The sequence below is a fragment of the Dipodomys ordii genome, unplaced genomic scaffold (genome assembly GCF_000151885.1).
Source record: "Dipodomys ordii isolate 6190 unplaced genomic scaffold, Dord_2.0 Scaffold177, whole genome shotgun sequence".
NCBI classification, from domain to species: Eukaryota; Metazoa; Chordata; class Mammalia; order Rodentia; family Heteromyidae; genus Dipodomys; species Dipodomys ordii.
In genome coordinates, this window is record NW_012267393.1 from 1,097,756 (window position 1) to 1,168,110 (window position 70,355).

Consider the following 70,355-nt stretch of genomic DNA (forward strand, 5'->3'; position numbering starts at 1 on the left):
CTAATAGTTAAAGGTAAGCTAGCCACTGGTGGTTCACACTTGTAATCCTAACCACTGAGGAGGCTGAGATCTGAGGATGGTAGTTCAAAGCCAGCCTAGGCAGGAAAGTCTGCAAGACTCTTATCTCCAATGAACCACCAGAAAACTGGAAGTGGAGTTGTGGCTCAAAGCAGTAGAGTGCTAACCTTGAGCAAAAGAACTCAGTGCCCAAGCCCTGAGTTCAAGCCCTACAACTGACAAAAAAGGAAAAGAAATAGCTAAAGTGTAGGTTTGATTTCTAAGACAACAACTTTAAAAATTGGTAAGGGTTGAACATATTGTGAATGAAATAGAGCAGCTGAATCCAGCATTTTCAATGATATGAACTGTTTCTCAATAAAGCTGTTTAAAAGTTAAAAAAACAAACAAACAAGGCTGAGCACCCATGGCCCTTGCCTGTAATCCTAGCTAGTCAAGAGGCTGAGATTTGAGAGTTGTGGTTTGAAGCCAGTGAAAAAGCTAGGGAGGGGACAGTACCTGTGACATTAACAGAGAGCCCCAAGGCCTAACAGAAAAATGATTAGAGTGACAGGCAGAAAGAGTTGGAAGAACAGCCATCCAGTGCAGCTAAAGTAGACAGAGTAAGAAGAACAGGGCACAGATGAAGTGGGTGGATTCGGAGGGCATTCCCTGAAGCGTTAAGGAATCTGAACTTTAACCTGAGAGCAATTAGAAGTTGCCTGGTGCTGAACAACATCTTTCCAAACATTCATCTCCGGGAACAAACGAACCAAATGTACTAAAAAAGACTGCTGATCAAAAGACTGTGGGGCCAGGAATATGGCTCAGTGGTAGAATGCTTGCCTGGCATGCATGAAGCCCCGGGTTCGATTCCTCAGTATCACATATACAGAAAAAGCCAAAAGTGGTGCTGTGGCTCAAGTGGTAGAGGGTTAGCCTTGAACAAAAGAAGCTCAGGGATAGTGCCCAAGCTCTGAGTTTAAGCTTCAGGACTGGCAGAAAAAAAAAAGAAAAAGAGGGTGTGCATACCAGTACTGGTGGCTCAGATCTGTAATCCTAGCTACTCAGGAGGCTGAGATCTGAGGATCACAGTTCTCTGCATGGGCAGAGAAATCCAACAGACTCATATCTCCAGTTAACCAACAGAAAGCCAGAAGTGGAGGAGTAGCTCAAGTATTAGAGCACCTACTTTGAGTCAAATAGCTAAGTAGGGAATAAGACTCTAAGTTCAATCCCCAGAATCAGGCCAGATGGTAATGCTTTTTTTGTGTTTTGTTTTGTTTTGTTTTTTTGGGTCTGGTTGTGGGGCCTGAACTCTGGGCCTGGGCACTGTCCCTCAGCTTTTCAGCTCAAGGCTAGTGCTCTACCACTTGAACCACAGCGCCACTTCCGGCTTTTTTCATTTTGCTTATGTGGTGCTGAGGAATCGAACCCAGGGCCTCAGGCATGCAAGGCAGCATGCACTCTACCACTGAGCCATCTTTCCAGTCCCTTGTTTTGTTTTTTGCCAGTCCGGGTACTTGAACTCGGGGGCTTGGGCACCATCCATGAGCTTCTTCTGATCAAGGCTAGCACTGTACCACTTGAGCCACAGCGCCACTTTGGGCTTTTTCTGTGTATGTGGTACCGAGGAATTGAACCCAGGGCTTCATGCGTGCTAGGCAAGCTACTCTACCACTAAGCTACATTGCCAGCCCTGAGATTGTAATGTTTTCATTCTCATCTTCATACTTGTTGGCATGTGGTCCCCCAAGAGTGGACTACACATGAGACCCTCCTCAAGGCCTGGCACGCTCTCCCAAGTCCCAACCCCACTGCCAATGGTGTCAGGATGCCTGAATTTCCCGCAGCATAGCTTTCCTTAGACCCTGGGAACTGAAAACCACAGAGCCTGCTTTGGAGAGATTGTTAAAGCCCTTGGTGTAACAGATGAGTTGAGATCCAGAGAGGGAAAGTGACTTGTCTGCACAGCAACCCAGGGGCAGCGCCTCAGGCCTCTCTCTGTCCCTTCTGTCTCCTCTAGAGAAAATCCCTCAAGACAAATGAGGTGGTACTCCCCCTAAGAAGCCAGCCCACCTAAGACGCCTCACCTGCATCACCCCAGAGATCTCTAATGCATAACCCCCCCTTTTTTATGTGCCAGTACTGGGGCTTGTACTGAGTACCTCTGGTATTTGTGTGGCTTCTTTTAGTTATTTATTTTTCTCGCTTAAGACTGGTACTCTAACACTTTCAGCCTTTTGGTGGGTATTGGCCATAAGAGTCTCATGGACTTATTTTTGCCTGAGCTGGCTTAGAACTGAGATCCTCAGTTCTCATGAGGCCTTTGGAATAGTAAGGATTACAGGCGTGAGCCACCAGCACCCTGCCTGCATGCCCCTTTGAGGACAAGGACTACAATTTCTAGAAAACTCTTTGACTTCCCTCAGGGTGCTTGACATGTTACTAGGCATAAACTTCAAGGGTAACCAGAGGCCTACAGATGCTAATCTGACAAACACCATATACAGATGTTTGTGCCTTTGGGTAAGTATGAACCTCAAAAGACAACAGAATGTAGAGAAAACTCCAGACTGGCGTCTAGAGACCTGGATTCTGGTCCTTTTTTTTAACCACCAATTTGTTGTGAAAACTTGAGTAAATTGTTCTCTATCTCCAAGTTGCCCTAAATTATGGTGTTAGAGTAAATAACATTTATGGAACACATATTTTGGGTCAGCCAGTCTCTGCCTTGTGCATTTAAAGACTTACTAGTCTTCAAGGTTTCCTCCACATCAACATGCTGTGGTTTGAGGAAAGGGAAACTTTGTGAAGAATGGGGACAGATCTTCCACCATACCACGAGGACACTGATTTCCTGAATTACAGTGAAGACATAGTGTCTCAAGTGAGAAGAGATTTCTCGAGAGTACCTAGGTCTAGGACTCACATCAACAAGCCTAAAGCCAGGCAGGCTCAGAACCTGCTTTAGAGGATGTCTGAAGGCCAATTCTCTGCCTCTTCTCCCCATCCCCTCAATGACTGTGGGGTAGGGGTGGGGGTGAGGGGCTCTTGCCAGCTGCCCAGTCACAAGCTCCACTTCCCTGTCTGTCAACAGAAGTGTGCTTGGAGAGTCCAGACCTATAACTGCCTGGCCTGACTGGTAAGTATTTCCGAGCAAAAACCAATGTAATGATTGATTATAGCAAACATTTAAACACCTGCTGTGTACTAAGCCCTGGGCCAAGTATTCCTCATGAGCCTCCAAAGAGTCCTGGGCTAAGTCCATCACTTAAAAGCATACCATCCAATTCGAGCCAGAAGGGCCTTAGAGATCGTTAAACAATCCCATCATCACACAATTGGGGAAACTGAGGCACAAAGAGGGGAAAGTAATGTGCTCAAGATTGTACAGGTAAACTACTGGTAAACATTCAGGGTGTTTTTCCACGGGGTGGTGGTACTGGTGTTTGAACTCAGATCCTCACACTTGGTAGACAGGTACTTTACTAGTTGAATTATTATTAGTTATTATTTATTACTTTTATTATATTGGATAGGGATTTTTTTTTTTTTTCCTGTCGTGGGGCCTGAACTCTGGGCCTGGGCGCTGTCCCTCAGCTCTTCAGCTCAAGGCTAGTGCTCTACCACTGAAACAAAACACCACTTCTGGCTTTTTCTGCTTATGTGGTGCTGAGGAATTGAACCCAGGGCCTCATGCATGCAAGGCAAGCACTCTACCACTGAGCCACCTTCCCAGCCAGTCTTATATTTTTGTCTCAGGCCATCTTCAGATTGCAATTCTCCTACCTTTGTCTTCCATGTATCTGGAATTACAGATGAATGGTTTATTGAAATGGAATCATCCTAACTTTTCCTTTTTTCTTTGTCAATCCTGGGGCTTGAACTCAGGCCCTGGGCACTGCTCAAAGCTAGCACTCTACCACTTGATCCACAGCACCACGTCTGGCCTTTTCTGAGTATGTGGTGCTGAGGAATCAAACCCAGGGCTTCATGCATGCTAGGCAAGCACTCTACCACTAAGCCACATCCTTCCTAACTCTTGTTTTTTTCTGGCCTGTGGCTTATCTCCAACCGCAATCTTCCTGATCTCTGTGTCCCATAAACATATAATTTTTATATGTCAATTAAAAGAGGACAGACAGAAAGACATATTACATGGGAATAAGTGTATCTAGCTCGTGTCTCTGTGCCTCTTACCTAGGGAGGAAGGGCTCATTCCAAACCCCAGCGCCCCACACTTCCCTTCCTAAGCTTCCTGTAGGTCTAAGTTCAAATCTTGCTGGAAATGTAAATACTCAAATCCTGGGCAGGACCAGAGATGGATGCATTTAAAGTCCAGGGTTAAGAATTGCCTTCCAGAGCCTAACCTTCCATCAGTTTCTGGTGTGTGGGGGGCTCTTGACCCCCACTGGCCCTTGACTGGGCTTGGGCAAGGCTGTGCCCACAGAGGAGGGACCGGACTCTCCTGTCTCTGCCCAGACTTGCTGATGTCACTGTTGCCCGGGGCTGGGGAAGGGGAGGACGAGGGGGCGGGGCCGTCTAAGCCCCTGAAATCCTAACCGCCCTGCGATTGGCTACTCGGGCCCCGGCCCGGCCGTGGATTGGTCATCGCTGAGGGCTTGAAAGGTGGCTGGGAGCTTGAGACACCTCAGACGGACGGTGGCTGGGGATCGGACCGCGTCCACGGCCAGCGAGCCCGGGACGCGCTCAGCTCGCCATGGCCCGGTTCTTCCGAGCCTCCTGCCTCCTCTCCCTGCTCCTGGCCGGCTTCGTCCCGCCGGGCTGGGGACAAGAGAAATCGAGGGTGAGTTTGCTCTCCTCCAAGGGTGGGACATGGGGAATCGAACCCAGATCCCAGCTGTCCATGAGAGCGGCGGCCAGGCACCTGTGTTCCCAGGCTCCCCTCCAGAAGGGACGCCCTAAACTCTGCCTACTCCCCAGCCCATGCGCCAGGGGGCACCCCCACTGGACACCCCCACTGGGGGGGCGGTGATCATCATCGCTTCTCAGTTCCATCGATGGCAGAAGGGAGGGAGGGAGGGGGTGTCTGTCACATTGTCACCCCCAATGCCCTCTCGGGGTGCCCTGCTACATGCATATGGCATGGGTGCCAACCATCCCGCTTCAGGAGAGCCTGGAGAGGGTGGGGTATCACGGGGGGGGGACCCAGAGATTTGCCCTGGAGCTGGGCTCTACAGGCCCCCAGGAGAGGGAGGGGAGAAGCTGTTACCTGGCTGGTCCAGTCTTGGGGGGGCTGCTGTTGCACGGCTCTTCTAGCCCAAGAACATCTGCAGGTGCAAATGTCCACGTGGACCCCCAAGGGGCCTGGGGAGAAGAGTAGAGATCTGGGTCAGAAAGAGCTTTGGGACTGACAGTGGGAGAACATTCTGGATTCTGAGTCTCCACCTCTAGGGTGGGACAGGGTTAGAGAGAAGTTAAGGGCTTCAGAGAGGCTGCTGGGAGAAGCTGCTGTTGCGGGTGGCTTCAGCACCTGAGCAAATCTGGTAGACAGAACAAAGTGGGTTTCTCCAAAGGAGAGACAGAACTCCCCCCAGCCTGTCTGTCCCTAAGCTGGAGGGGGGACAGGGAGGGATGACCCAGTATGTGTGTCTCCTTGGTCAGGAGGGGCTGGGTAGGTCCTAAAAATCTCTCCTCTTCCCCAGGGTGTGGGGGCAGAAAGCAGGAGTAGGGAGAGACCCAGAGAGACACTATGTTACCCCCAACCTCCCAACATATACACATGCACACGAGTGTGCATGCGCACGCACACACATACACACATGCACCATGCATAGGAATTCTCTGGGCCTTTGTTCTAAGATCTTCTATGTCCATGATGCTGTTTCCAAAATTCTATCTACCTCTCATCCTAAAAGCAGGGTACTGCTGCCTGTTAAAAGCCCCATCTTTTCTTCTTCTTTTCCTTCCTTCCTTCTCTCTCTTTCTTTCTCTCTTTCATGCTAATACCAGGGTTTGATCTCAGTCTAGGCACTGTCCTTTAGTTTGATCACTCAAGGCTGGTGTCCTGTGACTTAAACCACAGCTCCACTCCTGGCTTTTTTGCTGGCTAATTGGAGGTAAGAATCTCACAGACTTTCCTGCCCAGGCTGGCTTTGAACTTTGATCTTCAGATCTCAGTGTGAGCTATCAGCACCCAGCCCAAACCTCTACTCTCAGCCTAAAATCCAGTTGTCTTCCTCTCCTTGGTGTCAAGTATAAAGACTGTATGACTTCAAAATCCTTCTTCCTCCCAGCCTTGTTCCTAACCAATGGCTCAGAAAGCATTTTTTTTTTTTCTGAGCTGGGCACTGGTGGCTTACTCCTCTAATCCTAGCTACTCAGGAGGCAGAGATGTGAGGATCGTGGTTCAAAGCCAGCTCAGGCAGGAAAGTTTGTGAGATGCTTACCTCCAATTAACCACCAGAAAACAGGAAGTGGCCCTGTGGCTCAAAATGGTAGAGTGCTAGCCTTGAGCAAAAGAGCTCAGGCCCTGAGTTCAAGCCTCACAATTCCCCCCCCCCCACACACACACAGAATACACAGTAGTGTGAGGTGGTGGGTAGACAGGCCAGCACCATGGGGTCAGTCCTATCTTGTCAGCTCAAGGAAAGCCAGGGAGGGGAAGATTCTGTTCTGCCCTTGGAAGGCTGAAGGTAAGACTCTGTGAGTGACTGATCAGAGTCACGTGTTTGCTAAAGAATTCTGGGAAGGACTGGATGGATCTGGAGAGAACAGGGTCAAGTTTTGGGGTCAGTGTGATCCTATCATACACAGCCAGCCAGGACTTGCTGGCTAATGGCGGCCTGGCCATGCCCATGTTCCCTCCCAAGTTCTTGGAGTTACCATGCCCTAGTACTTGCCCCCAAGACAAAGGCATGGGGAGGGACCACATGGAGAATGGGGTGGGCCAAAGGTGACTCAGCTCCCAGATGTTTTCCACCTCCTAACTCCAAGGGAGGGGCTAGCACAGAGGGAATCCTCCTTTTCTTGCTGTGTTCCCTCAGTCCAGCTTCTGGCTGCCCAGGCTCCTTGTCCTTGCTCTAGACAAAAAGACTGTTGCAGAAGCTGCAGAGACTAAACAGCTGCTGACGTGCCTGGGATCCTAGTAACCGCTGGTTTCTAGGTGACTAGGCAGAGAGAATCATGGAACCACAGGCTGACGTCAAGGCTTGAAGGGCTCTTAAGACAGCCCTGAATCGGACTCCATCTTCCAGTGGAGGATCTGGAGGCCGGAAGGGAAAAAGGATGCTCACCCAGAGTGAGAGATGATGTGTCGAGGCCTAGACGGCTCCAGCCTTCCAGGCTAGTTTTCCTTTCCCAGCAATCCCACCAATAGATGTGGTAGGATGGGAAAGAAGGAAGTCAAGGATCAACTGTCCTAGATAGCCAGGGCCTGGCTGAGTGTCATCCTCCACACCCTCCCCATCAGAAACTCCTCTTTTTTTCTGGTGTGTGTGGGGGTGGGGGGTGGGGGGGAGAGGCCCCTCCCCCTGCTGCCTGTCTCCTCTTCCTACTGGGCTGTGACTCCGCCCCCCAAGGACCCTCTGATCTCTGCTAACCTAACCCTACAGCCTTGAGTCTCAACCGCCACAGTAGAAAGGCTTTAGAGTGTCATTGGGACCTCCCCACAGAAATAAGTCATCCAGTGCTTTCCCCTTCCCTACCCAGAACTTAATGAGGGGACCCTCTCACCCCATCCCGTCCTGAAAACTGTGCCCCAAAGATAATCCTCCCCTTGTTAAGAAGCCCTGGTTATTTAATCTCATAGCCATTTAGGCCACCCCATGGCTTTTCTCCTCACCATTTCTCAGAGATCAAGTTCAGATCAGACTGGAGGAGAAGGAGAGGCTTGCTGTGGTGTGCTGAAATTCTACGATCTCATTGCCAGGTCTCTGTGGCCAGCTAGGGTGCTGTTTGTACTCTGGTCTGTTTGTATTGTGTGTGTGTGTGTGTGTGTGCCAGTCATGGGCACTGTCCCTGAGCTGTTTTACTCAAAGCTAGTGCTCTCCTTCTTGAGCCACAGTACCATTTCTGGTTTTTCTGGTGTGGTTCATTACAGATAAGAATCTCACAGACTTATCCTACCCAGGCTGGCTTTGAACCAGAATCCTCAGATCTCAGCTAGGATTACAGGCCTGAGTCACAGGCACTTGACTTCTGTTTGCATTTTAAGGCAAAAGCCAGACCGATCTGGGGCAGGAGGAATGCTGAGCTGAGGTCTAGGCCCTGCCCCCAGCACCCACATGAAGTCATGGGGTGTGGAATATTAGACTCATGGAAAGTAGGGAATTTGCACCAGAGCCAAGAAGAGAGCTGGCAATGGCTGAGGAATGACCTGGCAGAGGCAGGCCAGCTTGCCCTGGCTCGGGGATGTGGTAACCCTGACCCAGGAGGCTTTCCTGAGCCCCAAATGGGGGACACACCCTGCCTTCCAGGTGACGCCCTTCATCAATTAGACTGAGGTGTGTGTGTGTGGGGGGGGGAAACCTTATCTCAGGATCAAGCTTTCCAGAACTCTGATCTCTCTTATCTCTCATACCAAGTTTACACCGCAATTATTCCTGATCTCTCTTCCTGGGCCCTAAAGATCATGGGCAATGGCTTCAAGCTTTTTCCTCACTATTAGGTCCCATCCAATGACACTTTGTCACTGGGGTGAGGGATGAGGTTTGGGGGTGTCACAGGCAGTATTCTGCTGGCTAGCATTAGTGCCTTTCTTCCTCTCTGACACTGGTGACCCTCTGTGATGAGAACGGTTGAGTTATTTCAAGGTAAGGCCTAGGGAAGACAAAGGGCTAGTTTAAGATCCCCCAGAGCTGATGGAGCTGCAGGTGAAGCTCAGGTCTTGCAGCTCACTCCACAGTGCTAGGCTCCATCCTTCCTCATCTTGGAGGCTGACTAGGAGGGGAAGGTGGGCAGACCGGAAGGTGTATTGATTGTCCATGCGAACAGCTATTAAACGCTAGGCATGGGACTTTTGTCTTTCTGTCGTATATAGAGCCTTTCCCCATTCCAGACCTCATCTTGACCATTGAATTCCCCTCTCCATAAACACTTCCTCCTTTCTGACCAGCTTTTTTTTTTTTTTGGCCAGTACTGGGATTTGAACTCAGGGCCTGGGCACTCTTCCTGCGCTGCTTTTGCTGAAGGCAAGCACTCTTACCACTAAGCCACATTCCAAGCCCTGACCAGCTTTTCCTTCACAGTAGCCTAAGCCTGGGCTATTACAGTAGCCACCCAATCATCTCCTTGGCTCAACCCCAGAACCCAACTTACGAGCTCCATCTGGGCCACTACCTTCCAAGCTTGGTAAATGCTCTTCAATTGACATGGATGTGGAGATCATTATTCCGAAGTCATCTCCAGGGTTCTGTAGTTCTCAGTGCTTCCCATCAACACTTGTGCCCTCAGAATCAATATCAAAGCTGGGCACTGGTGGCACATGCCTGTAATTTAAACTATTCAAGAAGCTAAGATCATGGGCTGGCAATGTGGCTTAGTGGTAGAGTGCTTGCCTAGCATGCATGAAGCCCCGAGTTCGATTCCTCAGTACCACTTAAACAGAAAAAGTTGGAAGTGACTCTGTGGCTCAAGTAGTAGAGTGCTAGCCTTGAGCTCAGGGACAGTGCCTAGGCCCAGTTCAAGTCCTAGGACTGGCAAAAACAAAAAAAGCAGCAGCAGCTAAGTTCTGAGGATCACAGTTCCAAGCCTTCCCAGGAAGGAAAATCCATGAGACTCTTATGATCTCCAACGAACCACCAAAAAGCTGGAAATGGAGCTATGGCTCCAATGGTAGAGCTTTAGCCTTGAGTACAAAAGCTTAGGGAGGTGCTGGGAATGTGGCTTAATAGTAGAGTGCTTGCCTAGCCTGACTCCTCAGTACCACATAAACAGAAAAAGCCCTAAGTGGCACTATGGCTCAAGTGGTAGAGTGCTAGCCTTGAGTGAAAGAAGCTCAGGGACAGTGCCCAGGACCTGAGTTCAAGCCCCAGGACTGGTAAAAACCCCCAAAAAGCTTCAGGACAGCACCCTGACATTCAAATCTCAGAACTGTCTGTCTCTGTTTCTCTTTCTCTCTCTCTCTCTCTCACACACACACACACACACACGAATCATTATCAAATATTCCATGACCAGTTCTATTTCCAGTGTGGACCTGGGCCAGCCACTCTCTCTGGGGAATCTCCCGTTCACTTGAAGCTGGACAACTAGACAACTGAACAACTATCCCAGCCAGCATCCTTCCAGCCTAACTGCTCTGTTTCTGGTTTTTCTCTCTCAGACTGACTGCCATGATGGCGTGAGCGGCACCATCTACGAGTACGGGGCCCTCACCATTGATGGAGAGGAGTACATCCCCTTTAAGCAGTACGCTGGCAAATACGTCCTCTTTGTCAATGTAGCCAGCTACTGAGGTTTGACAGACCAATACATTGGTAAGAGCCCATCCTCCCCTGATTTCGCCACTCAGGCACACTTCAATCACAGGAGCTCCTGGGTCAGGAAAAAAGGAGGTGGTTCCAAACACATATCCCCAAACTCTACTATATTCCCCTTGTTTCTGAAGTCCATCAGGTAAGCCTGATGTCTGATTGCTTTTGAATACATTCTAGAAGATTCTAGATGCTTCTGATCCCTGAGCACTTCAGCTACATTAAAAGCAAAGGGATGGGACTTTGGCTCAGAGGTTCATCTTCCCCCAGCCTCATCTACCTTGGCCCAGTCTGGAGAGCTGGCCACTCTCCAGAGTACATGGGGCCCCAGAGTACATGGGGACAGAGAAAGGGGGATGGAGGGCAGGCCACATAGTACACTCTACAATAAGCTTTCAAGGAAATGTTGCTCAGCCAATCAACAGATGAGGATACCAAGGCTCAATAGAGGAAAAACAAAACACCAACAAATTTAACCAGGGCCACAAAGCTAGCAGGGACAGAACCTGTCATTCGACCTGGGTCAAATGCTTCAAGACTCCTTATTGCCGGCTGTTGGTGGGTCACGCCTGTAATCCTAGCTACTCAGGAGGCTGAGATATGAGGATCACAGTTCAAAGCCAGCCCAGGCACCTAAGTCCCTGAGACTCTTATCTCCAATAAACCTCTAGAAAACCAGAAGTGGTGCTGTGGCTCAAGTTGTAGAGCGCTCGCCTTGAGCTGAAGAGCACAGGGATAGCGCCCAAGCCCAGAGTTCAAGCCCCATGACCGACAAATACAAAAACAAAAAAACTTCCTTATCAGGGGCTGGGAAGGTGGCTCAGTGGCAGAGTGCTTGCCTTGCATGCCTGAGGCCCTGGGTTCGATTCCTCAGCACCACATAAGCAAAAAGAAAAAAGCCCGAAGTGGCGCTGTGGCTCAAGTGGTATAGCGCTAGCCTTGAGCTGAAGAGCTGAGGGACAGTGCCCAGGCCCAGAGTTCAGGCCCCACGACTGGACCCAAAAAAAAAAACAAAAAAAACTTCCTTATCATATCCCTCCCCCCCACCCCCAACCCTGCTGGGGTAGAGGAAGGAGCCAAGGGTATAGGCTGGTCAAAGGCCTCTGACGGCACCCAGGAAAAGATCCACAGAATGCTGGCAGGGATTGGGAGTGGGGTGAGGGTTGGTCCTGAGTCTGTCTGGTCCTCACAGGCGAATTCCTGAGGGAAGACAGCAGGGTGCAAGGCCCAGTGGTAGTAAGTGCTTTGCTTCAGATATTTGTCTAGATGCTAGAAAAAGCTAGACTGCATTTGAACAAGAGACAGGCTAGACATTGCATATAAGGCCAGGAGAGGCTAAGGAAACTCAAGGAGCTGACCAAGATCCTTGTTTTGGTTCCTGAATTCCCAGAAGACTTGTGAGCCCCGCCCCCCCAGTATCCCCAAGGAGGGCCTCTGCTTTCTGTCCAAGGATGGATAGCTCTTGCTCCTGAATGTTCTGAAGAATTGTTGTCCTTGGCTAACCAGCCCAGTTACTGGGCCCTGTGCAGTGGGCTAGAGACTGTTTCTTTTCTGTGTCAGCCCTGGGACTTGAACTCAGGGCCTGGGCACTGTCCCTGAGCATTCTTCGAAGCTAACTACTTGAACCATACATAGCTCCACTTCCAGCTTTTTGGTGGTTAACTGGAGATAAGAATCTCATGGACTTTGCTGCCTGGGCTGACTCTGAACTGCAAACCCTCGGATCTCAGCCTCCTGAGTAGCTGACAGGCATGAGCCGGTTATTTCTCTCTTCTCCCAAATCTCTGATCCACCCACTGCAGGACCTAAATCCCAGCACTGCCTCAAATTCACTGGGTGATCCTGGGCAAGTCCCTTCCTCCTCAGGCATCTGGTTTCAGCTGTCCAATGGGCGGGCAGGGGCAGCAGGGCCACGAGGCGGCTTCCTCACCAGGCTGTCCCATCTCTGCTCTCTGGCTTAGAACTGAATGCACTACAAGAAGAACTTGCACCATTTGGTCTGGTCATTCTGGGCTTCCCTTGCAACCAATTCGGAAAACAGGAGCCAGGAGAGAATTCAGAGATCCTACCCAGCCTCAAGTGAGTGTGTGCCCTGTGACCCCGAGAAACCATGAGCTCCGGACGGGCCCCTAGGCCACTCAGGGCCACTCCCTGTTTAGTCGGGGGAGGGGCAGGAAGAGAGCAAAGGATGGCTGAATACACAGGGCATGGCAGGAATTGAGGGTGGTTCTGAGGGGTACAGGGTGTGCTGGGTACTGAGAAGGAACCAAGCTGGAAAAGATGACCCCAAACCCGTGTTCTGCCTATGCACCTTCAACCGTCAGTGGCTTCCCAATACTTCATCCTGCGTTGTCCCTTCCCTCATTTCTGATCTGTATTTGTCTCCTCATCCCTCACAGGTACGTCCGGCCTGGTGGGGGCTTCGTCCCTAATTTCCAACTCTTTGAGAAAGGCGACGTGAATGGGGAGAAGGAGCAGAAGTTCTACACTTTCCTAAAGGTGAGTGCGCAGCCTAGTGGGAAGTGTGGCCTGCTGACTGACCCTGGCCGCTGGCTCCAGCCCCCAGATGAGGCCTGGGAGGGACAGGCTAAGGACCTCAGAATCTTCTAGTCACCCTTCAGACTGGCAGTGTCTTGGGTCTATTCCCTCCCGGAGGCCTGGGGAGAATGGTGGGGTGGAGGCCTCCGGGCGGGACCTCAAGCTCTTCCTCCATCCCTGTCCCAGAACTCCTGCCCTCCCACCGCGGAGCTCCTGGGTTCGCCCGGCCGCCTCTTCTGGGAGCCCATGAAGGTCCATGACATCCGCTGGAACTTTGAGAAGTTCCTGGTGGGGCCCGATGGCAAACCCGTCATGCGCTGGTACCACCGCACCACCGTCAGCAACGTCAAGATGGACATCCTGGCTCACATGAGGCAGCAGGCAGCCCTGAGGGCCCAGGGGAAGTAACAGCCCCGACCCCGCCCCGCCCACCACGCAGGGATGCTCTTCAGGAGGGAACCCCCATTTCCAGCCACATCCTACCACCATAGACCACCCCGCCCTTTCTTCTTTTTTTACTACCCAAGTCCCCACCCTGGCACAATGCATGCACACAATTGCGTATACCACTGTGCTTGTGGGCATCTGCACACGAGCCTCCAATGTGTGACCATGTGTGTGCATGCACACGAGGAAACAGCCAAGCCTTACCTGTTGGAGCGCCCGAGGTGGTGTACCATGCACCTGGGCTGTGTGCAGGCTGACCCATGGTCCTTGCTCTCCATTTCTCTGTTCCAATAAAACCATTTACTTTCACCAGACCCCCAAGAAAAAAAAACTAGCAGCACTACGTTCAACTGGACTTCAACCTTGGGGTCAACTGCCTCAATGGTACCACTCAAGTCCTCCCTGACACTGCCCAGCCTCTTTCCTTCCTGAAGAGCCCCCCCCTTGCCCCCCTCCACCCCCTAGCCCTATCCCATAGTGCTCCCTGAGATCAGCCAAGGCAGATGTGAGAGTGAGGACCACGTACCCTGGGTCAGGCGTGGCATCTCCATGAGGGAGGGGCCCGAAGCCCTGGTGGGCGGGCCTCCCCTGAGCCTGTCTGTGGGGCCAGCCCTTAGTGCATTCAGGCTGACACCCTTGGGCAGGGATGCCACCCCGGCCTTCTGAGGATGTGCCCTCTCCTCTCACCCTGTCCACTGGCACTTCTCACACCTGTCTGCCCAGTAAAGGCCTTTCTATAGCAGCTGAGTCTTCTGTGTGCTTCCTCCTGCTTAGGGGATGGGGGAGATCTGATTGTGGCTTCTACTTAGGACCATCACTGCTTCTCTGACTCAGCCTTTGGTGTTCACACACCCGTTCACATGGGCTCTCATCCTTGCTCATAGTTCTCCGAGGCAGTTAGGGCTGAGTAGAGGTGTTGAGGCCCAGATCTCCTGGTGAGTGAAGTGAAAACTAGAATTTAAGCCAGGCACCAGTGGCTCACGCCTGTAATCCTAGCTACTTAGGAGGCTGAGATCTGAAGATCGTGGTTCAAAGCCAGCTCAGGCAGGAAAGTCCTTGAGAATCTTCTCTCCAATGAACCACTAGAAGTGGTGCCGTGGCTCAAAGTGGTAGAGTACTACCAGCCAACCAACCAAAAAAACCCAAAACACCAAAAAAACAGAAACCAGAATTTAAAGCCAGGTCCCCTGACTCTTTCCACTGCTCCATCTGATTGCCCCCCAAAGGCTAGCGATGCTCTCGGGAGGATGGGGAGAGGTGGGTAGTGGGAAGGGCCCAGTACACTGACCAATGGAGAGGAGAACTGTAGCTAGGACATGAAAGAAAGAATACCAGCCACAGAAGAGAAATCTTCCACTTGGATTTATGTCCAAAATCCATACAAACAGGTGCCTGGAGGCAGCCACCCCAGTGCAGGCCGCTGGCACCACAAACCTCTAGCCGTGAGGGCCGAGGGCCGAGGGCCCGGCGACTTCAGGCCCCTCAGCAGACATGGTTGGTGGTGCGGCCTCGATCCCAGGCTCTGATGGCTCTTGCAAGGCTACTGTGGGGGGTGGCAGTGGAGTGCCCAGCATCAGAATATCCCACGGTTCTCTTGTGCGCTACAGACAAACCCACTCTTCTGCAGCTCCTTCCTGAGGTGAGGGCATAGACGATAGAACTTGGAGCAAAAATGATACACACACATACACACATTAATCGGATGTGCGCCCAGATGGGCCCCAAACCACTTCTGTGTAGGTTTGAAAAGGAAGGGGGTCTGAGTTGCATCTCATTCATAAAGGCTGATGTCCAGATGCTTTCTCAAAGGATGGCAGATCAAAGTCTCTCTCCACATGGTGGTACGAGGCAGTAGTGAGTTCTTCCTGGCTCAACCAGAAGAGAAGCCCCAGTGGAGGGCCACTGGGTGAAGTCTCCAGAGTCTCGTACCCAGTCTAGGGCTGGAGATGTGAGCTGACGGCTCCTGTCAGCCTCCCTTCTTGCCAAGGCTCTGGCCATACAGAGCCTGTAGCCTCTAGTTTTTGGGTAATCTGAGGTCAGCTGGCTCTGCAAGATGAAGGTGGAGCCAAATGACACAAGCTGGTCTCACTGAGGCCCCTCACTGTCATTTTTTTGCAGACTCTAAATAAACAAAAGCGTTGAGGACTTAACACATGGTGAGGTATGGTCAGTTCTGAAGTCTTAAGCTGCAAGCAGGGAGTACTTAGCTAGCCCTGAGTACTACTGAGTGCTGGGACTCTCCTTATGCAGTCCTCTCCAGCCCTGTGAAGCAGGCCAATTATGACCTTTCTAGGGAGGAGGGAGATGGGACAAAGAGGGGTCTTAAAAAGACATGTCCAAAGTCCCAGATGTGGGCTGGGAATGTGGCTTAGTGGTAGAGTGCGTGCCTAGCATGCAGGAAGTCCTGGGTTCGATTCCTCAGTACCACATAAACAGAAAAAGGTGGAAGTGGCACTGTGGCTCAAGTGGTAAGAGCTCCAGCCTTGAGCAAAAGCTCAGGGACAGTGCCCAGGCCCTGAGTTCAAGCCCCAGGACTGGCAAGAAATAAACAACAACAACCCCCCCCCCCAAAACCCTAGACGTGGGAGGTAGTGAGCCCAGTCAGTCTGGTCCCGGCTTCCTGAAGTGAGCAGCTCCTGCGGAGGGCTGGCCCTCTCCTCTAGCCACCTTCTTCCACTTAACAACCAGACTCCGCAGATCCTCTGTGGAAAAGTGTGGGGGTCCAATCCCTTGTAAGCACCAAGCCTCCCCACTTCTTTCAGCATCTGTCCTGTGGCCTCTGCTGGCTCTACACCTCCTGACACAGCTGGATCCATGTCTGTACACCTGTGACTCTTTTTCTAGAAAGTTCCGTGTCATACTGAGATGGCCTTGGCCTCCACGCTGCTCTCACCCACTAGATAAGATTCAGCTCCCAGGGCCTCACAGGTGGGGCAGTGGCTCCTGCCTCATAGAGACATGCAGGGCGTGAAGACAGTCACTAGGCTCAGAGTCTCCTCTTGACTAGCAAATGTGGGAGGGCAAACTTCTTATGGTAGATACTGTGCCTGGAGGGAACTTATGTAAGACTCCAGGCCAGGTGCTGGTGGCTCACACCTGTGATACCATGTACTCAGGAGGCTGAGATTGGAGGATGATGGTTCAAAGCCAGCCTTGGCAGGAAAGTCGACTAGACTCCATCTTCCAAAATAACCAGCAAGAAAAGCAAGACCAGAGTCATGGCTCAAATGGTTGTGTACAAGCAGAGCAACACAGTGGTGCTGTGGCTCAAAGTGGTAAAGCACTAATCTTGAGCAAGAGTTCAGGAATAGTGCCCAGGCCCTGAGTTCAAGCCCCACAACCAACTAAAAAAAAGTACTTGAATATTTGATGCTGGGAAGGTGGCTCAGTGGTAGAGCGCTTGCCTTGCATGCATGAGGCCCTGGGTTCCATTCCTCAGCACCACATAAGAAAAAAGAAAAAAGCCGGAAGTGGCGCTGTAGCTCAAGTGGTAGAGCGCTAGCCTTGAGCTGAAGAGCTGAGGGACAGTGCCCAAGCCCAGAGCCAGGGCCCCATGACCGGACCCAAAAACAAACAAACAAGCAGAGCAACACAAGGTCTTGAGTTCAAACCCTAGTACTGCCCTCCACAAAATATTCAATGCTATGTTTAGGATTCAGACTAGCCCAGCCCACCACACTCTGCACCATATGGACCTGTCCACGTCTCACACCTTGTCTTGTTCCTCTATTACTCTTTTCTTTGGTTCTTGGCTGCAGCCATGCTATCTATTCAGCTCCTTAAATTGAATACCATACTTCACTCTTATCGCAGTGTTACGGTTTGGATCTTAAATGTCCCCCAGAGGCCCATGTGCTAAAGGCTTAGTGGCCTGTCAAGATGTTTTGCTATAGCAATGGAGCTGTTAGGAGTTGGTGCCTAGTGGAAGGAAGTGTGGTCACTGGAAGTACGCCTCAAAGCAGCTCCTTCCTGTTTTTCTTTCTGGCTTCCTGGCTGCTAGACCTGCGCTGCCTCATACTCTTACCATAATGTGCTGGACCACTCCAGGCCCAAAGAGATAGGACCAAACCATCATGGGCTGAAAGCTCTCACTATGAGCCAAAACTTATCCTTCTCCTTACCAAGTGACTATCTCAGGTATTTTGTCCCAAAGACACAAAGCTAACAGGGTATTGCCATAAGAAGCAGGGTCAGGGGCTGGGAAGGTGGCTCAGTGGTAAAGCGCTTGCCCTGTATGCATGAGGCCCTGGGTTCGATTCCTCAGCACCACATAAGCAGAAAAAGCTGAAAGTGGCGCTGTGGCTCAAGTGGTAGAGCACTAGCCTTGGGCTGAAAAGCTGAGGGACAGTGCCCAGGCCCAGAGTTCAGTCCCTGTGACCACGAACAACAAAGAACAAAAAAGTGGGGGCTGGAAAGGTGGCTCAGTGGTAGAGCGCTTGCCTTGCATGCATGAGGCCCTGGGTTCGATTCCTCAGCACCACATAAGCAGAAAAAGCTAGAAGTGGCGCTGTGGCTCAAGTGGTAAGGCGCTAGCCTTGAGCTGAAGAGCTGAGGGACAGTGCCCAGACCCAGAGTTCAGGCCCCATGACCGACAAAAAAAAAAAAAAGGAAGAAGTAGGGTCATTATTGTGTTTGGAATTTGTGGTTTAGAAACCTTTGGAATAGGCTTGGTACTCTAGAAATAGCTTAGAATGATACATTCAGAATGTAATGGGTGAATCTGATAAGAACTCAGAAGAACAGCATGGTAGTAGGAACGCAAATAGTAAGGCCCAGGCTCCTGAGCCTTCAGATGGGAATGAGGGCTCTTGGAAACTGGACAAGATGCCCCTTATGTTTCAGCCTGGCAAAGAACCTGTCTATGTTTTGTCCGTGTGCTGAGACTTGTGTGAGGCTGAGTTTAAAGGTGATGGACTAGATAATCTGGTAGAGGAATTTATAAGGCAGCACAGCATGTGAGTAGGGGCATGGCTACTGCTGACTGCTTCTTGGCCAATTTACTCTAAAAAATCAGGAACCATAAAAAAAAAAAAATCCCTGACTCCTCTTGCAGTTGACTCTGCAGTTAACATCATGTCCTTTTCAACACTAGTCCAGAAGCTGGACCTTGCCTTCACCAAGCTCAGAAAGTAACATTCCTAACCTAGGGCTTCCTGGTAGGGATGAAGTTGTCTCCCCCAGGAGGAGGCAAGCTTAGGGCCAGAGGACTAGACCTACCTGGTTCTGCAGGCCTGGCGGTGGGCAGCTCCACTTGGGAACTCTGATTTCGCATCCCTGCACAGGGTGGACGCCAGGTATATTCTGGCTGCAATGAAATGGAGGCTTACTCAATGACCACAATTGAAAACAACACTCGAAGCTACAATGACACAATAGTACTAAACACTCATTAACCAAGTATAAGTTAAACCTAACAACTATCCAGGTTAGGGCTGGGTATGTGGCTTAGTGGTAGAGCGCTTGCCAAGCATACATGAAGCCCTGGGTTTAATTCCTGAGGACCACATACACAGAAAAAGCCGGAAGTGGCGCTGTGGCTCAAGTGGTAGAGTGCTAGCCTTGAGCAAAAGAAGCTCAGGAACATTGCCCAGGCCTTGAGTTCAAGCCCCAGAACTGGCAAAAAAGAAAAAATAAAAGAAAGAAAGAAAAAAGCCAAACAACTATCCAGGTTTTCATTCTCAAATGAAGTACCTGAATCTCAGAAAGACTAGGAAACATCACCCAGCTAGGATGATGTTCAAAGCTTAGCTTTGAAGGAATGTCTCTGCAACTTCAGTTAATCTTTTTTTTTTTTTTGGGTCAGTCATGGCGCTTGAACTCTGGGGCTTGAACTGTCCCTGAGCTCTTTAGCTCCAGGCAAGCATTTTACCACTTGAGCCACAGCACCACTTCTGGTTTTCTGGTGGTATACTGGAAGTAAGAGCCTCACGGACTTTCCTGTCTGGGCTGGTTTTGAACTACAATCCTCAGATCTCAGCCTCTTGAGTAGTTAAGATTACAGGCGTGAGCCACCTGGCTTTTTTTTTTTTTTTTTTTTGTGCCAGTCCTGGGCTTGAACTCAGGGCCTAGATGCTGTCCTTGAGCTTCTTTTACTCAAAGTCCCAGCCTCATTTCTAGCTTTTTGGTGGCTAATTGGAGATAAGAGTCTCATGGTCTTTCCTGCCAGGGCTGGCTTTACTCAGATCTCAGTCTGAGTAGCTAGAATTACAGGCCTGAGCCACTGGTGCCTGGCTTAACTTCAACCAATTTCTTAACCACCACACTCTAGTGTCTAAAGATGTGTATAAATGTTAGAAAATGGGTGAACTGAATATTGTCATGGTAAATGAAATAAGCCAGTCCCATAAAGACCAGTATCAAATGTTTACTCTCAGTTGTGGGAGATAGGGGGAAATGCAACAACCAAGGTGATGTAGGTAAAAGAGGGTTCCTAGGAAGTGGGAGGGAGAAGGGAAAAGCAGGGGAAGTGAAGAGGATTAGAACAGTAATGGGAAAAACAGTTGAAATACCATCATAAAAATGTATGGATGGGGCTGGGAAGGTGGCTCAGTGGTAGAGCGCTTGCCTTGCATGCATGAGGCCCTGGGTTCGATTCCTCAGCACCACATAAGAAAAAAGCCGGAAGTGGTGCTGTGGCTCAAGTGGTAGAGCACTCGCCTTAAGCTGAAGAGCGCAGGGTCAGCGCCCAAGCCCAGAGTTCAAGCCCCACGACCAACCAAAAAAAAAAAAAATTGAATCTGTATTTGATTTGGGAAGAGGACAAGAAAGAGGAATGGGAGAGATAAATATGATGAAAATACATCAGAAGCATGAAGAAAATGTCACAATATCCTGAACAATAAAAAACTTAGAACTTAAATCTAAAACAGGAAACCAATGGTCATATGCAAGAAGTCTGAAGAAGACAGGAGTATTGCCTGAGCTACAGTGTGGCAGGGACTGGAGGAGAGGGGCAGGTGACAGAGCTCTTCAGAGAAAGAATTGATAGGAAAGCAAGCCAAAGAAAGAGAAGAGGAAGGGCCGGACATTGGTGGCTCAGGCCTGTCACCCTAGCTACTCAGGAGGCTGAGATCTGAGGATCCCAGTTCAAAGCCAGACCGGGCAGGAAAGTCTGTGAGACTTATCTCCAATTAACCACCAGAAAATGAAGTGGAGCTGTGGCTCAAGTGGGAGAGTGCTTGCCTCTTGCTGAAGAGCTCAGGGACAGCACCCAGGCCCAGAATTCAAGCCCCACAACCGGGGGGGGGGGAGGGAAGAGAGAGAGAGAGAGAGAGAGAGAATGGGGCAAAGAGAACATGAGAGGGAGACCAGGGTGAAGCTTCAAACTAGATCCATATGAGGACAACACAAGCCAGGCTCCTGCTGGAGCCTCCCGCGGCCTTCTCCACGCTACACCATGACCCACTGCTGGCAGGGCCGCTGTGGCTGTGGAATCCTGGCACGTGGGAGAAGCAGGGCTCCTGCAAGCCATCAGCCTGCTGTCCAGACCAGGGCTCCTCACCCCTCCCTTGACCTCCCGCTCACCCTTGGGGTGTCCTGCAGGGAAGGAGGGGCACACGGACTCACCAAATGGAAGAGGCGCAAATTGGGGTGTGGAGGTGGGTGCTCCATAGCCATAGGGGGCGGGGGATAGCGGATCTGGGACCAGTCCTCAAAGCCGTGGGGTGGCCCCATGGCTGGCATAGGAGGGTAGGCGTAGGGATAGGCCCCGCACAGGTGCTCTGGGTGGGGCTCCACGTGGTAGCGCTCTCCTGAGGCCTGCAAGAAAAGGCTCATCTGGCCCTGGCCTGTGGCACATCGGATGGGCCACCCCCAGATCGCCCTACACCCAGAAGCCTTGTTCCCTCAAGGCAGGAGAGGCTGAGACGTGGGCAGGGGGCACAGACTGTGGGCCACAGTGACCCACGATCTCCACACCTGGCACATCCTCAGCACTGTGTGCCAGTAATGCCGCCATCTACACCTTGTCACCTTGGCTGGCAGCAGGCGCCCTCTCTTTCCTCCAACCTCTCACCTTCGCTTTCCTCTTCTGCTGTTTCAGCGCTTCTTTGGCCTTCTCTTCATCTTTGAGAGCTTTCAGCTGGAGGAGGGGAGGGAAAAGCCTGTGTACACAGCTGGCTCTGGCCAGGCCGGGGTCTAGGGCACCTCTCTAGGGCCGGTGTGTTGGGCATCCCCAGGGGGCAGGGCAGAGTCCAGGCTGTTGGCTGTGTGGTGCCCGGGAGTGGACTGGACTCAGGTCAGGAGGGTTTGTGCATCTCTCTGTGAGCAAGTGCATGGATTTGTTCCTCTACAGCATTGACACCGACTACAGAAGTGCAGGGCTGGAGATGCTATTGAGTTAGACCTCCACATTACACAAAGGCCAGAGAGGGCACTGAACTTGTGAAGGTCCTAAAAGGAGTGTGGCAAAGAGCTGGAGACAGACCAGGTTGTGTGCGGACCCATCAAGTTTCCAGGTGCCCTCATACCCTTCTCCCTCCTGTCTCCCATGAGGACAGGCTGATGCCCTCCCTGGCCCAGGGGCTCCTACCTGGGCATTGGACGAGGTGACCTGAGCCTGCAATTTCTCCACCTGCTTCCTCAGCTCCTCCTTCTCCTCATTCATGCGCTCCCGGTCGCTGCGCTCTCTCTGGAAGTCCTCCTCAAAGATCTTCACCTGGAGGAACCCCGGCAGGTGTCGGGGAGAGGGGGTCAGCTCTAAGCAGAGGCTTCCTGCGCTTAAGATCAGACCCCGCCTCTTCTGCATGGTCTTGGGGATGTCCTGGGGACTGGGATGGGCATACCCCCAGCTCTACCCCCAAACACACCCAGAATAATCCTGGATCTCACTATCTTAGGTTCTGGGCTTTAAGGCAGGCCTTTATTTAAACCGAGGTCCCATGGCTTATAATAAATAGGTTGAACGCCATCAGCCAATGCTTTCAGCCGCTAAGGCCCACAGAGTGGAGGTCACAGAACTGGCATGGCAGAAGAATGAGGTTCGGGTTTGGCTAGCTGTGAGGGCAGAGGGCCTGAACACTCTCCCCAGATTTGGACAAAGGTCAAGATGATTCAGGAAAGCTGGACGGGCAGCATGCAATAGCATGGAACCACTTGGGAGCTCTATAACTTTTCCGTTTCCTTCCTGCTCCGTGACCCTCTAAGAGGGCATGTGTTTTAGACTAGTGGGTCGGTAATGCTTCTCCAGTGCTTGCCCATCGCTGAGAAAGAGGACCCAAGTTCAGAGTCTTCATCTGTCAAAAATGCTGAGACATGGGGCTGGGAAGGTGGCTTAGTGGTAGAGTGCTTGCCTAACATGAATAAACTCTTGGGTTCGATTCCTCAGTACCACATACACAGAAAAAGCCAGAAGTGGCACTGTGGCTCAAGTGGTAGAGTGCTTGCCTTGAGCACAGAGAGGCTCAAGGACAGTGCCCATGCCCTGAGTTCAAGGCCTAGGACCAGCAAAAAAAAAAAAAAAGTTGAGATGTGGGTGTTTACTATACTAAGCTCTTACAGTTCTTTAATATTTGTGGGGAACCGGTTTTTCTATTGAAAACTGCATTCATTTTTCTTCCTTCCTTTTTAGGATTAAATTTAGAGTGCTCTAGCACTTGGCCCTTTTGCTTTTACTTTGTTTTGAGACAGGGTCATTAGCTAACTTTGCCCCGGCTGGTGGTGATTCTCCTCTCCTTTCCCTGCCTCCAGAGTAGCTGGGATTACAGGAGTGTTCCACCATGCCCTATCTAAAACTTACTTTTAATTTTAGATGAAATTCTCAAATGAAACAAAATATACATTGTTGAACACATGACTACAATACAAAGTGATTTTTGTTAAAGCCTTTTCCTAACTAGGTAAACAGGAGCGGGGAAGGAGGTGGGGGAGGGGCCCAGGGCTGGCTAGTAGAGGGGTGTGGGAAGCTGGGGACATGCAGCTGGAAAAGCTAAACTGGTAAGCACGCAGGGGCCCAGGCCCACAGCTAGGGTCACGTGACGCCAAACCCATCTGGGCCCAGCCTCCCAGAATCCTCACCTGCTGTTTCAGCAGCTCATTCTGTGTGACCAGTTCCTGCTTCCTCAGGAGGGCTCCAGCTCCTTCAGGGCTCCCAAACGCTGAGGGAGATGAAGGGGAGGCCTGGATGCTCAGAGCTTCCTCCAGGGCCTGGGGTTAGGGAAGAGACAGGACCATCAGCCCTGGAAGTCAGGCCCCTCTTCTGGATAAAAATCACACCACCAGTACCATGCAAAAAATGATCTCCTGATCGGTAACACGGTGTACCTAGCACTTCAAGGAAGCCTCATCACCACCCCATGAAGAAAGACTAGGATCACGGTCCCATTTTACAGTTGTGAAAACTGAGGCTCAGAGACCTCAGTGACTTGCCCCAGGTCACACAGCTAGTAAGGGGCAACACAGGGACTGCAACCCAGTCTAGGATCTTAACTGGGGTCCTCAGGTAGGAGGGGATCTCTTTCTATAAATAGGTGTGGATCAATTCTTAGTACAGGGCTAGGAAGAACCTCAGCATCCCTTCCCCCAACACCAGGGCGCCCTGCGTGCCCCGCTTCCCCCAACCTGCTCCTCCTTAGTTTCATGAGCTGAAACATCAATAATGAGACCACGAAAATAATCACGCCTGTAAGCCTAGCTACTCAGGAGGCTGAATCTGAAAATCATGGTTCAAAGCCAGCCCAGGTAGGAAAGTCCATGAGACTCTTATCTCCAATTAACCACTAGAAAACCAGAAGAGGAGCTGTTGGCTTGTTACAACTCCTGACGCCTCTCAGGCTGTTCACCCTTCATCTGCACCTGGACTTCAGCCCTTCGATAGCAGGACTCCCAGGACTATGGGCAAACAGAGATTTTCTTCAATGTAGACTCAGGCCTGAGGAGAACACTGAACCAGGAATACATTCAGGATGCTCTGAGAAAAAGGAGCCCTCTTCTTTCCTCTCCTACTTCACCCCCTGCATTTTTTTTTTTTTGCCAGTTGTGGGGGTTGAACTCAGGGCCTGAGCGCTGTCTCTGAGCTTCTTTTTGCTCAAGTCTAGCACTCTACTATGTGAGCAACAGTGCCACTCCTGGCTTTTTCTGTGTATGTGGTACTGAGGAATCAAACCCAGGGCTTCATGCATGCTAGGCAGGAACTCTGCCACTGAGCCACAGTCCCAGCCAAGTCCTCCATTTTCTTCCATTTTCAGGATGCATAGATTGAGGTCCAGCCTCAGGCAAGAGACGGGCGTGTGTGTGTGTGTGTGTGTGTGTGTGTGTGTGTGGTCATGCCTTGCATGACTCATATACACAGATGGCTCTGTCCTGTGTGTGTGTGTGTGTGTGTGTTGGTGCTAGGCCTCATTCTCTCACTTGGCTTTTCTTCTCAAGGCTGGAGGGTCTACCATTTGAGCCACACCTCTACTTCTGTTTATTGTTTTTTGCTGATTAATTAGAGATAGAATGTCTCAGATTTTTCTGTCCAGGCTGGCTTCAAGCTGTGATCCTCAGATCTCAGCTTCTAGAGTAGCTAGGATTACAGGCGTGAGGAACTAGCACCAGGTCTATCCTCAATTCTGCTAAGACAATCTACAAGCCTGTCCTTCCAGTGGCAGGACAGCAATATGGGGAGATTATGCCTGCATTTAGACCTCCAAATCCCTTGGCTCTTCATGTGACAGAGCCAATGGTTCTAAAAGAGCAATAACCATGGTTAGAGGGTTGTCCTAGCAGGGTGATAACCAGGAGGCAGAGGAAGGAGAAACAGCCAAAGGATAGACTGAGCAGTAAGCGCACAACTCCCCAGGCCTGTGGAGAACAAAACACTTCCTCTCCCAGCTCTGTCATGCTGGCTCCTCCCAGACCCACAAAGGAAGGTGAGCTGCGCTGTGATGATGCTAATCAGCCTGCGGGCAGCACCATGAGGCTCTGGGAGGCTCAGCTTAACTCATCTAAACACAGAGAAGCTGAATCAGAACTAGAGCCACCTTGCGACATGGCGGCCATATTGCTACCCACCCTGGCTCAGGCCAGAAGGTTTCTGCTTTATCAGCCTCCACTTGGAGTGCCCCGCCTCCTGGACCCTACTTCATAGGGCTGAGAAAACTCATCCTCTCCCTCCAGTGAGCAGTCCTGAACACACACTCGGTGCCAGCAATGAGGAAGGCATAGGGTACATGCTAGTGAGCATGCGTACTTCCCAATGTGGGAAGGACGGGCAGAGGGGGTGGAAACTGTGGTCACCCTCCTGAGCTGGGGGCTCAGGCAATGGAGTGGGTCTGGCATCTGGGCTCAGGGCAGCCTTCTCCATTCAGGGGACCAGGGCCAAGACACCCACCTTGTTCAGCCGCTGGATCTCCTTTTCGTGGTACTCGCGCTGCCGGGTGAGTGGGCCTAGTTGGTCCTGCAGGTACTTGACCCGCTGCTGCAGCTCCTGGGCCTCTGCCGTCAGCTGCTCCTTGTTTGTCTGCCGGGAGCACAGGGTTGGTTAGCAGGGAGCCTCTCCAGGAGCCTGAGAGTGAACTGGGAGCTCCCGTGCGGCCTGCCCCAGCCTTGCTCACTCATGCCTACTCTCCTCTACTCCCTCTCCCACGGCCACGTTGCAGTACTCACCGAAGGCACCTGGGGGCAGCAGTGATGCCTGCCTGCCTGCCTGCCTGCCTGCCTGCCTGCCTGCCTGCCAGATGGGTCCTGGATTCTGACACCAGAACAAGCAGAGACCAGCAGAGACCCGAGGCATTCCCCTAGCCATCTGGTCTAGTCTTTCTAAATGCCAGGGTTTAAGGAGGTTCTTAATATGAGTCATAGGGAAGACTCATGTCAATGTGAACCCTAAAACTGACTGTAAAATATTATATGTGTCAATTTTCTGAGGAGAAAGGCATAGTTTCTAACCAGATTGACAGAGGGGTCTTCTGTGATTCATAGAGAGTGATGAATCGTGGGAACCTCTACAGGTCCTCTTATAGTCTCTGTGTCTACAAAAGGGAGAATGCTCAAAGAGATAAATGTGGCTGGGCATGATGGTGCACCCCTGTAACACCAGCTACCTGGAGACAAGAGGATCGAAGCTAACCTAGGCAGAGTTAATGCAAGACTCTATCTCAAGAACAAAAGAACTGGGGCATGCTTAAGTGATAGAGCTTCAGATTTTCAGTTAATACCTAGTCCCACCTCAAAAATATAAAAAAGACAGACGCAAATGCAGCACATGGCAGAAGCACTGGGGAACGCAGCAGGGCAGCGAGTCCTAGCCACTTTATACAACGGGATGGGGACATGTCCAGAGGGGAAACGGCTCAGCCAAGGCCAGAACCCCTGTTCCTAGCTGCACTCCTCTCCCGCCCAAGTGGTGGGGCAGCATGGCGCACAGCAAAGATAGGACACACCCAAAAAAGACAGTTTCTCTGTGCACAAATGAAAGAAGGCCCAGAGAGAGGAAACTGACCACCGTGGTGACCTGCGGGAGGAGGCTGGGGAGGGGCGAACGTTTCACAGTCCCATCACATGGATTCATGCGGATTAGAAGACAGACCACAGGATCAGGGTCCACCTGGCTCTGTATGACCTTTAAGTGCACACTGTCCAAACCAGCAGTGAGCTGTGTCCAACAGAGAAGGCTCAGGGTAGCCTTGGTGAGAACAGTCTGTCCTGATTTCCCATTGAAGGGCTCCAGAATAAAGCACTACCTCACTTGCCTGCGTCCTGATCTACAGGACATGACCCACCTCCCCCAGCATACATGCAAGAACCCAGATCCCAAGGATTGCCTCATCTGCTCAAGTGAGGGGGAGCAGGGACCAGGGCCAGCTGTGTGCCCCAAATGCTCTGTCCTACCAGGGAAAACACTGGCAGTGACCTCCTTCTCCCGGGCTAATCCTTAGAGGAGGACCTGGAGAGTCACAACCTAAGGAAGAACTTCCACACCCAATCCACAGTGAGAAGGCCTTCCTTAGGCCAGGCAAAGCCCATTCCCACTTCTCACAAAGGCACTGGGAATAAAGTCCCCGGAGTCTGGGAGTCACACGCACCTCCCGTTTTAAGTGAGATAAAGTCTCACTATGTAGTTCAGGCTGGCCTCAAACTCATGATCCTCCCGTTTCAGCCTCTGAGTACTGGGATTATAGGTATTCGCCAATACATCCAGTTGAGCTTTTTTTTTGGCCAGTCTTGGGGCTTGAACTCAGGACCTGCCTGGGCATTGTCCCTGAGCTTCTCTTGCTTAAGGCTAGCACTCGAGCACTTGAGCCACAGCACCACTTTCGGCTTTTTCTGTGTATGTGGTATTGAAGAATCGAACCCAGGGCTTCATGCATGCTAGGCAAGCACTCTAAACCACATTCCCAGCCTTGGCCTTTCTTCTTTTAGCTGTCCTAGGACTCGGAAGAGCTCTGAATAGCACCAGTGACATGTATAGAATAGATGTCATTTCTTCAAGGACTTGCTCCTGCTTCCCACCACATGACTTGGCCCCCACCGGCCCACTCTCTCTTTTCTGCAGCTTTTTTTCCTTGCAGTAGTAACCCACTTTTCTGTGTTTGCTTTTACCTAGTCATGTGGCATACATTCCCTGACAAAGGTAAGGCTGGCCAGTCCATGCTCAATCTGATGCCTAGCACAGTACCTGGGACACGCTCTGAGGGGAAATGCTGAGAAGATAAATAAATGAAATTTTGTCTGCTTCAGCCTCTTGCCTACAAAATACAATCACTACTCTGAGCACTGAGCATCAGCCTAAGCCTGCGGTGTCTTTCCTTTTTGGTCATGGGGCTCGAACACTGGGCCTTAGTACTGTCCCTCAGCTCTTCAGCTCAAGGCAAGTGCTCTAGCACTTGAGCCACAGCACCACTTCCCGTTTGCTGGCAGTTTATTGAGGTAAGAGTCTCATGGACTTTCCTGCCTCGGCTGGCTTTGAATGGCGATCCTCAGATCTCAGCCACCTGAGTAGCTAGGATTACAGGCGTGAGCCACCAGTGCGTAGCTTTGTGTCTTCCTTGTTGCTCAAGGCTAGTGCTCTACCACTTGAGCAACAGCTGTACTTCTGGCTTCTTGCTGATTAACTGAAGACTCTCATGCCTTTCTTGCCCGGACTGGCTTCAAATTGCTATCTTCAGATCTCAGCCTCCTGGGTAGCTAGGATTACAGGTGTGAGCCACAGTGCCCAGCTTGTATCTTTCATATTATCTGCTTCTCTGCTTGGTTCCTGTGTGTCTGGGTGGTGTGCACACATGTGTATGCACGCATGCTGGTCCTGGGGCTTGAACTTGGGGCCTGAGTACTGTCCCTGAGCTTCTTTTTGCTCAAGGCTAGCACTTTACCACTTGAGTCATAGTACCACTTCCAGCTTTTTTACAGTTTATTGGAGATAAAGAGTCTCACCCTGACTGGATCTGACTGTGATCTTCAACCCCAAGTAACTAGGATTAGCAGGAGCTAACCTAACCTCCTCCATTTTCAGGAAGGAAACTGAGGCTCAGGGAGGGCAAGTGCCTTTGTCTGGAGCCACACAGCCCTTGGCCCTGTGTCTAGAACCCTTCAACTCCATCCCTTGCTCATGGATGGCATGCACTCTTGGCTACCCAGGGAGAGGAACCTGGACCCACAGCGTCAGCATCTCACTTGCCTCCTCCATTTCGATCTTGGATTTGGCCAGGAGGAGCTTGCGGTCAAAGTCACGCTGCTTCTGCTCCCGCTCCGCCTCCAGGTCAGTCACCTGCTTCTGCAGGTCCACCAGCTTCTGACGCAGCTCAGTGATCTGGGTTGAGGGCAGAGGCCGGTATGAGCAATGGCAGAGTGTAGCAGCACCCCACCCCACCCCCACCCTGTCGCCCAGCTTCTCCTCCTAGCCATGAGGGGTTGGGGCGGGGAGGGGGGTGGGCTCAGCTCAGTCCCCTCTAAGGCTCAAAGCTGCTGAGAAGGAAGTGGCAAGATGAAAACTGGGTATTCCTGAGCCCTTACCTTCTGTTCATACTGCTGCTTCATGGATCGGAAATGATGGTCCCACTGCTTGTTCACTTCCAGCAGCTGTGGGGAGAGGCTGGGCTTAAAAGGGGAGCAGGGGGCTGGGAAGGTGGCTCAGTGGTAGAGTGTTTGCCTTGCATGCATGAGGCCCTGGGTTCGATTCCCCAGCACCACATAAGCAAAAAGAAAAAAAGCCGGAAGTGGTGCTGTGGCTCAAGTGGTAGAGCGCTAGCCTTGAGCTGAAGAGCTGAGGGACAGCGCCCAGGCCCAGAGTTCAAGCCCCATGACCGACAAAAAAAAGTTACTGTTCTAATTTTTATTGTTTGCTGGCACTGGGGCTTGAACTCAGAGCCTGGGCACTGTCCCTGAGCTGCTTTTACTCAAGGGTAGCACTCCACAGCACCACTTCTGGGTTTTTCTGTTTATGTGGTACTAAGGAATCAAACCTAGCTAGGGCTTCATGCAAGCACTTCAGGCAAGCACTCTACCACTAAGCCATATTCCCAGCCCTCATTTCCTTTTGTACAGTGTCTTCTATTCTCTCATTCTCTCCCAGTCTCTCCCTCCAGTCTCCAATCATGAGTTGTATAGTTTACTTTCATCAGTGTCCAGTGAGCTCCATTGCTGCACTTTTTTACCTTTTGACCCTCAAGTACTGTATCCTCCCCCACCTCCCAAAAATATACATATGAATACACCATACATAAAGAACTTTCTTTGTGCTCAAGGGCTAGTGCTCTACCACTTGGACCACAGCTCCACTTTTAACTTTTTGTGGTTAATTGGAAGTAAGAGTCTCATAAACTTTCCTGCCTGGGCTGGCATTGAACAATGATCCTCAGATCTCAGCCTCCTGAGTAGCTAGGATTACAGATGTGAGCCACTGGTGCATGGCTTTTCTCTTTCATTAAAAAAACCAAACAGGGCTGGGAAGGTGGCTCAGTGGTAGAGCGCTTGCCTTGCATGCCTGAGGCCCTGGGTTCGATTCCTCAGCACCACATAAGCAAAAAGAAAAAAGCCGGAAGTGGCGCTGTGGCTCAAGTGGTAGAGCGCTAGCCTTGAGCTGAAGAGCTGAGGGACAGCGCCCAGGCCCAGGCCCCATGACCGGACCCAAAAAAACAAAAAACAAAATAAAAATAAAAAAACCAAACAGCAAAATGGGCTCATCAGCAGTGTGCCTGCATAGCAAGTGCAAAATCCTGAGTTCAAACCCTACTATCACCTACACCAATAAACAAGCATTAAGGTATACTGTATTCTCTTAAGTTCTAACAGAACACTAATCATAGGTCTTCCCTGTTCACCCCTTCAAGCCCTCTACCTCCATGCGCTGCTGCTCCAGGATCTTCACTTTCTTCTCAGCTGCACCCAAGGCCACCACTTCTGGAACCTTCCCTGCCATTACACTAGCCTGGGGAGAAACACAGAGGGTCTCATCCAATGCTTTGCATAAACATTTCCTCCCAGCCTTTGTGTGTGTGTGTGTGTGCATTGGTCCCAGGACTTGCTCGGGTACTGTCTCTAGCTTTTGCATTCAAGACTAACATTCTACCACTTGAGCCACAGCCCCGCTTGTGGCTTTTTGGAAGTTTATTGGAGATAATCTCACAAACTTTCCTGCTCAGGCTGACTTGGAACCATGATCCTCAAATCTCAGCCTCCTGAGTAGCTAGGTCTACAAGCATGAGCCATTGGCACCTGGCCTTTTCCTCCCATTCTTTTTTTATTTTTTGTTTGTCGTGGGGCTTGAATTCTGGGCCTGGGCGCTGTCCCTCAGCTCTTCAGCTCAAGGCTAGCGCTCTACCACTTGAGCTACAGCGCCACTTCTGGTTTTTCTGGTGGTTAATTGGAGATGAGAGTCTCACCAGCAAGGCATTAAGTGGCTCACACCTGTAATCCTAGCTTCTCAGCTGAGCTCTGAGGCTCATGGTTCATAGACAGACTGGGAAGGAACGTCCTTGAGACTGATCTCTAATTAACCAGAAAACTGGAAGTGGCGCTGTGGCTCAAGTGGTCGAGCGCTCGCCTTGAGCTACCCAGGCCCAGAGTTCAAGCCCCATAACCAACAAAAAGAAAAAAGAAAAAAAAAAAAAGAAGTGTCATCCCAGTTAGAATGGCTATAATCAAGAACTCTAACAACAACAGATGCTGGAGGGGATGTGGACAGAAGGGAACCCTACTGAATTGTTGGTGGGAGTGTAAACTTGTTCAACCACTTTGGAAAGTAGTATGGAGGTTCCTCAAAAGACTCCACATAGAGCTCCCCTATGACCCAGCAATCCCACTTTTGGGCATTTACCCAAATGATCACAAACAAGACCATACTAAAGCTACCAGCACAACTATGTTTACTGCAGCATTATTTACCATAGCTAAGATATGAAACCAACCCAGATGTCCCTCAGTAGATGAATGGATCAAGAAAATATGATATATATACACAATGGAATTCTGTGCCTCCATCAGAAAGAATGACATTGCCCCATTTGTTAGGAAATGGAAAGGCTTAGAAAAAAATTATACTAAGTGAAGAAAGCCAGGCCCAAAGAAACATAGGTCCCATGGTTTCCCTTATTTGCAATAACTAGTATATGTCTGAGACAAGCAGAAAAGGTCAGATAAGATGATGTTAAGCGAAATGAACCCCAAGATAAGGACACAAGTGTTTTTTTTTTCTTTCTTGCTATTGTTTCTAATGTATTTATAAGGTACCATGTGATTTTTTTTGTTGTTGCTTTGTATGTCCCTCCCCCATGGTATAACCCGTTTTCATTGTATTTGATGTTGGTATAATTTGAGGAGGGGAAGGGGAAAAAACAAATTGTTTAAATAGGGATACAAGTTGACCCACTGCAAAGTTATGTCAAAAAATGAACTTTACAATTTAGGCGGGGAGGGGGGCTTGGTAAGAAATGTACTCATTACCTTGCTCATGTGATTGTAACCTCCCTGTACAGTATTTTCACAATAAAAACTTATTTTAAAAAAAAGGTGCTGAGGTAGCACATTGGAACAGTCTAGGAGTGTGGAATTGAACACTGGCTCTTATCTTTACCCTTCTGGGATGCTAGCCAGACCAGGACTTTCATCTCTCTGGGCCTCAAGATGTAAACATGAATCAGAGGCTGGTGGTTTCTGCACTTGCATGGGGGACCTTTGATACTGGAGGCCACCCTCTGATTCTATATATGTCATTATATATATATATATCACCCTCTGATCCTGTATCTCTGTTCTCACCTTCTCTCTACTCCCTTTTAGTCCTCCTTCACATCTCCCCTCTAGGCTTGGGGTGAGGTGTAGAGGCAGAACTTGTTAGGCTCAAGTGCCCTCTACAGGCTGACGCCTGTAAGCACACCTATGATGCTAGAGGTCAGGGCATACAGGGTAAGGCTGCTTCCTTTGAGAAGGGACAGACAGGCCTGCCCCCTGGGAGCCTGCGGACTCTTGGACCAAAACTATGCATAGCTGAGAAGGATAACAGCTCAAGAAAGGGAGAAGGAGGAGGATGCTGAGACCCTGGGTGATGAACCCCGTATCTTCAGAGACCGAGGAATCTGTGGAGAAGTAAATACAGCCAGCCACACAGTTGGCAGACCCAGGTGCTGGTCTCAAATCTACCTTAAAAAGCAGCAGCTAAGCCAAGCATCAGTGGCTCATACCTCAGTATTAGCTAATCAGGAAGCTAACATACAACAATCACAGTTCAATGCCAGTTCAAGTAGACCGAATCCATGCAACTCTTATTTCTGATTAACCACCAACAAGGCAGAAGTGGAGCTGTGGCTCAATTGGTAAAATGCTAGCCTTGAGCAAGAAAACTCAGGAACAGTGCCCAGGCCCTGAGTTCAAGCCCCAGGACTGGTGTACATGCTTGCATACTCTCATACACACACATAGACAGCAATTAATATTCACCATTTATTATAGTAAATAAGCTACTTTTTTTTTTTAATGTTTTGGTTGGTTGTGGGGCCTGAACTCTGGGCCTGGGCGCTGTCCCTCAGCTCTTCAGCTCAAGGCGAGCGCTCTACCACTTTAGCTACAGCGCCACTTCCGGCTTTTTTCTTTTTTGCTTATGTGGTGCTGAGGAATCGAACCCAGGGCCTCATGCATGCAAGGCAAGCATCTACCACTGAGCCACCTTCCCAACCCAATAAGCCACTCTATATGTACTATATCAATGAATTCTCGCAAATATTCCTGAAGGTGTATTACCATCTTAGAGGATGAAGAGGAAGTCTAGGTCCAGAGTTTATGTAACTTGACTAAGGTCTCAGCCCTGTCACAGGGGGAGCCATAATGAACAGACCTTGGCCATGGGGCATGTTTCCCACTTCTCCTTGATAGCAGATGACACAGAGATCCTGACTGCATGATGACCCTTCTGCTGCTACTGAAAATACAGGAGTCATCCTAGCCCTGCCTACCATTTAGTAAAAGGAGGCCCAAATGAGATCATGGCTTTGAATTAAGCTATTAAGATAATTACTTCTACTACTATATACATGCAAGATTATCATTGAGCCCTACAGTGCAGCTACTAAACCCCATTTAAGGGAAAACAACAACCATATGATAGAGGTGAGACTCGGGGGACAGGGGTGAAGAGAAGGTCGGGGCTCTTGGGACCTAGTTGTGCACCAGAGTGGGGCCTGGAGGTAGGAGGGGAAAAGGGAACAGCCTGTGGCATGACCAGGCCACACGGATGCGGTGACGCCATCTTCTCTCCATCTCTGGGGCTCTATGGCACAGGATTGTAGGAACTCAGCAGGATCCCAGTTCTGTCCCCTATATTTGACTTTTAGGAGTTGGCCTATGGGGTTATGGAGCCTGTAACTCAAGCAGTTCTGGGCAGCATCCCAGAGAATGGGAAGGTCTGTGGGGCTGAAGGTAGAAAAGAATCCTAAGGAATGGACACGCTAGGAAGGCATATATTGTAGATCAAACCATGTAACCACCATCTACCAACGAGACAGAACCTTCTACCAGTTTAATGGTGTGCAGAAGTGCAAGCCTGTTGTTTCTGGAGGTGGTGAACAGACACTAAGGTCTGAGATGCTACAGAAGGGATTTCTGATCACATACCTGCTGCTGTCCAGACACTCCCTTCTTGTTGGCACCCTCTATCTTTGGGGAGCCTGGGTGCCCAGAGGCACCCTCTTTGTTGCTGCTGCTCATCAACAACTTCTTGAGCTCCATATTTTCTTCCCTGTGGTGGAGACAAACAGAGGAGTCACAGTGTGTCTAGCTCACCGGCCAGGGAAGCCTCAACCCAGGCATGTGACTTTGGTAGAACCCAGTGCTAGGTGCGAGCTACCCTGACAGTCTCTAATCCTCAATGGCAGGCTGTCTCCAGTGGGCTGCTTATATACACGAGATCTTCAGGATATACTCGAAGTCTGCATTCAATAACCCACCCCTTACCAGTGAGAAAGCTCCACCAGTTACCTCCAAATGGCCTTGATGGAGCAGGGGAACAGAAGGAGCCAGCTGGAGGCTCAGAGACTATGGTGGCCATGGTCCTTTACCATTGCCTGTTAATTTGCTTTCAGTTTCACTGTACATTTAGAATAGGTAAGGATGGATTCCATTTACTCCAGTTAAAGTTTCCTTTACTTTATATATATATATATATATATACATATATATATATATATATGTATGTACATATATTTTTTAGTTAGTTAATTTATTTTTGCTGGTTCTGGACACTGTCCCTAAGAAACTGTTGCTCAAGACTAGCACTCTACCACTTGCGCTACCATTCTATTTCCAGCTTTTTCAGTGATTAATTGGATATAAAGAGTCTCATGGACTTTCCTGCCCAGCCTGGCTTTGAAGTACAACTCTCAGATCTTTTTTTTTTTTTTGTCAGTTGTGGGGCTTAAACTCTGGGCCTGGGCGCTGACCCTCAGCTCTTCAGCTCAAGGCAAGTGGTCTACCACTTGAGACACAGTGTCACTTCCGGTTTTCTAGTGATATTGAAGATTAGAGTCTCACAGACATTCTTGCCTGGACTGGCTTTGAACTGTGATCCTCAGATCTCAGCCTCTCAGTGGCGTGAGCCACTGGCACCCAGCAATCCTCAGATCTTATAGCCACTAGCGACTAGCTCCTTTACAGTAATTTCAAGTAGAAAGATGAATTAAAGTAAAACCTTGTGTATACAATAAGGCAGGAGATAACAGGAAAGAATGAAAGTGATTGGGATTCAGGGAAATAAAGAACACAGCAGTTCAGGTTCGCTTCACCATCTGGGTTCCTACTCATTAGCAACACCAAGAAGTGAAGTTGTTTCCCCAGGCCACACATTCTTCCTTCTAATACATCTCTCTCTTCCAGGCTGGGGTTTCATACTCCTGGATGGAGTCAATGTGGCATAAAACCTCAACTGTTTAGGCCATCCGAAAGTAAATAAAAGCACGCTGATTAGAAATGACAGTGGCTCAGTACTTCACCATTATGTGGCCACATTGAAGTCTGTATTACTTCTGTTTGTTGACTGACTTTAGGAGGGAAAGTCCTTGCTGTGGTACAGATGTCTCCTACATGGACTGAGCTCAGTTGGTGCCTAATATAATCCAGCATATTACCCAAGACATTACCCAGAGCACAGGCAGAAATCATGGACACCGTAACAGTTTGCAGAGCAAGGAGACTCAGGTTCCCATTGGGAGTCCCTGCACCTTTCTGAGACCTAGTCTCCCCTCATATGCTGAGGGGTTGGGCCCCCATGATCACAGAGGGTGCTCTGAGTTCTGACAGTCAAGGTCAGGTGTGATCTCTGCTGAAATGTAGACCCCGCATCTCACCTTAGACCACCACCTCAACGTTGAGACAGGAGGGCTAGCCCTTCGTCCACATCCTCAGCTAGGCCCGAGACCCACTGACTAGTCCAGACAAGGGATGGCACAACAGTGGCTAGCAGGGACAGAAGAGTCGTGACCCTCTCCCAAACAGCCAGCCAGAGGACAGTCAGCAAGCTAGGGAGTGGGTCTGGGGGTGGGGGCAGTTTGTACCCACCTTCTCTACTCTCCCAGGTAATCAAAGGGCCCAGGAGAAATTACCAACGGAGCTAGAAAAGACCAAGAGATCTGCATTTATCCAAGCAGAGCTCTGAGCATGAAGTTTTTGAGGCCCTGAATCCTCATCCTTAGAATCAGTGGAAGGCATCAACTCCTTCTGCCCACCCTGCTCCTGGGGCCTGGGCTTACCGCAGCCTTTCTGCAGCCTGCTCCCGCTGTTCCAGGCCCTTGTCAAGCTTGGCCTTTAGGGCCTCATTCTCCTTGCGAAGCTGTTCACATAAGGTCTGTGGGGAAGACAGGTGGATGGGAAGGGAGGGTTAAGGAGGGGGTACATCCTAATACAGGCTGACACAGGGGGATAAGAGAGACTGGAGGGCCGGGTGCCGGTGGCTCACACCTGTAATCCTAGCTACTGAGAAGGCTGAGAACTGAGGATCATGGTTCAGAGCCAGCCTGGGCAGGAAAGTCCCTGAGACTCTTATCTCCAATAAACCACTAGAAAACCGGAAGTGGCATTGTGGCTCAAGCGGTAGAGCACTCGCCTTGAGCTGAAGAGTGCAGGGACAGCGCCCAAGCCCACAGTTCAAGCCCCCTGACCGACCAAAAAATAAATAAATAAAGAGAGAGAGAGAGAGACTGGAGGTCTCCAATGTCAGATCATGAAGGTAGGTGGCATCCAGACCACCAGCACCATCTAGGATCCTTCGGGCATCCCTTAGGGGCCAGTTATGAGGATGCCTGTGCAAGGGTCAGTCGAGGCCTCTGGTCCTCCCTATCAGATCTCCCCACTTTCTCCCCTTCACCACTCTGGCTGGCCTCTCCTTTAGGGGTATTCAAACAAGGTCTCCACAGAAAACAACTCCCACATCCCGCTGTCAAGTTACCGCCATTTATCTCGCTCCAAGTCCTCTGCTTTTACTTTTATGAGTACTTGTCATACATAAAGCCAAATGAAGATGGTCATTATTTTCTTAAAGTCCAGCCCCTCCCCTGCAGTGGTCTGTGAGCTCCCAGGAGGGCTGGACCTTCCCACCCCCACTCTCATTCACTGCCAGGTAACCGGCCCTGAGCTCAACTTAGTCAAAGCACCACAAGACTGAGTGGCTGAATAAATGAACGAATGGACAGACAAACATGCGAGTCCCTGGAAGTGTGAGGACACTTCCAGTGTGCAGACACTTCCAGTGCGGTCACAGGTGAGTCAGGAGACAGAGCACCCTCCCAGCATGGCTCATACTGCATTTCCAACACTTGTCCCTTCCTCTACAAAATGGGGATGAGTGTTCCATCTCTACCTTCTTTTGGGGCTGCTGTGTCCCAGGCATACTGATCACTTGATGGAGAACCATGCAGTAGTGGCTGGCTAGCCCTGGGGCCTCCCAGGTGGGTGGGGAGGGCAAGGTGCTGCCCGCCATGAGGGTGCGCAGGGTTGGAGAGAACAGCTCAACCTATCACCAAATGTCCACTGAGAACCTAAGGAGTGCCAGTCTTGCACTGGTGCTTGTCCTAACACTGTGAGTCAGCTGCCCCAAAGCTGAGTAACTTATCTCTATTTTAGAAGTAGAGAGGGCTGGGAATGTGGCTGAGTGGTAGAGCGCTTGCCTAGCACGCATGAAGCCCTGAGTTCGATTCCTCAGTACCACATAAACAGAAGTGGTGCTGTGGCGCTGTGGCTCAAGTGGTAGAGTGCTAGCCTTGAGCAAAAGCACCTTAGGGACAGTGCCCAGGCCCTGAGTTCAAGCCCCAGGACTGGGAGCAAAAAAATAAAAATAAAATAAAATAAATCACTTGTGGGGCGCCAGTGGCTCATGACTGTAACCCTAGCTAACTCAGGAGGATCTGAGGATCCGGTTCAAAGGTAGCCCGGGCAGTAAAGTCTGTGAGACTCTTATCTTCAATTAACCACCAGAAAACTGGAAGTAGCTCTGTGGCTGAAGGGGTAGAGCACTTGCCTTGAGCTGAAGGACAGCGCCCAGGCCCAGAGTTCAAGCCTCACAACCGGCCAAAAAACAAACAAACAAAAAAACACCACCAACAAAAAAAACCCCAAAATGCAGGGAAACTGAGGTTCAGTAATTTGCATGAGTTACACTACCACTTGGATTAGACTCCTCAACTGGTATCTTTCCTCTGAGATCAAAGAGCAGAGAACAATGGTAGAGCTCAAAGGAGAGACAGAGATGGGAAATGGAGACAGAGATTCTCACAGAACAGCCCAGTGGCTCCCACTTCCTGGGTGCCTGCAATGGAATGTGGACATGTGTCAGGTCTGTGCACAGTCCCGTCTCTCCCTTGAGTAGGGGCTAATGTGGACCCCGGTGCTCAATGAAGGGGGCAGAGATCCAAAGCCTGAGTTTGTGTGGAACAGTAGTGACTCTGTGCTGCACAGAAGAGGAAGGTGGATGGATGTCATCCAGGGAGATTCCAGGATGTGTGCGTTTCCTTTCTGACTAATACAAGAGTCCTGGGGGTGCGGAATGGAGGGAAAGTCTTGCACAGGAGGGTGGTAGGACAGCCTAGGGTCTGAGGTTCCCTCAATGCCTAGCACTGAAAATGAATGCTGAGTGAACCAAGAAACAAGTTAATGAATGAATGAGGAGGAACTGAATCCATCTACCTCTATCTAATGACTGTGCAAATGCTCAAGGTGTCACAGTCCTGGGTGGGGCCTCCATAGAACACAATGTCCTGCTCCTGGTCCCTAATGGACAGAATGCCACCTCATTCCCTGAGCATGGGGAGTGAGGTCTTTAAAAGGAATTTCCCTAGAGTAGGCTGGGATTGTGGTTAAGAGCATGGGTTCAAGCTGGGTACCAGTAGCTCACACCTGTCATCCTAGCTACTCAGGAGGCTGAGATTTGAGGATCACGGTTCAAAGCCAGCCCGGACAGGAAAGTCTGTGAGACTCCTCAATTAACTACCAGAAAACTAGAAGTGGCGCTGTGGCTCAAGTGGTAGAGCGCTAGCCTTGAGCTGAAGAGCTCAGGGACAGTATTCAGGCCCAGAGTTCAAGCTCCACAACCAACAAAAATGAGCATGGGTTCTGATTCCAGGTCTACCATTTAACAGCTGGGTGACCTTGGGTTTAAAATAAAAAGGTCATTCCTTTTGGTTTCCTCACCTAGGAAGTGGGAATATTGATCGAGTCTACGTTAGGGATAGAATACGTAAGGAGCTCCCACCCCAAGAAGAACAAAGAAAGGACCATGCTCAAAGTACCACATCCACACCCCTAGGAATCCCCTAGTCAAGAATTTACACTCCCCACTCTCCATTTCCCCATTTCCTTCCTCTTCCTCATATCTTCCCAACTTCCTAACTCTGTTCACCGCTGTAGGAAGAAGCCCAAAGTGCACTTGCCATCCAGCCCTCGGAGGCCCAGTGCCTGATCGCCAAGCCCTCCCTGCCGGCCTCACCTGGAGGATGGAGGTGCGCTGCTCATTCTTGTGCACTTTGGAGGCCAGCCGGTTGAACTCGAGAGCCATGCGGCCCAAGTGGGTGAAGAGCTGGCTGTGGTCAGGCTCCTCGGCACACACACTCAGGGTGTTCTCCAGGCGTTGCAGATGGAGCATCAGGTTGCTGTCCTCATGGGGCAGGGAGCCCAGCTCCTGGCAGGGAGAAGATGAGGAGGACCACTCTTCAGTGAGGCCTGAACAGGTAATGCCAGCCAGCTCTCCCACTGCTTCTGCATGCCCCATGACTCAGTTTCCCCCCTGGGGCCTCAGCTAAACCCAGGGAAATTCTGGAGTTACACAGGCTCCTTTGTCTGGGGCTGACTCATAGGGGAGGATCTAGGACTCCTAGGCCAATCAACAGCCAGCTGAGCAGCATCCAGGGCCACCTTCAGCCCATATTCTAGCCCGGGTCAACCGGACTTTCCTTGGGCCTTAGCACCCTCATCCACAGCATGTACACACAGACTTTCCTGTTCTTCTCCCTCATAGGGCTCTCATAGGAGGAATGAAGCTGAAAGAGAAGCAATCCTAGAGAAAAGACCAGGGAGAGAGACAGACACAGAGACAGAGAGAATAACCCTATAGTCCCTGCTTCCTTAGCTCAGGGAGACAACTAGGGAAGGATCCATTCATGACCTCATGGATTATCTGATAGAAAATGGTCCTGTAAGTATTATCCGTACCTTTGGTCCTCAGCTCCACCCAGACCTGAGCTCCTCCCAGCCCTGGAGTTCCTGCCTTACAGCTGGCCACTCCCTCTCTCTGCCCAGACCCACCCACTCACTCATTTTACCTCACTTCAGACCTCATTTCCCCCACTTGTATAGGGGCAGACACCATATGCTCCCTCTCCCGGGGAGATAGGGGCCCTCTAATAAATCTTACAATAATGTTTCTCCTGTGCCTTGCCTGCATCCATGTAGTCCCCTGAGCTGGTCCTGAAGGATTCTTTCAGGTCCAAACATTCAACCGCTTCTCGAAGCACCAAGACCCCCCTCCCCAAAATCAGGTTAAGAATCATAGCTCTAGATACTGTGGAGAATTCCAGCCTAGTAAACCATCTAAGAAATGGAACAAACCCAGTGTCAGTGGCTCACACCTGTAATCCTAGGAGGCTGAGACCTGGAAGATTGCTGTTAGAAGCCAGCCTAAGCAGGAAAGTCTGTGAGACTCCATCTCCAACTAACCGGCAAAAACCTAGGCGGGAGGCATGGCTCAAGTGGTGAGCTGCCGCTGAAGCGGTGGAGCACCAGCCACGAGTGAAAAAGATGAGGGAGAGAGTGCAAGGCTCTGGAGTTCAAGCTCCAGAAAAAAAGAAGAAGAAGAAGAAGAAAAGAAGTTCAAACCCACTTTCTCTATGCGATAGAGCACTCCCACCAAGAACACTGCCTTGGTTATGACCAAGCGACGTCCACGGACCAACAATGGTACCTGCTGATGCTATCAGGCCTGGCCAGCTCCCTGGCCTGGTTACAAAAGCAGGTCCCCTGTGCTCAAGTCCCCAGCCAGCCTCCCTCAAATCAAGGCTCATGAAGTTCTTCCCATCCCTCAGATCTCACCAACTAGCCTACAAGCTTCCAGAAGGAAGTGGTCTGGTCCTGGCTTAGTGTAGACCAGGAACTCTAAGGGGGTTGGGGGCAGAGGAAGGACTAATGAGATTCAGGTAGTGCTTCATTAGGAGAGGAACACAAAGATGAGCGCAATGCTTATGTACATCTGATCATATAAAATAAAATAGTATTGATCGAAATGAAAAAAATAAAAAGCACTGGTCCAAAGTCAGAGTGAAACGGCTCCAAGTAGGGGACCTTGCCGCCTCAGCCAGCAGCTCACAGCCCTTGGGACAGAACAGGACAAGGGAACTAAGGTCCCAGGAGACAAGAGACCCTGTCTCATACTCAGGGCTGCCAGATGTGGTGGTAAGCCTCTATGTGCTGAAAGCTAAAATGCTTGCACAAGTTGGCCAGCCCCATGCTGGGGGTTGGGAGGGGAAGTGACACAGAAGCAGCAATCAGCAACCAAGGAGCCACCACAGCCACTGGACACAGCCACCTGTGAACCAGGCTGTGGGAGTTGGAGTGTTGGTGAAGGGTTAGGACACATAGCGTTGGCATAACAATTGAAAACTCCAAGAAGGAAGAGACGGGGAAGGAGAAGACAGAATTGAAGACCTCTGAAGAACCCTGCAGCGGTTCTCCATCTAAGAGAGCAGAGGGAAGATGCGTTAGAACCATGATGGCAAGTGCTAGAAGGCACAGAATAAGGATGCGGGTGACTGCTACAGAGCTGTAAGACTTGTGTTGTATGCGTGATGGGTGCAGATGTGTTAAGGAGCAAAAGTTTAGCCTCCAACCTATGTACTCCTAGAAGGAGCCAAGAACCTGTGCAAGAGGCTCTGGAACTTTTCTCTTCCCTCACCCGATGGCTAGGAGCCCACAGACCCCCTCCCCCCCAAATCTGAGTCATAGCCTGAGAATGGACTTGTTCAGAAACTCACAGGGCTGACAAAGTGCCTGAGCTGTCACAACTGTAGGGTGCCCCAACTTGGGGAAGTTGCCAGAGTGATTTGCATGTAAGAGCGAGAAGCACTGCCTCCTCCAGCCCCTGTGTGTCCCCATGTGACTCCAGGGAGCCCAAGGGATCCGAGGGTCCCCAGGCCTCTCATACAGAATCAGGTGGCTGAGACCGAGAGGAGACAGTACCACGTGCCCAAGGGGTTTGCCTGGCCACTCACCATTGTGTTTCTGGGGTGGCCGCCGCTCTCTGGTGGAGAATTCTGCTCCTCAGTGGGGACCACTTCAAATTCAGAGGAGGTGCCCTGTGCAGAAGGCAGTTAGGAGTGACCCAAGAACAGTATCTCTGGCCTTCCGGCACCCCACTGCTGAGAGCAGCAAGGGTGTAGAAGGTCAAGGTCTTGTCTCACATCGGGATTTCAGCCCCGCTGAGCTCCCAGGGAAACTGGCATGAGACCACACAGCCAGGCTGCAGACAGGCACCAGAACCCGCATGGGATCTGAGGTCTCGGCCCAGCCTGGCTACTCTACTCATCTGTGAGCAAGGACTTTGCCCTGTTAGTGCTTCAGAATCGCATCTTTCTGAAGGTCTGGTCCTTTTCAAATGTTTTCGCGAACTCTATTAGTCCTCAAAGCAACTCAAGGAATGGGTCTGAGTTTCATATCCCCTCCCCTTGGAGTCAGACGACGAGGTCTCCTTATCCCCTCCCCTTGGGACAGATGTGGAGACCGAAAACACTAGTTAATACGAAAAACAAAGACTGCATCCAAAGTCCTGCGATGGCACCAGGGCTGTATCCTAGGCCCAGATGGCTCTGACTACTCTTTCAAGGTGACACGGATGGCAATTCTTAGGGCTGCCATCAGACAAGGTTCTATGCTGGCCTTGCCAGCCCTGTCCCAGATTGCTCAAAGGAGTGAGTGGAAAGGTTGAAAAGAATCCCAAAGATGATTCAACGGATATGGAGACTTTTCCAAACCCAAGATGGCCAACCAAACCCACACCTTTTTCTACCCCCCAAGACAATACCAAGTAGAATTCACTGGTTGTTCAACTGAGGTCCATGGTCCATCTGAACTTTACCCTGGCTGTAAGCTTCCCCATTAAACTTGGCCTGCAGACACTGTGTTTCAGCTCCACTCTAGCATCCAACTGAACCTCAAAGTCACCATGACCCCTAACTCTGGTCTCAGCCATGCTCTAACCAAGTCCCCCTTTCCTTCTACATTTTCACAGGTACCTGAAGGACCCTGATAAAGACCTTTCTCTCCCCAGGCCTGATCTGTAGGATGAAGATGCTTGAGGGCTTGTGCTAGAAAACCATGGAAAACGTCTCAAGCCAAATCTGCAGGGCACAGTTTGTGGGTCATCTTGATGATGTGACCCACACCAAGTTGGTGTGTCTTCTGAGTGTTGGCGACAGCCACTGCTCCTCACTTCACATCAGACACCTCAGCCAATTAGAGCAATCCTTGCACATAGCAGGGTTTTTCTGACAAGTCTTAGGGGGAAACTGAGCCTTTCAAAGCTTGAGGCTGACTTTTTCAATGTTACCTAACTAGCCAGATTGAAGTCTTCCCCTCCTCTCCCCCCACCCCCAAGTCTTAAGGCTTGAACTCAGGGCCTGGGCACTGTTCCTAAGTTACTTTTGCCCAAGGCCAGCACTCTACCACTTGAGCCACTTCCAACTTTTCTTATTTATGTGATACTGGGGAATTAAACCCAGGGCTTCATGCATGCTAGGCAAGCATTCTACCACTAAGCCACACTCCCAGCTCCAGATTGTACAGTCTTGATTCCAACCCTCTTTCTTCTGGTCCTTGTATCAGCCAGCAGGAACTGGAAGGTCAGGCAACCTCCAGCCACGACTCCAAATGCAACTTACACTGGATGGAGGTTTGGGCACAGGTACTGGCGGCTCTCTGGAACATACCGAGGCAGCAACAGGTGCTGGCACATTTGTATCCTTCCCTGGAAAATCAAGACAGCACAGTTGTAGACATTGGGAAAGGAGAAGCCTAGAGAGGGGTCCCCAAGAACAGTGCTTGACAGAAGAGTTCTTAGAGTTCTCCACTTTAGTTGGAGAAATAGAGGCAGACTCTCCAGGCCCAGGTAGCCTAGGAAAACTGGCCATGGAATGACTGAGATAAGACCTTGAATATAGAGACCCCCTTTCCCTCAACTCACTGGGACAAACCAAAAGCACCCCCCATTCCCTGCTACTCCACACCATGATAAAGACAGTGATCTACAAGTAACAAAGGGTTTTATAAACATATTCCTGGCCATTTTCATGACCATCCCATCTCTGCCCCCTGCCTTTTTTATTGCCTGTCCTGGGGCTTGAACTCTGAGCCTGTGCACGGTCCTTGAACCCCAAAGCTCAAGGATAGTGCTCTACCACTTGTACCACAGCTCCACTTCTGGCTTGTGTTAATTGGTTAATTGGAGATAAGAGTTTTACAAACTTTCCTGCCCAGGTGGGCTTCAAAGATCCTCAGATCTCCGCTTCCTAAATATCTAGGATTGCAGGAGTCAGCCACCGGCACCCAGCCTTTATACATTTTTTAAATTTTTGTGTACTGATACTGGGGTTTGAACTCATGGACTGGCGCTGTCCCTTAGCTTTTTTTACTCACAGCTGGAGGTTTACAACTCAAGCCACAGCTCCACTTTCAGCTGTTTGGTGGTTAATTGGAGAGAAGAGTTTCACAGACTTTTCTGCCTGGGCTGGCTTCAAATTTTGATCTTCAGACTTCAGCGTCCTGACAGCTAGGATTGCAGGTGTGAGACGCTGGTGCCTGGCTCTACAGGAAGTTGAGGCTTTACAAGGTCACCGACTTACCCACAATCACAGAGCCAGCAATTACAAAACCAGGACTCTCACTCAGTTCTACTTCCCCAGTCTGCTGGGGCCCTGGCTGCCAAGAACTCCCTAGTGTGGCTCAGTGCCTCACTCTGGCTAGCCCTGGCATCAATCACGGGCTCAGGATGGACGTCAGGATCAGGACATGCTGAATGGGCATGGCAGGCGGAGATTGGAAATGGCCACTGGCTGCAGCTATATCACCATTTTCCAACCTTGGTCTATTATTCAGCAAATGTCGCAACCAGCCAAAGGGCAGGCTATCACCCAGGCCAGGGAGGGGCCAGCAGGTGGCGCTGAGTAGACTTTGCCCTGGACTTGGCACATGCTGGACTGAAGTAAGGCAGGGCTTCAGCACCTGGTCATTGCCCTCCTTTCTCTTAACCTACACTGAAATAAACCAAAACTGGCTAATAATGAGCGCAGAGTCTTCTCTGCAACTCAGCTACGCTAACTCAGCCTGATAAGGGATGGCCACCTGGAGTGCTATGGTTGGCAAACAACTGCTACGTATCTGTCGAATATGCTGGTAAAGGTCCTGAGGCCACATCTTGGACTCAAGTCAACTGCTGTGATTGACTACTAATGTCTGCCAGGGCCTCAGGAGGCGCTGAGTCAACAGTCATCTTTAACAAGATTATTTTTGAAGTCCTTTCCAGATCTGACCTTGGGGAATGAAGAGGAACTGTGGCCTCAGGATAAATGCTGTGGTTTCACTGGATTAGGGAGTTAGGCAAGAGGAAGAAAGGTTCAGCAGTTTGGGGTACAGGAAGGCGGGGTGCCCACATGCTTCTGTACCTGTGAGCTCAGCCAAGTGGTCGAAGGAGTCCAAGGGGGAAGGAGGTGGCGTGTGTGGCTCACTGTCCTTGACCAGCAGTTCGGCCTTCTGCCGCAGCCTGGATGCTTCCATCTGAGACTCTTCCATGAGCTCCCCTAGAGGTTCAGGGGTGGAGAAGCAGACGATTTCTCAGCCCCGTGCACTGGCTTTCCCACCCTGCCCGGTGCCTGGATTTGGAGGCTCAAGTCCTGGACTGAACAACGTCCACTATGTTGTGGTCACACAGAACCAACCACTTTCTAACTCTTCACCGGAAATGGGCCAGAGAAAGGAAAAGGTACCAGCAAGCCAGGAAATAACGGGGAGGGGAGTGTGGAAAGTGGGGGGCGGGGGGGGAGAGACGACACTGTGGTAGCCTAGGGTGGCCACCACTAAGCCCCCGAGCCAGGGGCTGCTGCAGGAGGAGACCCTGGCTAGTACCAACCGCACCACCTTCCCTCCCATCTGCCGTCCCGGGCAGGGATGTGCCAAGAAGAGAGGTAGCATTTTAAAACTCATCCTCCAGGCTGAAAGCAGAGAAGGGAGCAAAGGAAGAGGTTTCGGATTGAAGAAGGTGGGAAATCCCTGAGGCCTGCATGGAGGAGGTGGCACCAGCCAGGCGCCTGGGACACGGCAGTGGTATGGAGGAATGTGGGGCTGCTCCAGGCAGTGGGGAACAGCTGAGCAGAAGCCAGAAGAGAGGCTGAGGGGGCTGCTGTACCTTGTTTCAAGCCAGCTCGGCTCCCTGGACCCCTCAGTGGACCATCCCTGCTGCCAACATGCAGCTGGCCCTCTGCCCCTCACACTCACAAAGACGAGACCCTTCTGGGTCCAGGTCTGTGAACTGGGCCTCCTAGTCCTTCCCCCCTGCTTCCCTCTATGACCCTCTATGACCCTCAGGGGTGGTGAGGAATCAGGGCCTGGGACCAATGTCCCAGTGCTCTGGAAGTGCATAAAGACACTCCTGTGGGCCTGGAGGGACAGAGAGGGTGGGATGGGCGGAGGCTGGCTGCGTTCTCTCCCGACGGGTGGAGGGACTGGGGTCTTGGGCTGCAAGGAGGGGGCTCACCGGCAGGGGGCACAGTCTGCTTTACCTAACATCTTTATCCCTTGTATTTTTTCCTTCAGCCGGGAATTCTCCTCCACTAGGCGCTCAAAAGCTGCGGACGCCTCTCCTGGAGGCACACTGCCCCCAGGGTCGTAGATCCGGTAGGGTCCTCTCCCTTCCATGAGGGTGACTCAGCCCCTGCCGTGGTGCCCACCTGGCTGTAAGGACGACAGCAGTGTATCAGCGGGCTGGCCTGGTCATTGGGGCGTCTTTTCTGGGGTACACTAAGCTTGCCAACACTCCAAAACGCAGTCCCCAGAATCCCCAATAGGACACATTACTTCAGGATGGTCTGGCCGTAGAACGGCCGAGCAGAACATCGCCTCCTTTGATCTGCATACTCTGCTTCTATTAATGCAACTGAAGGATGACACCCATTCCCTTTAGCAGCCTCGGGCACTGCTCATTTGTTTAAAATATGTCAATTGGCTGGGCGCTGGTGGCTCATGCCTATAATTGTAGTTACAAGGGAGGCTGAGATCTGAGGGTTCAAAGCCAGTTCAAGCAGGAAAGTTCATGAGACTTTATTTTTTATTTTTGGCCAGTCCTGAGACTTGAACTCAGGGCCTGGTCACTGTCCCTGAGCTTCTTTTGCTCAAGGCTAGCACTCTACCACTTAAGCCACAGTGCCACTTCTGGCTTTTTCTGCGTATGTGGTACTGAGGAGCCGAACCCAGGGCTTCATGCATGCTAGGCAAGCACTCTACCACTAAGCCACATTCCCAGCCCTTCCATGAAACTCTTATCTCCAAAATCACCAGAAAAATGGAAGTGTAGCTGTCAACGGAAGTGGTGGGCTTTAAGTCCATGTCCTGTGTAATGTTAGCAAAAGCAAACAAGCCTGGCATTAAGGCACCGTGGGATTGTGGGGAGTCCCTCTTCTACTCTAAGAGGGGAAGCGAGAGTCTTAAACAGTGATCCTCAACGTAAAGAAGAAAAACCCTGACTCATATTTAATATTGTCACCCTCCTCCTTTATCTCAGATGTGAATAGTCTGTCCCTTCCAGTTCTAAGAAGCTGAAGAATCCATCCAACGACTCTCTGCACAGTGACACTGTCTTAATCTGTTTGATTTCATCTGCCCCCCACCCCATGTGTGTGCATGCATGCGTGCATGTGCGCACGCACGCGCACACCCCACACACACACACACTTGAAGTTACTCTACATCATTTCTGAACCATAGTTTTATAACTTGGTCGAGAAACTGTTTGTTGGTTCATTCCTTCACTCCTTGATTCATCTGTTCAATAATGAGTGAGCTTCCCTGGAGTGAGCTGGGGGATTATCAGCAAACAAAACAGACAAGATCCTCTGTGAAGATTATGTCCTAGGAGCAGAGGCGATGGGGGTGTTGGGAACACAGTAAGTACTCCAGGTGACAAAACCCAAGCAAGCAAGGAGGAGACAGGAACCGGAAGAAGCGTCAGGAAGAAGGTTCTAAGCAAAGGCTGAGCCAGCCTCTGAGCAAGGGCTCCCGGGTATCCTTCCCCAGGGGGTGCCCTCAGAATCTAGCACTCAGGAGTCCCGAATTCCCCTCCCAAGGAAAAAGCTGCTTCCACAATGCTTCTTCCACCGCCCTTCAAACCCACTGCGGCCACAGAAAGCAGACTCGGATGCAGCATTAATAAGAACTATTCCCCGCTTCACCAATCAGGGGCTGACCAGGTGCTCACTGAATGCTCTATGTGATTCTGTTGTTCGGCCTACGCATGGTTGATGCCATCTCTGAGCTACACAGGAGACAGCGGACGCTCATTAACAGCTGGATATAAAGCCAGCTCAGCCTGCCAGAGGACTGAGGCTTTAACCCTGCTCTAACTCACCTGGCTCCAGAGCGCCCTCAACAGGACAGGCCAGAACAGCAGAGGGAGTTCAAGAAGACTGGCAGGAAAGCTCCGGGCAATGGAGAAACTTTCGGCTGGTTTCCTGCAGCCTAAGAGGTTGCAAGGGGTTCACCCAGATCACCCACGGCATGGAACAGACTAGAAAGTAGACAAGCCCCACGTACTCTCCTGCAACAGAGACCCATGCCCTGCCAGGTCCCACGAGGCAAAGGACAGTGGCCCGCATACAGACACAGTCACGCCTGCTAGGGGTGACTTGTTTTTAACCTGAAAGGTCAAGGTGACACAGTACTGTGATAAGGAATCTGTGTGGGTGGTGCTCTTGGTGTGACAAAGAGCTAGACACTCAGATTGACTGGTGGCCCAAGTGTCCTCCTTGCCCACCCCCATGCCTGCCACTAGGCCTGATAGGCCTGATCGGAGCCAGCATGGGCCCACGTGGCTGACACATTCCTGGACAGGAGTCTATGTTAGGTGTCTCTGTGCTCCTGTCACTGCTGGGACGGTGGGCCATCCCTGGGACCTGGGACTGAGGGCTGGCAAGGGGACTGGGGCTGCCTTAAGGGACAAGTAGCAGCAGGTGTCCTGGTTCCCATCCACCATTCTGCAGGTGCCCTACACAGGTCCACAATTGACCCTGCTTGGTGACAGGGCTCATTTTCTTCCCCAGGGCTGGCTCATTTGGGAGATGAGAAGTTCTGGGAGAGCAGAGCCCGGCTCGACACACCTGTGTACAGGGGCATCTTCTGAGAGGTCCATTGTGCAAGCTCCATGCCTCCGATTCACGGCAGGGGGACTGCAAGGCCCCGCCCGTTCCGAGAGGCCACACACCTGAGAGCATTGATCAGAGGCATGCACACACACGTAGCATAAACATTTTTTCCAAGTACTGTTTTCCCATCTGATGGCACAATAGCCTTGAACAAAAGCAGCTCAGGCCGAGTTCGAGCCCCAGGACCCGCACCAAAATCAATCAATCAATCAATCCTTGCTAAAACTTAAAAAAAAAAAGAGACAGCATAGAAAGCATTCAGGGGGTAGTTGCTTCCCTGAGAGCTAAGACTGATGGCTTCCTCAGCCCATGGCCAGTCTTGCCCCCTCCTGACATGCGGGAGGAGAGGGGGGAAGAGGGGGAGAACGGAGGGGCAGCTGAGCCTGACCACTCTTGTCCTTCCCCCTCCTTGCCTCTTGGGGAGTCACCCACTGCCCCCCCCCCGCCTCCACAAAGCAGGCCAAAGGCACCTGCCAAACACCTGTGCTAGAATTCAGCCTGGACCCTGCAGGTACCTGGTTAAGTTGAGAGGGACTGTGACACCTGGTGGAAGTCACCATGTGTGGCCACAGGGCAGCAGCACTGTGCATGCATTTTCCTCTCGCCACCCAGAGACAAAACTCACTATTCTAAGCCGGGCACTGGTGGCTCACACCTGTAATCCTAGCTACTCAGGAGGCTGAGATCCAAGGATCTCAGTTCAAAGCCAGCCCCGGCAGGAAAGTCTGTGAGACTCTTATCTCCAATAAACCATCAGAAAATTGGAAGTGGTGCTGTGGCTCAAGTGGTAGAGCGCTCACCATGAGCTGAATCGCTGAGGGACAGCGCCCAGGCCCAGAGTTCAAGCTCCACAACTGACAAAAAAAAAAAGATGCTGCTCTTCCCCATGCAGCGCAGGGAGATCAAGAACCTCCAGTGGTGCCTTGTAGCTGCCTGGCCCTGGCTCCAGCTCCACCCCCACAGGGCCTGGCTCCCCTCCCCAGCCTCCCCACTAGCTCACCACTCCTAACCCATGCAACCACAATCCTCCAGAGGTCAGCCTATGGTGGCAAGTGCCAGCCATAGTCCAGCTGTGTTACAGGCTTGCTAATTGACACTAATTGGGAGATGGTGGAACCTGAGAGGTAGAACCAGGCAGGTGGTCCTTAGGCACGCCCTCAAAGGGAATTGTGGGGGCAGGCTCCTCCCCCTCCCCTTTTCTCTTTTCTCTTTGCTTCCTCACTGATGAGGTGAGCTTGTGGCTGGGCCACGTGCTTCGGCCATGCTGTGCTGCCCTGTTACAGGCCCAAAGCAATAGGGACAATTGGTCTCTGACTGTCCAAAACCAAGAGCCAAAGTAAACCTCATAATCACCTCCAGTAATCCGTGACAGTGACAGCCAGCTAACACCACACCTTCCCTCCATGCTGTTAATGTTCCGTATGTCCACCAGACTGGCTGAGGACAAAGGGGCTGCTGTAGAAAATTGTGTTGGAGGGAGCTTCTCTTACCTAATGGGCCAGAACTTGCTGAGTCGGCAAGTCTACTCTATCACAGCATTGGCACTGGACTAATCATATACTGAATACTATACAGCCATCAAAAACGATGGGAAAGCCTGTGATGACACAGAAAAACACCCACAAAACAACTGTCAAAGTACAAGTATATATGTGCAATAAGACATTTGTGTGTTTGTGTATGCATGTGTATGTATACGTGCAATGAGTACTAGCGTGCCAGGGTTTGAATTCTGGGTATCTCGTTCTACCTAGGCTTTTTTGCTCACAGCTGGCACCTCTTTCTCTATTCATATCCATATGTGAGTGTGAATGTGTGTGTGTGTGAGAGAGAGAGAGGGAGAAAGAAAGAGAGAGAGATAACAAGAGAGAATCATTGTTCTGGCACCTACTAAGGCTGGAGGACCTTGGGAAGGGGGAAGAGTCCCCTTATTAGAAACAAGGACCAGGGCTGAGAATGTGGCAGAGTGCTTGCCTAGCATCCTCAGTCCCACATAAACAAAAAAAGCCAGAAGTGGTGCTATGCTCAAATGGTAGAGTGCTAGCCTTGACTTTGAGCAGAAGCAGCTCAGGGAGAGTGCCCAGGCCTTGAGTTCAAGCCTCAGGAGTGGCAAAAACAAAGACCAGGCTACAGGGGCCTGATAAGAAACAGAGGAGGAAGGACTCCAGGCCAGTGCTCCCAGCCTAGGCGTTGGGCACAGGAGTACCACCTGGGCCCTGGGCCCGGTCTTGAGATGACCACAGCAGGCACAATAACAGGAAACTAGAGACAACCACCCTACGCTGCAACAACCACCCAGGTGTGCAACTCACACCTGGCTCAACACCTGCTCTGCTGGCTGAGTTCAAAGGTCAGGGCCTGACTCATGACCACACAATCCTAAGGAAGCTAACCCTCACCAGTACAGCACTGACCTCTGCCTAGTGCTCTTCTGTTACTAAAATTGCTGAGAACTCCCCGTGCAACCCCGTCCGCTGTCTCCTCCAGCCTTCCTCCCCTCAGCCCCTGCACTGAGGCGGCGAACCTCCCAGCAGCTAGGAGCTCACTGAATGCAGGAGGGAACACTGGCCTCAGTCACAAGCTGTGGGAACAAAACACACTGAGCCCCATCTGGAAACAACAAGAATTGGAGGTCTCAAGTCTCCTCTTGTCTCTCCGTTCCCAACATGCCTCAGCTGACTTACCTAATCCCTCAATTTCGCTCTAAGAAATACGCTATAAATCAAATATGGTATTGAGGCCTGGGAAGAGACTCAGATAAAAGCCAAAGATGCAGTTCTAACAACAAAGGGCAGGAAACTGCAACAAAAACTGTAGAGCTGGAGGAGTGGCTCAAGTAGCAGAGCACCTGCCTAGCAAGTGCAAGGTGGGGAGCTGTTTAAACCCCAGTACTGAAAAGAAATACATACTTACTAGCATAAATTCCTACCAGGAAATGCTATATAATAGTGACTATGAGTGAACCAGAGCTACAACTCACAGCTATAATAGCAAGCAAAACAAACAAACAAAAACAGGTTGTGACAGAACACAGTGTAATGGTATTTGAGCTTGATTTTAAAACAATACCATATGTATATTATTTACAGATGCACACTTTCATCATAAAACTGTACATACAGAAGAAGAATAAATCCTAAATTCAAGCTGGGCATCAGCAATTCATGCCTATGACTCTATTCAAGAAAATGACATCTGAGGATCTCCATTCAAAGCGAGCCAAGGCAGGAAAAATCTGGGAGACTCTTCTCTCTCCGATTAACTACCAAAAAAGCCAGACGTGGAGCTATACAGTGCATGTGGTAGAGTGCCAGCCTTCAGCAAAAAAGCTAAAAGGACAGTACCCAAGCCCTGAGTTCAAGTATCAGTGTTGGTGTGCATGTGCACACACAGATGCCAATATTAAACCCAGCGTACTAGTTTCTCTGGGGCTGGCAGGGTAGTTGGGATGCAACTCCAGGTGTTCTCTCTAGGTGCAGGGGAGTGGTGCTCATGCATCTGTGAGTCGCCTCTCTCTAGACAAGAAAGTATTGGTATTGTCTATGAGCCAGTTCAGCATCAGGCTGCAGCCACACTTGTAGAAGCAGAAGTGGCGTGTGGAGGGACCAGGACTCACAGGCACCCCTCTGCCACCCAGAACTGCCAGCTGGGGCTCTGAGCAGGACTCCCACAGTACCCCCTCTACACACACCTGCCTAGGCCAGGCTTGACCTGCCCGCAGGTGCTGCGGGACACGGGGCTCCTGCCTTTCAGAGGAAACTGGCTCAGGACCAGGTCCTCAGAGCAGACGTGCTCAGCTCTGCAGGGATGAATGGCCTCAAGACAAGCAGTCATTCATTCCAGTCAGAGTGATCATCCAGGCAGGTCACGGGGAGAACAAGGGGAAACTTCCCAAAGTGGCCACAGGGACTACCAGGGTTAGTGGGGGGCTGGAATGTAGCGGCCCCTACCCCAATCCCTTCCCTGTCACTCTCCTTAGACTGAAGCCTGCCCTAGGCCCATGTTCAGGGACACTGGGGGGAGGGGGACGAGAGGAGGGGAGGGTTGGCACCAGAAAGGTATGGCCCAGTGAGAAAAGAGGGGGACCTGCTGAAGCCCAGGGGACACCAATGCAGGCTAGGTTTGTGAACCAGCTGCTCTAGCTGTTTCCCTAGCGGAAGTCAGGCAGTTTCAGGTCCGTTTTCTCTTTTTTTGTTTGTGTGTGAGAGACTCAGACTCAAACTCAGCACCTGATGCTTTGCTCATTGGCTAACGCTCTACCAACCGAGCCACGCCTCCAGCCCCAGGCCTGGTTTCTCTTAGGGCCTTTACTGACTCAGCGGATGGTCAGCAAAGACCCTCTAATCCAACAGAGCCTTACTCCAAATCTTCTACCTTGACCTCTATGTCTCATAAGAGATTGGGGTGGGCTGGGAAGGTGGCTCAGTGATAGAGTGTATGCCTTGCAAGCATGAGGCCCTGGGTTCGATTCCTCAGTACCACAAAATCAGAAAAAGCCGGAAGTGGCGCTGTCCAGTGGTAGAGCGCTAGCCTTGAGCTGAAGAGCTGAGGGACAGCGCCCAGACCCAGAGTTCAGGCCCCATGACTGGCAAAAAAAAAAAAAAAAAAAGAGATCGGGGTCTTCACCATATTTCTAGGGAATATCCACAATGTCATCTCCTTTTAGATCCCTTCCTCACTACCTGGTACCCCTTGGAGTATTTCATATTCTAAACACTTGCCACCAGTTAGTCTTGATGCTTCCCAGTAGAGCTCATAGTCCAGTGGTCCTCATCGGACCGCCTATCGGTGGAGGGCAGAGCCAGGTTCAGCACCCATGCTCCTGAACATGGCCCAGGGGGGGCCTGAGAACCAGCAAGACGTGCTTGTAACTCTCCAAGGGTGATGTCTCGCGAGATCAGGTTCTGGTTCTCATCCACACCTTGCGCACTAGTCCAGTTTTATCTCTTCTACTGCTGTGCTGGACACACTCAGCAGAGCCACACCCATCCTGTTCCCCAGTGTCTGAGTACACTTGGGAAGACTAAAATGATCCTTGCCTTCTCCACTATTGTTCTAGGAAAAGAGAAGCCAGTGGCTCACGCCTGTCATCCTCACAACTCAGAAGGCTGAGATCCGAGGGTCGCAGTTCAAAGCCAGCCTGGACAGAAAGTCCGTAAGACTCATATCTCCAATAAATCACTCAGAAAAAGCCAGAAGTGGAGCCATGGCTCAAGTGGTAGAGCACTAGCTTTGAGCACAAAGGGGCTCAGGGACAGTGCCCAGGCTCTGAGTTCAAGCCCCAGGACTGGCAAAAAAGAAACCACAAACAAAATCTATGCTAGCCACCAAGTTCTGTGCATGTACTTTCTCATTTGCAAATATATTCTCACAACATGATGAACGCACGCAAAAAAAGTAAAATAGCAATGTGATAGAAAGTGAGAGGGGGGGCCTATTTTGCATAAGGAGGTCAGGGAAGGCCCCTCTGGTGAGGTGACATTTGAAGTGAGATGAGGAAAAACCAGCCTCGGGAAGAGCTATGGAAGGTATTCAGCAGAGAAGGCAAGACAAAGGCTTCAGCATGAGAACTAAGCTGGGCACACTGGCAGGAAAAAGCAGGCTGGCCAAGAGGCTAAATCACAGCTCCTGCAGGAGGAAGAGTGGCCAGTAGGAGGAGGCAGATAAGCAACCTCCCACAATGCTTTGTACCTTAATCAGGTCGACTTGACCCAACAAGGACATCCGGGCCCCCAGGCACAGCAGTACTGGGGGTAAGGGGGGGATGAGTCAGACCCCACCGTTTCCTGGGGCCCAAAGAAGCTGCTAGTGTGGGCATCCAGAAGCAGGCATCAACACTCAGCCACACTGTGTACACACACAGGACACCCATGGATGGGGGACAACATGGTCACCTACATATGTAGAACAAAGATTCTCCCATGTGTAGCTTCCAGGGGGAGCAATTATCAAATGCTTCCATGAAGAGTCAGTCCTGGGCTGTGAATGTGGCTCAGTGGTAGAGTGCTTGCCAAGCATGCATGAAGTCCTGGGTTCGATTCCTCAGTATCACATAAACAGAAAAAGCCCGAAGTGGCGCTGTGGCTCAAGTGGAAGAGTGCTAGCCTTGAGCAAAAGCAGCTCAGGAAGAGTGCGCAGGCCCTGAGTTCAAGTCCCAGGACTGGCCAAAAAAAAAAAAAAAGTAAGGGACAATGCTAAGGCCCTGAATTCAAATCCATAACACACACACACACACACACACACACACACACACAATTACTGGCACCTAGTAAAGCATTCACAAAGTATAATATTTTCATTATCAGTTTACTGACTCATGTTCTGTGGCAACAGGATATTAATACAGTATCACTGATTGCTGTGAAGTTTGAACTAACAATAAACATTCCACCAATATCCATAGCTAAGGATTAAAAAAAAATTGAGAGTCTAACCACGCACCAGATGCTGAAATCCCCTCGAAGTACATCCCCCATTGTCTGGAAAATGAGTAAGAGCTGATTAAATCCCATTTTGATGCGGTGGTGACATAAAAATGATGCATTAGGAATCTCCACATTTCCCTGCACTGTCATTCTGCAAAGGGGTGGGGATGGAGGCTCTTACCTCATCCGCAAAAGTCCCTCCCTCCCTAACCCAAAGTTTCTCAGTCACACAAAATTCCCACCCACTCCTGTACACACTCAATGAATGTATAAAGTGATTCTTTCCACATATGATCAGACACACAAATGTCCTACAGTCAAAATAGCCCAAAGTCAAAACTCCAGCCCCACAAAATACTCCTAGAAACTCACTGAATCTACCCTGCATGTGTAACAAATGTCTCCAAAGGAGAAACACACACACACACACACACATGAACAGAAACAAAGGGGGGGAAGCTGTAGTTCACAACCTGTCTTGCTTTGTAGAATGGCAACTTCTTTGTACAACTACTTACAGATAATAATTAAAAAAAAAGAAAGAAAGAAAAAGCCTGACTTTACAACTTACTACACTGAACCCAATCTCCAAGTGGTTCCGGATTTTCTCAACCGTAAAATGGGCATAAAAATCATGCTGGTGTTTAGGATCTCTCTGTGTCTCTGTCTGTCTGTCTGTCTCTCTCTCTATATATATATATATAAAGAGTTTAACACACGCTTTATATCAACATTTGATCTCATCAAATCGCCCCCAAAAGTTATTGCCCTTTTTTTCTCATCACGATTACAGAGCTGTACGCGCTCACTATTTACCTAACTACCGTGCTCAGCGGGCTATCAGTAGTGGCGCCCGCAGGCGCCCCCCCCCTCGCCCCGCAGTGCGCACGCGCGGCCCCTCGGCGGCAGGCCCGGCCTCCCCGCGCAGGCCCGGCCCCAACCACCACCGAGTCGCTCCGGGAGCGAGCTCGGGGTGGCAGGCGTCCCGCGGCCTAAGCCGTCTTCCCCAGCCTTACCTCTACTCCAGGCCGGGGTGGCCGAGGCCTTTGAAGTACCCCACTCCCGGTTTCCCTTCCGCCCCTTCACTCTCCCGCTACGGCTTACTTGAGGACGAGAACTTGTCTATGTGTGTGAGGTGGGGAAATGGGGGGGATAAGCGTCAGCACCCCGCTCGCCGCGTCCAGGGACGCCGAGCTTCGTAAGGTCCCCCGCGGTTGCTCCGAGTCTCCTCAGAAGCCGGACCTGGACCGGGACAGGGGGAGGGGACGCGGCCCAAGATGAGGAAGTGCGGAGGGAGGGGGAAGGGGGAGGAAGGAGAGGCCCCACCCCTGGGAAAACCCCGCTTTGACTGACAGCACGCTCCTCCAATCGCGCCGCGCGCTGCCGGGGTGGGGGCGGAGCGGAGCCAAGTAAACAGCGTCCGGCCGGGTTCTGGCGGCGCTGGGTCGCTGCGGAGCCCTGTCTCCTCCCCCTCCACACACACACACACACACACCTACCCGCGGGTGGGCGAGGTCCTCGATGGCGGGCTTCCCCGCAGACTGCGTCCTCCCCGCGCCGCCCTCCCCGCGTCCGCGAAGCCTCTCGCCCCACCGCCCCGCGCCGGAAGCCCTGGACGCAGGCCCGGACCACCTAGAAAGCGGGGAATTTCAGAGACCACCCAACCCCATCCTTTTGGGAGAGGTTGGGGAGGAGGGGGGGAAGCACCCCAAAATGCACGTCAGCATTTGGAGCCAGAGGCTTCAAAGTTCCCTGCAGGGTCCTTCTAAACCCAGTTAGGCTAAAGCACCCATTTAAAAAATAGGATTATTAATTATTATTGCTAACCTTTTTTGGGGGGTGGGGTATTGCAAGTGCTGTACCACTTGAGCCACAGCACCACTTCTGGTTTTTTTTTGGGGGGGAGGGGGTTGGTGGTTAATTGGAGATAAGAGTCTCAGGGACTTTCTTGCCCAGGCTGGCTTTGAACCGTGGTCCTATGATCTAACCTCCTGAGTAGCTAGGATGACAGGGGTGAGCCACCAGTGCTGGGCACTATTAACATTTTTTGCACACTTAACTACTACAGACACTTTACAATAATCACCGTAGCGAGGAGGTTATATTTCACTCACCTCTTTTTTTTTCTTAATATAATGTACAAGGCATAGAGAGAATAGAAGACCTCAAGAGGTTGAAACAAGATCCAAAAAGAAAGAAGATCCAAAACCAGGTGGACAAATCCTTCCATCCCGCCCATCTATATATAGGCCAGGTAATCCCAAGAAGCTGTTACAGTGAGGGGCATTCACTTGTTTAAGGTTAGGAATACTTTTTTTTTTTTGGTTGTTTATTTGAGTTAAGGTCTGGCTATATAACCTAGAATGTGTGATCTTCCTGCCCCAGCTATTGCAGTAGCTAGGATTAGAGGTGTACATCACTATACCTAGCAGAAATGTTAAGTTTCAACTCCAAGAAAAAAGTGAAAGGCCTGACCTTGAAATAAAGGACCACTCTTTTTTTTGTTTTGTTTTGTTTCTTTGCCAGTCCTGGGGCTTGAACTCAGGGCCTGGGAACTGTCCCTGACCTTCTTTTCACTCAAAGCTTTAGTACTCTTATTATTTGAGCCTCGGTGCAACTTCGGGCTTTTTCTGTGTATGTGGTACTGAGGAATCAAACCCAGGGCTTCATGCATGCTAAGCAAGCACTCTACCACTAGGCTACATTCCCAGCCAACCATTATTTAAACTGAGCAAATATGAGAAGCATATTGCAAAAGACCTAAAAAAAAATTGTCATCCATCAGCCAGGTGCCAGTGGCTCATACCTGTAATCTTAAGATCTGAAGATCAAGGTTCAAAGCCAGCCCAAATGGAAAATCCATGGGACTTTTATCTTTTAATTAATCACCAGAAAGCCAGAAGTGGCACTGTGGCTCAAGTGGTAGAGGAGCTAGCCTTGAGCTGAAGAGTGGAGGGACAGCACCCAGGCCCAGAATTCAAGCCCCATGACCAGCCAAGAATAATAAAATGCTAACGTTGAGCAAAAAAATTCAAGGACAACTCCAGGCCCTGAGTTCAAGCCCCAGAATGGGCCCAATACATAACAGCAACAACAACAAAACTTTTGTCATTGACAGACCTTTATCTAAAATGACTGGGGGAAAGGATTCCAGGAACTAGTTCATCTAGGTCCTTATAGTAAAATGGGGAAACTTGTCAATCAAGTGGTATGATCAAACACACACCTGCCTCAGTCACTTCAAAGGTATTACCAAGTTTTCAAAACAATATTCCAGTTCACTTTCATTATGGGAAGGAATTTCCATCCACTTTGATTCTGGAGAGGAGTCACACAAACACCAGCCAGAGCCAGGTACTGGTGGCTCACGCCTGTAATCCTAACTACTCAAGAGGCTGAGATCTTTGGACCAAGGTTCAAAGCCAGCCTAGGCAGGAAAATCTATGAGACTTTTATCTCCAATAAACCACCAGAAAACTGGAAGTGGTGCTGTGGCTCAAGTGGTAGTGTGCTAGCCTTGAGCTGAAGAGCTGAAGGACAGTGTCCATCCAGGCCCAGGGTTCAAGTCCCATGACCAACCAAAAAACAAAACAAAACTCACCAGCCAGACTCCAGTTGTCACCATCCCAAGAGGAAACGGGATTTGGAACCTAGGACCCAATTCACACCACTGATGTCATGCTATAGCATGATAAAAGGCACCAAGCCTTTTATCAGTCCCTAACTAGCTCGTATCTCCTGTGCTTCCTCTGTGCTACCTGATTCACCCCCTCCTGGATGGCAACCCCAGCCTTCTCTACCCCTCTCCCCATGAGCATTGGAATTTACTTAAAATTGAAGAGGCTCCAATAATTTGCATTATGTTTCCACATTAGTCCAGTTGTTTGTGTAAAAATAAAAAATATATATCTTGACCTAAGATAGATGCTGATGGCTCCCATGGTAATCCTAGCTACTCAGGAGGCTAAGATCTGAGGATCACAGTTCGAAGCCAGTCCAGGCAGAAAAGTCCATGAGATTCTTATCTCCAATAAACTAACAAAAAAGCTGGAAGTGGAACTGTGGCTCAAGTGGTAGAGTGTTAGCCTTGAGCAAAAGAGCCCAGGGACCAGGCCCAGGCCACAAATTGAAACCTCAGTAATGGCACACAGAGAAAAAAAATCTGACATAAATGAATGATATAATTTGAGAGTAGGGATAGGAGAGGGGAAAAAAAGATTGTGTTTTTTTTGGGGGGTGTGGGGTTGCCCTAGACTGGGACTCAAACTTGGTACTGATAATTTTGCTCATTAGCTCGTGCTCTACCACCTGAGCCATGCCTCCGATCCCAAAGTGTTGATTATAAGGGTTTTGTTGTTTGAGAGAAGGGTAAAAATGGGAGGGAATGATGGAAGGAAGGGGTGGCCATTGAGCAAGGCACATTGTACTTACAACTGAACTTGTGGAACTGAAACCTCTTTGTATAACTACTTAATGAAAAAAAGTCTGGCCTTAGAGTATCATATCCCGTAAGTGCCAAATGACTCCTAAGTAACCTTGTTGGAGAATGAGGACATTGACATGAAACCATTACCCAGCATCTCACTGCAAAAGTGTGATGCCTTGAGTTCAAGCCCTGGTACTGGCACAAAAGAGAGAGGAAGAAGAAATCACCACATTGTCAGGACAACACGGTGTTGTGGATAGAACACACAGGACTGGAAGCAAAGGCCCTGGGTTCTAGTCTTGATCGCTCACTGTGTGGCTTTGAGCAATCTTTTTTTTTTTTTTGGTCAGCTGTGGGGCTTGAACTCTGGACCTGGGAACTGTCACTCAGCTCTTCAGCTCAAGGCAAGTGCTCTACCACTTGAGCCACAGTGCCACTTCCAGTTTTCTGGTGGTTTATTGGAGATAAAGAGTTTCACAGACTGCTACCCAGGCTAGCTTTGAAATTTGATCCTCAGATCTCAGCCTCCTGAGTAGCTAGGATTGCAAGAATGAGCCACTGGTGCCCCGCTGAGTAATCTGGCTGATAATTTACCACTTGAGCCACGTCTCCTTGCTTTTTTCTGGTTAATTGGAGATGAAGTCTCTCCAACTTTTCTGCCTGGGCAGAAAATCCTCAAGCCTCCAGATTACAGCCTCCTGGGTAGCTAGGCTTACAGGCCTGAGCCTCCAGGACCTGAACTTTTGTTTTGTTGTTTTTGTTGGTCATGGGGCCTGAACTCTGGACCTGGGCGCTGTCCCTCAGCTCTTCAGCTCAAACTAGCATTCTACAACTTGAGCCACAGCACCACTTCTGGCTTTTTCTGCTTATGTGGTGATGAGGAATTGAACCCAGGGCCTCATACATGCAAGGCAAGCGCTCTACCACTGAGCCACCTTCCCAGCCCCAGTACCTGAACTTTTTTGTCGCCTGTGTGTCTACTGGGGTTACAATGCCTATTCTACCACCTGCTACCTGGGCAACCTCTAAACCCCAAGTTTGTTTTTGTTTTTGTTTCTTTTCTGGAAAAATGGGGATGATTGTACCCTCCCTTTATGTGATCATTAAGACAATGAGGTAATGTGAATAAAGCCCAAGGCTTAGCACACAGTAGGCCTTTTAGACAGAACAGTGGAATGTACATATGGGTTGTATGCACTGTTCAAACAAGCAATGCCATCTCACTGGATTTCAGTTTACCATCTACACCCCCCCCCCAGGGAACCTTGGCCTGGGGACACAAAAGAGATGGGAGAGATTAGTTGGACAGCCGACGGCTCATACCTGTAATCTTAGCCATTCAGGAGGTTGAGATGTGAGGAACATGGTTCAAAGCTAGCTTGGGCAAGAAAGTCCCTGAGACTCTTATCTCCAATTAACCCCCCAAAAGCCAGAAGTGGAGCTGTGTGGCTCCAGTGGTTGAATGCTCAGTAACAGCACCCGGGCCCAGAGAGAGTGAGAGAGGTGACAGATCCCCGAGCTTTGTACTCTCTGCCACCCTTCAGCCTGGATGGGGATTTCCAAATCAGGAAGCTGGGCCTGACCCTTGATTGCTGCGTGACTCAGACAAATGACAACTCCTTGCTTTTCCAGAGTGACAACAAGTACCAGGGCAAAGCCCCACCTGAAGAGAGCCAAACAGCCCATGTTTGGTTATGTTTTTCTTTGTTTAAAGGTTGCAACTACCTGGTTTTTGCCAATCCTTCCTCTACTACCACCTCTACCAAAGTCACACCAAGTAAACTTCTGAAGGGAAAAAAAATGGCCAGGTATCAGTGGCTCATACCTGTAATCCTGGCAACTCAGAAGGCTAAGATCTGAGGATCACAGCTCTAAGCCAGCCCAGGCAGGAAGGTCCATGAGACTCTTATCTCCAATAAACTACCAGAAAACCAGAAGTGGTGCTGTGGCTCAGGTAGTAGAGCACTATCCTTTTTTTTTTTTTTTAAGGTTTTTTTTTTTTTTCTTTGGGTCTGGTCGTGGTGCCTGAACTCTGGGCCTGGGCACTATTCCTCAGCTCTTCAGCTCAAGGCTAGCGCTCTACCACTTGAGCCACAGTGCCACTTCCAGCTTTTTTCTTTATGTAGTGCTGAGGAATCGAACCCAGGGCCTCAGGCATGCAAGGCAAGCGCTCTGCCACTGAGCCACCTTCCCAGCCCCTAGAGCACTATCCTTGAACTAAAGAGCTGAAGGACAGTGCCCAGGCCCAGAGTTCAAGCCCCATGTCTGACAAATAATAATAATAAGTAGCAAAAAAATCCACCATTAATAATTCAGCTTCACACCAAGTACCAGAAGTTGGGGGTGGCAGCCTGTGTTACAAAACATAGAAAGGTAATGCTGTGCTAGGCTTGTACCTTTGCATGGTTTATCTCCCAACAGCCAATGACCTGGATACCAGGAATCCCATTTCACAGATGAAATGGGTTTTGGTGTAACTCATGCTTGCTTCAGATTTACAATACAGCCAGGTTCTTAACTTGGTGCCACTCTTTTGTGTGGCATTGAAGGAGGGATGAGGGGGGCAGGTACTGGGGCTTGAACTCAGGGCATAGGCACTGTCCTTGAGCTCTTTCACCCAAGACTGATCTATCACTTTGACCCACAGCACCACTTCTGGCTTTCTGGTGGTTCATTAGAGATAAGAGCCTCGTAGTCTTTCTTACCCCGGCTGGCTTTGAACCTTGATTCTCAGATCTCAGCCTCCTGAGAAGCTAGGATTACAGGTTTGAGCCATTAGCAGCTGGCTCTCTTGCCTCTCTTATTTTATTCCTTCACATCTGGCCAGCAAGCAAGACACAGAACTCAAAGCTGAGCATTGGAGCCTGAGAGCTGAGGATCATGGTTTGAAGCCAACCTGCACAGCAAAGCCCATGAGAGGCTGGGAATGTGGCTTAGTGGTAGAGTGCTTGACTAGCATGCATGAAGCCCTGGGTTCTATCCCTCAGTACCACAAAAAAAGCCAGAAGTGGTACTGTGGCTCAAGTGGGAGAATGCTAGCCTTGAACAAAAAGAAGCTCAAGGACAGTGCCAAGGCTCTGAGTTCAAGCCTCAGGACTGGCAAGAAAAAAAAAAAAAGAAATATGAACAAGAGGAAAATAATGAAGCCTGCCTTAATTTTGTAGAGAATGGAGCCTGGGCTTTGTAGGAAGTCCTCCATGGATTTGGGAATAAATACTGGGGTCTAGCCCCCAAATCTTCTGCTCTCCCTGCAGTAAGGTTTTGGCCCCACACCACTGATGAGAAATCAACAAGCATGGTGCGAGAGACTCCATTAGGAGAATGAAAGAATTGGAACTTTGGTGAGGGGTGAGTGGAGCTGGGGGTGTGGTCAGGGTTGTGGCTAAGGAGCCTGGGAAAGAACAGTCCTGGATCCTTTCTGTCAATTCAGATTAGCTTCTAATCTTAATCTTCCCATCCTCAGATTAGCCAGAGGCAGTCTCAGGAATATTAAAAACCACAGTGGAGGGGCTGGGAAGACGGCTCAGTGGTAGAGCGCTTGCCTTGCATGCATGAGGCCCTGGGTTCGATTCCTTAGCACCACATAAGCAGAAAAAGCTGTAAATGGCACAGTGGCTCATGTGGTAGAGTGCTAGCCTTGAGCTGAAGAGCGCAGGGACAGCGCCCAAGCCCAGAGTTCAAGCCCCCAACGACCGACAAAAAAAAAAAAAAAAAGTAAATAAATGAGCAGAGTCTAGGTCCCTAGCTTCCTTTCTTCTGCCAGAGAAAGCATTTTAAAATTTTTCTGCACAATGGTATGCTGTAGGATTACACCTGTATCCTAGCTACTCAGGAGGCTGAGATCTGAGGATCACAGTTCAAAGCCAGCCTGGGCAGGAAAGTTTGTGAGACTCTTTATCTCTAACCATCAAAAAGCTGGAAGTAGAGTAGTGACTCGTGGTAGAGCACTATCCTTGAACCAAAAAACTAAGGAATATTAACTAGACCCTGAGTTCAAGTCCTAGTGCCAACACACACACACACACACACACACACACACACACACACACACACACACACACACACACACACACACACACACACACCAGGCGACTGTGGCCCATGCCTGTAATGCTAGTTACTCAGGAGGTTGAGATCTGAGAATGAAGGTTTGAAAACAACCCGGGCAGGAAAGCCTATGAGATTCTTCTCTGCAATTAATCACCAATAAAGCCAGAAGTAGAGCTGTGGCTCAAGGGGTAGAGATCTAGTGTAGAGCAAAAGAATCTAAGGGACAGTGCCTAGGCCCTGAGTTCAAGCCCCAGGAACCACCATATACAAAAACAATTAAAATTCTTGGCTCACCTTCATGAGAGGATGGTAAGATAGTTCTTAAGCTAACATTGTATATGTATTCAACATCTTTCCTGAAGACAAGGAGGAGTTAAGGTATGGGCTCTGGAGGCAGACAAACCTGGACTAAGATCCCAAGCTGCCCATTTACAGCTCTCAACCCTAGTTCACAGGATGATGAGAACTGAATGTCACAGGGCTTGGCCTGAGCAGTTATGATCAGCAACCTCTGAGGGGCCAGAGATTGTTTCTCTGCCTTTTCCAAGGGGGAACCCCTTGAACCCACAGCTAGGGAGCAACTTACCTAGACTTCCCAGAAGTCTCTGAGGAGCTAGACCTATATATAAGGCTTTGCTGCCGTTTTCTTTTTCTTTCTTATTTTAATTTCTTTATATTGGTGCTGGTCCTGGGGCTTGAATTCAGGGCCTGATCTTCCCCCCCCCCCTCAACACTAGCACTGTACCACTTAAACCACAGCTCCACCTCTGGCTTTTATTTTTTTCGATGGGGAGGGGGCAGTTAATTGGAGATAAGAGTCTCATGGACTTTCCTTCCTGGGTTGGCTTCGAACTGGGATCCTCAGATCTCAGCCTCCTGAGTAGCTAGCAGGTCTCTGCTGCTTGTGTGTGTGTTTGTTTTAAACCCAGGCTCTTTCTCCTTCTCAACTCTTTCTTCCCCGCCGTGTCCCTAGCCTGCATGTTACTTTTTTTTTATAAGGGTATCAGAAGGAGAAGAACTGGCACAAAGTGACACTGTGGGAAATTCCCAGCCTTGTCACATACGTGACATGGCAGGGCCCTCCCCCAGGCCCTCAGGAGTCCCGAGTCTTCCCTCCTCCTGCTTCTCTCCCTTTGGCCTGACTATTTCCAGGTCAGGGTGTCACACTAGATGTTGGCAGGAAGGGCCTTATCATCCTCCTGGAGTGGAAAGAGGTTGGCCCACTTCAGGGAGGCAGACCCACACAAGCAAATGAAGCATTTCCCAATTCTGGGAAGCCCTAGCAGGCCCCCAAGTGCATTCCCCTTCTCATCCTACCCTGCCCCTGTGTCTTCCCACAAGCTGTGCCCTTCTAGGCCCTTCTGCATTCTCTTTCTATCCCTCCGCAGCCCCTGAAGTCATCCGAGGATGTGGCTTCTCTTAGCCAGGGACTTCCCTGGGCTCCCTGGCCTGTGACCAGTTTTGGGAAAATCTGGACTGTTTGTGATCAAAGACAAGGCCGCACGCATGCCCACTGTGTGCCAGCTGTTGGCCCGTTCCCAGGGCCCTGAGCTCTCTGTGAAAGATTCAACCAGAGGAAAGACAGCGGCCCACGCAGCAAATAAGACCAGGAGAGAGTGGGAGGTTCGTGTTCTCCACTGTCAAGGAAGGGCCTGGCCTCTAAACGCTTCCCAGGCAGCCTGGGCTCCCACCTGGTCTCTTGCTGTCTGATTTTTTACTTCCAAACCCTGTTACCCTGGATGCCTCATCTCCCCCAAAACATACATAGACACACACACATTCTCATATTAAAAAGACATGTACACTCACTCAGACCCATGGGGTAAGACAAAATAGATCTTTCTTTTCTTTCCCGTGTGTGTGTGTGTGTGTGTGTGTGTGTGTATCTAGGGACATCTGGAAGAAAGAGCAGCCGACAGGGCAAGAAGAGAAGGGTAGAGGAAGGGGATTATAAAGATGGGAACATGAAGCCAAACAAGGAGCAGAGAGATCCAGAGCCCCAGATCTGGGGGGGCGGGGGAAGTGGGGGACCGGGGGTGGTGGTTGGGGAGTGGGAAGCCCAGCAAACTGGGCTGAGGAGGAACGGACCCCAGTGGGCAGGAAAGAGAAGATACAGACAGCTCCTGGCACAGAGCTGGCAGGGAGTCTGGTGGTTTGGGGGGCCCGGTTTGTGGGGGGGGGCACCCTTGTATGGTATGGAACTTCCCAGCCTGAGTCTCTCTTACCTGGAGAAGGGCAGGGAAGTCCAAAGGCCAGCACAGTAGGGGCTGCCGTACGTCCCGGAGAAAGACTGCTGGGCTTTCTGTGTGCTCTGCAGGAAGGAGAGCTGGGCTGGGCTGACTTTTAGGCAGGAGGGGAATTCCCCAAGATGGAGGAGCACAGCCACCAGACAACTCTTCAGGCCCAGCTGAGGCCCTAGCCTCTCCCTCCGGCAGAGCACAGGGTCCTTTATATATATATAGATATATATATATAGATATATAAATGTGTGTGTGTGTATATATATATATAAATGTATGTGTGTGTGTATATATATATAAATGTATGTGTGTGTGTATATATATATATAAATGTATGTGTGTGTGTGTATATATATATATGTGTGTGTGTATATATATATATGTATATATATATTATTTTTTGTCAGCCTCCACCTGTCACTTCCCAGACCAGCTGTGGCTTGCCAGGAATTCCAGGGAGGGGGAGGGGAGTCCCCTGGAGAAGCACCGCCTGGTGAGTTTTTGAGTGGACTGGGGGAAATGGACACAGAGGCCACCTGTCCCGTCCTTCTGGGTTCTCCTGAGGCTCTCCACTTCCTCCTCTGCCTAAGGTGGGGGGATTCCAGGACTCACAAGCTTGAGGAAATTGCCAGAGGTCCAGCCCACATCTTCCTGCCTTGCTCCCATCCATCTGTTTCCACTGAATTCCTCCTTCTCTGCGGATTCTCTGCAGAGAAGGCAAAACCCATGCCTTCCCTTCCTGCATGGCTGGGTTGCTTTCAGATGCCAAGTGGTGCCCAGAGGACCGCCCCCCCCCCGGCCCAATCCAGGGGGCTCACCCCACTCATCTTGACTCCTTGCTGCAAAATAGGGACCATGAGCCCTGTTGTGCCTGACTTTTGCTATGGAGCTTAAAGACAAGTGTTTGGCTGGGGGCCTGGGATTCCCGCCTGTCATCCTAGCTACTCAGGAGACTGGGAGCTGAGGATCATGGGTCAAAGCCTGCCCAGGCAGGAAAGTTTGTGGGACTCTTATCTCCAATTAACCAGCAAAAGCTGGAAGTGGAGCTGTGGCTCAAGTGGTAGAGCACTATTATTTTGTTTTTTGTTGTTGTTGTCTTACCAGTCCTGGGGCTTGAACTCAGGGCCTAAGTGCTGTCCTTGAGCTCCTTTTGTTCAAGGCTAGCACTCTACCACTTGAACAACAGTGCCACCTTAGCTTTTTCTGTTTATGTGGTTCCAGGGAATCGAACCCAGGGCTTCATGCATGCTAGGCATGTACTATACCACTAAGCCACATTCCCAGCCCAATAGAGCTAGGCTGGAGTGAGAAAGCTAAGGGACAGAGTCTAGGCCCTTAGTTCAGGCTCCAATATGAGAGAGACAGGGAGGTGGGGAGAGGGAGAGAATGTAAGGACTAAGAGAAACTTAAGGTCTCTTTTTTTCTTTCTTTGTTCAGAGATCCAGTCTTGAACTTGGTACCTGATGTGATCACGGATTGATCAGCACTCTACCAACTGAAGCATGCCTCCAGTCCTCAAACCTAATGTCTCTGTTCCCTGTCCTATGCACAGATGCTGGGAAGAAGAGAGAAGGGTTGTTGTATGAGCTGGCTTCTCTTGAATTTCCTTGGATACAAACATCTTCAGCTTACAGCAAGTGAGGATACAGGAATGCACAAGTCTGGGCTGGAGGTGTGCTCGGTGGACAAATCAGATCTACTTTCTTCTCAAAGCTCACAGGAGCAGGGCACTGATGGCTCAGACCTCAATCTTGTTAATCAGGAGGCTGAGATCGGAGGATCACTGGATCTGCCTGAGGCAGAAAAGCCTGAGACTTATCTCTAGTTAACTAGCAAAAAGCCAGAAGTGGAACTATGGCTCAAGTGGCAGAGCTCCAGACTTGAGCAAAAAAGCTAAGCAAAAGTGAGATGCCCAAAGTTCAAGTTCCATTCCTGGCAGGAAAAAAGAAACAAAACCAAATACCAAAACCCCCATAAACAGGAAGACTGTCCTATTCAGTAGAATTAGCCACATTTGACCAATTTACTTAACTATAAAGTAATTAAAGCTGGGCGCCAGTGGATCATGTCTATAATCCTAGCTACTCAGTAGGCTGAGATTTAATCTCAGAAGCCGGACTAGGAAGAAAAGTCCATGAGACTTTTTTTTTTGTTGGTCGTGGGGCTTGAACTCTGGGCTTGGGTGCTGTCCCTGCGCTCTTCAACTCAAGGAGAGTGCACTACCGCTTGAGCCACAGTGCCACTTCCAGTTTTCTGGTGGTTTATTGGAGATAAGAGTCTCGCAGACTTTCCTGCCAGGGATGGCTTTGAACCTTGATCCTCAGATCTCAGCCTCCTGAGTAGCTAGGATTACAGGTGTGAGCCATAGCGCCTGGCTTCCATGAGACTTTTACATTTTAGCTACCAAAAAGCTAGAAGTGGAACTGTGGCACAAGTGGTAGATGATGTTAAACATAAATATTTAAGTACATATGTTTAACATCCTCTACCACTTATATATTATATATATACCACTTATATATTATATAATATATATAAAATAAAGGTAGCAATTCGGTTCTTCAGTAATACCAGGCCTATCTATCTATCTATTTAATATTGTGCCTGTCCTGGGGTTTGAACCCAGGGCCTGGGCACTATCCCTGAGCTTTTTTTTTTCCCCTTCAAAGCTAGAACTCAGGGGCTGGGAAGGTGGCTCAGTGGTAGAGCGCTTGCCTTGCATGCATGAGGCCCTGGGTTCAATTCCTCAGCACCACATAAGCAGGAAAAAAAAGCCGGAAGTGGTGCTGTGGCTCAAGTGGTAGAGCGCTAGCCTTGAGCTGAAGAGCTGAGGGACAGTGCCCAGGCCCAGAGTTCATGACTGGACCCAAAAGAAAAAAAAAAAGGCTAGAACTCTACCACTTGAGCCACAGCGCCACTTCCGTTTTTCTGGTTGGTTTACTGGAGATAAGAGTCTCACGGAGTTTCCTGCCCAGGCTGGCTTTGAATCGAGATCCTCAGATCTCAGCCTCCTGAGCAGCTAGGATTACAGGCGTGAGCCACTGGCACCCGGCTTTTTTTGTCAGCAGTGGGGCTTGAACTCTGGGCCTGCTCGCTGTCCTTGAGCTCTTCAGCTCAAGACCGGCGCTCTATCACTTTGAACCTCAGCACCACTTCCGGTTTTCTGAGTGGTTTATTGGAGATAAGAGTCTCATGGACTTTCCTGCCCAGGCTGGCTTTGAACCGAGATCCTCAGATCTAGAAGTAGTCAAACAAGATCATATGGAAGGGGATGACATCCAAGAGAACAGAATATACACCTAGAAGAGAGAATTGATTCAGGGAACTGAAAATGGCCTTCAGCATGAGGTTTGAAACAAAGGAGAAGGAAGAATTGGCAGTGAATTTGGAGAAATGGCCAAGGCCAGGTCTCCTTGGGGTCTTATGCTACCCCTGGATGGGAAATAGGTAAG

The 70,355-nt window shown here is 50.3% G+C and overlaps 2 protein-coding genes across 3 annotated transcripts; one reads left to right on the top strand and one right to left on the bottom strand.

Annotated features, from left to right (window-relative positions):
• Positions 1-4,632: 4,632 nt before the first annotated feature.
• On the top strand, positions 4,633-14,163 carry Gpx3 (glutathione peroxidase 3). The gene is made up of 5 exons (XM_013033810.1): positions 4,633-4,807; positions 10,286-10,439; positions 12,398-12,515; positions 12,836-12,935; positions 13,161-14,163. The coding sequence occupies exons 1-5, from the start codon at positions 4,721-4,723 to the stop codon at positions 13,380-13,382; spliced, it is 681 nt and encodes a 226-aa protein (XP_012889264.1). The 5' UTR covers positions 4,633-4,720; the 3' UTR covers positions 13,383-14,163.
• A 1,177-nt stretch (positions 14,164-15,340) lies between these two features.
• On the bottom strand, positions 15,341-57,449 carry Tnip1 (TNFAIP3 interacting protein 1). 2 transcript variants are annotated; one of them, XM_013033811.1, is made up of 18 exons: positions 57,204-57,449; positions 47,129-47,300; positions 46,016-46,150; positions 44,237-44,322; positions 42,572-42,655; positions 39,799-39,990; positions 36,572-36,666; positions 34,443-34,566; positions 30,676-30,765; positions 29,352-29,417; positions 29,017-29,148; positions 25,732-25,860; positions 23,436-23,564; positions 21,952-22,077; positions 21,436-21,501; positions 20,988-21,179; positions 18,639-18,726; positions 15,341-15,467 (listed from the first exon to the last, which is right to left on the bottom strand). In XM_013033811.1, exons 2-18 carry the CDS (start codon positions 47,262-47,264, stop codon positions 15,436-15,438), a joined length of 1,902 nt encoding a protein of 633 aa, XP_012889265.1. In that variant the 5' UTR covers positions 47,265-47,300; positions 57,204-57,449; the 3' UTR covers positions 15,341-15,435. The 2 variants fall into 2 exon arrangements, with proteins under 2 accessions (XP_012889265.1, XP_012889266.1); XM_013033812.1 differs by having other exon boundaries at positions 15,383-15,542.
• Between the last annotated feature and the right edge of the window lie 12,906 nt (positions 57,450-70,355).

What these genes read in the sequence shown, in the direction of transcription:
- Tnip1 (XM_013033811.1), bottom strand. Translation starts at nt 47,264, where the DNA reads ATGGAAGGGAGAGGACCCTACCGGATCTACGACCCTGGGGGCAGTGTG. An exon ending in AGATCCAGCGGCTGAACAAG is followed by an intron (nt 23,565 to 25,731) that starts GTGGGTGTCTTG and finishes CCCTAACCCCAG; the next exon opens with GCCCTGGAGGAAGCTCTGAG. An exon ending in ATGAGCTGCTGAAACAGCAG is followed by an intron (nt 22,078 to 23,435) that starts GTGAGGATTCTG and finishes GGGTTCCTCCAG; the next exon opens with GTGAAGATCTTTGAGGAGGA.